This window comes from Eschscholzia californica, unplaced genomic scaffold (assembly GCF_041429995.1).
Source record: "Eschscholzia californica isolate CP2 unplaced genomic scaffold, dmEscCali1.0.p SCAF_3, whole genome shotgun sequence".
Lineage (NCBI taxonomy): Eukaryota > Viridiplantae > Streptophyta > Magnoliopsida > Ranunculales > Papaveraceae > Eschscholzia > Eschscholzia californica.
Genome location: NW_028238420.1, coordinates 11889031 through 11959168, shown reverse-complemented (window position 1 = coordinate 11959168; position 70138 = coordinate 11889031). Strand labels below are relative to the sequence as shown.

At 37.4% G+C, this 70138-nt stretch overlaps 8 protein-coding genes, 1 long non-coding RNA gene and 1 pseudogene across 14 annotated transcripts in view; 7 read left to right on the top strand and 3 right to left on the bottom strand.

The window, feature by feature from the left end:
* Nucleotides 1–3115, top strand: part of LOC147548449 (uncharacterized) — a 10093-nt gene extending 6978 nt beyond the window's left edge. The window contains exon 2 of the mRNA XM_086668051.1: nt 1395–3115. The gene's annotated coding sequence lies outside the window, so the exon portion shown is untranslated. The remainder of the gene's footprint in view (nt 1–1394) is intronic.
* Nucleotides 3116–12892: 9777 nt separating this feature from the next.
* LOC147548448 (lysine-specific demethylase JMJ27-like) lies at nt 12893–20792 on the bottom strand. The gene is made up of 13 exons (XM_086666042.1): nt 19740–20792; nt 19321–19430; nt 18497–18596; nt 18027–18168; nt 17710–17773; nt 16829–17612; nt 15860–16189; nt 14540–15265; nt 14364–14436; nt 14201–14286; nt 13776–13895; nt 13494–13555; nt 12893–13393 (listed from the first exon to the last, which is right to left on the bottom strand). Exons 1-13 carry the CDS (start codon nt 20499–20501, stop codon nt 13318–13320), a joined length of 3435 nt encoding a protein of 1144 aa, XP_086522168.1. The 5' UTR covers nt 20502–20792; the 3' UTR covers nt 12893–13317.
* Nucleotides 19734–24914, top strand: LOC147548447 (sugar transport protein MST6-like). Of its 4 annotated transcripts, none has more exons than XM_086666044.1 (3): nt 19734–20822; nt 21007–21233; nt 23138–24914. In XM_086666044.1, the coding sequence occupies exon 3, from the start codon at nt 23166–23168 to the stop codon at nt 24702–24704; it is 1539 nt and encodes a 512-aa protein (XP_086522170.1). In that variant the 5' UTR covers nt 19734–20822; nt 21007–21233; nt 23138–23165; the 3' UTR covers nt 24705–24914. The 4 variants fall into 4 exon arrangements, with proteins under 4 accessions (XP_086522170.1, XP_086522171.1, XP_086522172.1 ...); XM_086666045.1 differs by having other exon boundaries at nt 20125–20815; nt 21026–21229; nt 23185–24914; XM_086666046.1 differs by having other exon boundaries at nt 20137–20822; nt 21007–21229; nt 23185–24914.
* A 728-nt stretch (nt 24915–25642) lies between these two features.
* On the bottom strand, nt 25643–28916 carry MMD1 (RING/FYVE/PHD zinc finger superfamily protein). Its single transcript, XM_086667759.1, has 3 exons — nt 28241–28916; nt 27894–28137; nt 25643–27449 (listed from the first exon to the last, which is right to left on the bottom strand). Exons 1-3 carry the CDS (start codon nt 28542–28544, stop codon nt 25973–25975), a joined length of 2025 nt encoding a protein of 674 aa, XP_086523885.1. The 5' UTR covers nt 28545–28916; the 3' UTR covers nt 25643–25972.
* A 3224-nt stretch (nt 28917–32140) lies between these two features.
* Nucleotides 32141–34121, top strand: LOC147548445 (uncharacterized). The gene is made up of 2 exons (XM_086670888.1): nt 32141–32634; nt 33318–34121. The coding sequence occupies exons 1-2, from the start codon at nt 32442–32444 to the stop codon at nt 33950–33952; spliced, it is 828 nt and encodes a 275-aa protein (XP_086527014.1). The 5' UTR covers nt 32141–32441; the 3' UTR covers nt 33953–34121.
* Nucleotides 34122–34568: 447 nt separating this feature from the next.
* LOC147548444 (wall-associated receptor kinase 5-like) lies at nt 34569–37388 on the top strand. The gene is made up of 3 exons (XM_086670887.1): nt 34569–35568; nt 35755–35925; nt 36027–37388. The coding sequence occupies exons 1-3, from the start codon at nt 34587–34589 to the stop codon at nt 37229–37231; spliced, it is 2358 nt and encodes a 785-aa protein (XP_086527013.1). The 5' UTR covers nt 34569–34586; the 3' UTR covers nt 37232–37388.
* A 453-nt stretch (nt 37389–37841) lies between these two features.
* On the top strand, nt 37842–40087 carry LOC147548443 (pentatricopeptide repeat-containing protein At2g13600 pseudogene; annotated as a pseudogene). The gene has a single exon (XR_015238207.1). The product of XR_015238207.1 is annotated as a pentatricopeptide repeat-containing protein At2g13600 pseudogene (transcript).
* Nucleotides 40088–43969: 3882 nt separating this feature from the next.
* Nucleotides 43970–46615, bottom strand: LOC147548442 (uncharacterized). 2 transcript variants are annotated; one of them, XR_015238223.1, is made up of 5 exons: nt 45781–46600; nt 45642–45706; nt 45021–45530; nt 44853–44943; nt 43970–44637 (listed from the first exon to the last, which is right to left on the bottom strand). It is a non-coding gene; the product is annotated as an uncharacterized LOC147548442 (long non-coding RNA). The 2 variants fall into 2 exon arrangements; XR_015238222.1 differs by having other exon boundaries at nt 45642–46615.
* Nucleotides 46616–53639: 7024 nt separating this feature from the next.
* LOC147548441 (E3 ubiquitin-protein ligase RING1-like) lies at nt 53640–60685 on the top strand. Its single transcript, XM_086668836.1, has 2 exons — nt 53640–54930; nt 60320–60685. The coding sequence occupies exon 1, from the start codon at nt 53781–53783 to the stop codon at nt 54915–54917; it is 1137 nt and encodes a 378-aa protein (XP_086524962.1). The 5' UTR covers nt 53640–53780; the 3' UTR covers nt 54918–54930; nt 60320–60685.
* Nucleotides 60686–69884: 9199 nt separating this feature from the next.
* Nucleotides 69885–70138, top strand: part of LOC147548440 (transcription factor TCP7-like) — a 1725-nt gene continuing 1471 nt past the window's right edge. Inside the window, exon 1 of the mRNA XM_086670346.1 lies at nt 69885–70138. This exon is cut by the window's right edge and continues 1471 nt beyond it. Within this exon, the coding sequence (XP_086526472.1) occupies nt 70056–70138 (83 nt within the window). The 5' untranslated portion in view covers nt 69885–70055.

Genomic DNA, 70138 nt, shown 5'->3' with positions numbered 1-70138 from the left:
ATATTTCAAGGCTAACAATTATATATGCATGTATATCCGGGAGATACTCTTGTCGACATCCATATGTCATGTACGGACCTTAAGTCTACATCAAAGGATTAGACTAATGGTGCGTCTTGGTTTGATTTTAAAATCCGATTTTAAAGAGAAATTCCGTTTGGGCCTTGAATGACCCGGGTTAATTTCGGAAATATTTGGATTGGAATCGGGAGAAAATTTGGATAAAACTCCCACTCGAATAATGGTCCCTTTTCGTGGTCCGAAAAGCCTTGAAAAAACCCGCGACAAGTCCTAGACAAGTCCCGGCCCAAGCCCAAAAAAGGGGCTCGGACAAGTTCGTGTCCGGACACGAGCAATCAACTTGATCTCCCACCTTGTTGTATAGCTAGCACACCAATGGTGGTTGGAAGAAGAACTCCTTTCTTCTTGACTAGATAGATAGTTAATGGGAATTAGCTCACTTTCTCCTCTCTACTTGATATGGTAGAGTAAGAAAGCTTAGAGAGAAATTCCACACATTATTCTAAAAGTGTTTATATAGAACCCTAATGAGAATACACCTCCTCAAAGGTTTCCTAAAACACCCTTTAGAATAAGATTTAAGGAAATAGTCGAAAATAACATCTAATGATATTTTCTCAATTCCATAATGAGGAGGTGTCAAAACACCACGAAATTTTTCATGAATACTACTGGATATGTCAGAAATCTCCCCTCAAAATTTCAGCCCAATCCGAGCCCTAGAAGTGCCCGAATCGGCTAAGGCCCAAAAACCCTATTTTTGGTCTTTTCGTACTATCTTTGCCTAATTCCTTTTTAGGCCTATGAGATATGTTTATGGGACATTCCCGTTGTTATATCTCACTCCCACTAGTCATATCCTAGATCAATTTGACACTCTTATGTGTAACCCGTTGTAGGATCCGATCGAAGTTAGCCGCGAATTACTTCGTAATTCGACGATCGTAGTTGGTCTCTAGCTACAACTCTACGATCCCTAAATCAATCGGACTTGATGATCTTCCACATCAATTGTCCTATCCGACAAATTGTTCGCATTGTCACCTTGGTCGAAGGACATCTCCTTCAACTCCTTCACTTAGGGAATGTCATTTCTGAAAAGGGCATTGAAGTAGATAAAGCAAAAGTTGAGTTGATAAAAAGCCTCCCAATCCCTAAAACGGTCAAAAATATTCGATCATTTTTAGGACATGCTGGATTTTATCGACGGCTTATTAAAGATTTCAGTAAGATATCTAGACCTCTTTGTAATCTTTTGGCAAAAGAGAACAAATTTGTCTTTGATGGTCTTTGCTTTGAAGCCTTTGAAAAACTTAAGCTTTTGCTTACTTCAACCCCTATTGTCCAACCTCCCAACTGGAGTACTTGATGAGACATGAAAATGTCCCATCTGAATCTCTTAACTCGGGCTAGTTAGTCCATTTAGAGCAGTTACTCTAATGAATTGTGTGTTTCTTTTGTCTAGGTGTCTTTTACAGAATTGAACGCAGAAAACGGATAAAATCGGGAGAAAGGCACTTGAGGGCATTTTGGTCATTTGGAGGTTATGGTATTCTGGAAATTTTAGTACTCGATTGAAAAGTAGTGTCCAAGATGAACCCAACGGCGAAAGCGGAAGTCGAATCGGAGTTCGGAGGATAAAACTAGAGCAGGTCAAAGTTTGGGTCAAGGACTGTTGACCAAGGTCAGCATGAGGCTTCTCGATACACGTGGCGGACGACCAACTGCGAGAGAGAATTTTTGGTATGTTGGTGGGCTTAGCGAGACGACATTTCGGATTTTCGGGACAGCGTTGGGCGTTAGTCATGGGTCTGATTTAACGTGAGGCAATTTAAAACCATAGCCAGAAATGATCCAGCGGCTGGTATCATTTGACGGACGCATGGCGTCATCAGCAAAGGTAGCTGCACCTTCATTTACCCAGCCGCGATACACATTATCAATGCTCCCTGCCACGCAACAGCTAGGCAATGGCTGCCTCCACCCGTTTTAATTGGGTATTACCCAATTTAATGGGAAATCCCATTAAATCTCTCTTTCTCTCGTCCTTATCCTTTAATTATTCACCAAAAAAAACAGAGAGAGAGAGAGAGGAAAGGCTATCCTCATCATCTCCTCTCTTTCTATAGATTTATTTCTATAGAAAGAAAACCAAGAATTAGAAAGAGATTATAAACAAGAAGGAAATAAAGAGAAAGAAAGATGGAGATATTTGGAGCTAGAGAGAGAAAATAATGCAAGGATGGGAGTTGTTCATTATGTAGCAAGCTGGAATAGAGATTGTCAAAAATATCACAAAGAGATTAATTTCTCTTAAAACAAAGAAGATAGAAAGAAATCAGGAAGGTTAGAGAATATATTGTTCCTGTTATATCATGAAATATCATGGCTGGATTCTCTAGAGATTAATAGAGAGAGAAGGAAGGAAAGATGAGCAAGATGATTTTTCTAAACATGGAAAGAGAGAGAGATTTTATTATTTAGAGAGAGAGAAAATTCTGAAATCTTTAAAGAGAGAAAGAATGAGAACATAAAATCAAGAGAAGGATTGAAGGAGTTGGAGTTATTGTTAAAAGATTTGAATCTATAGAGAGGGAGCTCGGCTGGAATAATCTTCTATACTGTTAGAGATTTTATTATATCTAGAGAGAGAAAGGAAATGAAGAATCAAGAGGGATTGATTGAGATATTCTAAACAGAGAAGATGGCAAGAAGGATATAAGATATGATTTCGGCTGAGGCATCTTTGATGGAGAAGATATATTCAAAGATTATAGTTGGAACGAGTTTCTCTTATAAATACAGAGACAGAGAACATCATAAGATCATCTCATCTTTGGGGGATCATCTCTCTAGCTCAATTAGAACAGAAAATCAGAGAGAGAGTGAAGGGGAAGTACAGAGATCATACCATATCATTTATCATCTATCTTCTTTTCATCTTATGTTTTCTTTTCCTTTTGTGAGAGAAGTGAGAAACAGAGAGTGAGGCAGAAATGTGATTTTGAGATTCAGAGAGAAATAGAGAGAGAGAGAGAATTGTAGAGAGGGAAAGAGAATTATTTTCTTAATCTTATACAATTTCTTTCTTCAATTTGTTTAGTGTTGATCTTCTGGGTTCAATCAAATAGTATAGCTTCTCTTGAAAACAAATTAAAATCAAAACAGAGAGAGGAAAATAAATGGAGAAGAAGACCATGTTTGGAATACTGCTGGAAAATCGTTTTACTTAGGGTGCGTTTGGCTGCCATAAGAAAACCAGTGAGAAAAGTTCTGTCTTCCTTCCATTTTCTCTTATTCTCCATAATTAATCTTGTACTATGATTAGCTAACCATCTCTAATCTAGGGTTCATGGTGAAACCATATATGATCTTTTAGAAACATAAGTTATTTGGTTAATTCTCCTAATGTGCTTCAATGTTTAAATTGTTTTAATTTGTCAAGTCAATTATCTTTTCACTATCTATGCTTTTAGGTTTGATGTATCGTGCTTAGGTTAAATCCTTTGACGATACATACTTATTGATTGATAGATAGTAGTTTAGAAATTCATTTTTTAAATAAGACAATTACAAATTCATGAGTTAAAAACCGATTTTATCGAAAACATCTCCCGGAATTAGGATAGTTCATTATCCGAAATTTTGAGTTATAAAACGAGAGAGTTAGTCAGTTGATCTCGTGTGTTTAAAAGTAAGTTATTCGGTGGATTCCAAAAACCCTAGGTCATCTCCCCCCATTTGAGTTCCTTGTATCATTATTTGTTTTATTATTTTGTTCTATATTATTTTATCACCAAAACCACAAAACCAATTTTCAAACAAAACTGTATGATTTCTAAGTTTTAGAATAGATTTCACTTAGTCTCTGAGGAACGAACCGGTCTTACCGGAAATTATTACAACTTGACACCCGTGCACTTGCGGGTGTAGACCTATTTAGGGTAACCTTCTAGGCCCATCAGTACTCCATGCCAGTAGGACGTTGAATGATGCACAACTAAACTACTCTACCACTGAAAAAGAGTTGTTAGTTGTAGTATATGCCCTAGAGAAGTTCAGATCATATCTCGTTGGGTCTAAGGTCATCATATTCTCTGATCATGTTGCATTAAAATATCTCCTTTATAAAAAGGATGCAAAACCTAGGCTGATTAGATGGATACTACTGCTACAGGAATTTGACATAGAATTTCGGGACAAAAAGGGTTCCGGAAATCTAGTAGCAGACCACTTGTCTAGACTTGACATAGTGATTACTTCACGTTATTGCTGGTTTGGGAAATTTGATACCCAGTACCCATTTTAGGGTTATACCTTTAGCTTCATCTTTGCAGTACCATATTCTTGTGTTTTTTTAAGTCTAATCCTGTTAGGATGTTATGATTTTAGGGTCTTGGACCTTACTCGACGAGCATAAAGACTGTCAAAAAAGAGATCAAGGAAAAGGCCAAGAATGTCAACGATTTGATTGGTACGTCTTTCCGTTCCTGTAACAAACATGGTGCTACTTAAACTTAAAAAATGCACAAGATTTTTGGAGCTGTAAAGGAGTCTTTGGCATGAGTTCTAGGGATTTTGGTGCCCGCTTTTTTGAATTCTGAGTGTCTTACTTAAATTTGTTATTGCTTTAGGAGCTCGAGCTTACAGTTGGATACTCTGATATGTAGGGATTTACACCCTTCTACTAGTGTTTATAGCGGAAATATGACATCTAATGTCTACACTAGTATTCCCAGGATCACATGCAAAACTAGTAATTAATCTAATGGAGATAGTAGATTACCTTAATCGCTTTTCCCTCGAACTAGTTGAATTGATTGAAGAAGACCAAGAGCTTCAAGTGTAGCTCCTCTACTTGGGACACGAGCAATCAATTTGATCTCCCACCTTGTTGTATAGCTAGCACACCAATGGTGGTTGGAAAAGAAGAACACCTTCTTCTTTGACTAGATTGATAGTAATGGGAATTAGCTCACTTTCTCCTCTCTACTTGATGTGGTAGAGTAAGAAAGCTTAGAGAGAAATTCCACACCTTATTCTCTGCCCTAAGAGTGTTTATATAGAACCCTAATAAGAATCCACCTCCTTTTAGGTTTCCTAAAACACCCTTTAGAATAAGATTTAGGGAAATAGTCGAAAATAGCAACTATTGATATTTTCTCAATTCCCTAAGGAGGAGGTGCCCAAACACCACGAAAATTGGCAGATATAATGTTTATTATATCAGAAACTAACCCTCCAAAATTCAGCCCAATCCGAGTCCTAGAAGTACCCGAACCGGTCTAGGCCCAAAAACCCTGTTTTTGGCCTTTTTGTACTATCTTTGCCTAATTCCTTTTAGGCCTATGAGATATGTTTATGGGACACTCCCATGATTATATCTCACTCCCACTAGTCATATCCTAGATCAATTTGTCACTCTTATGTGTAACCCGTTGTAGGATCCGATCGAAGTTAGCCGCGAATTACTTCGTAATTCGACGATCGTAGTTGGTCTCTAGCTACAACTCTACGATCCCTAAATCAATCGGACTTGATGATCTTCCACATCAATTGTCCTATCCGACAAATTGTTCGCATTGTCACCTTGGTCGAAGGACATCTCCTTCAACTCCTTCATGATATAGTTTAAATACTGAAATACTTCAAATTTGGTTTTCGTTTGTTCACCAGGAATCAAGGAGTCTGATACTGGTTTAGCTGCACCCAGCCAGTGGGATCTTGTTTTTGATAAGCAAATGATGCAGGAAGAACAACCTCTTCAGGTATTTGTGATCTACAAGTTCATTGCAGTGTAATGCATCTGATTATGCCATTGGAGTCGTGTTAGGTCAACGCGAGAATAAACTTTTTCACGTTATATACCATGCCAGTAGGACGTTGAATGATGCACAGCTAAACTACTCTACCACTGAAAAAGAGTTGTTAGCTGTAGTGTATCCCCTAGAGAAGTTCAGATCATATCTCGTTGGGTCTAAGGTCATCATATTCTCTGATCATGTTGCATTAAAATATCTCCTTTCTAAAAAGGATGCAAAACCTAGGCTGATTAGATGGATACTACTGCTACAGGAATTTGACATAGAGTTTCGGGACAAAAAGGGTTCCGGAAATCTAGTAGCAGACCACTTGTCTAGACTTGTAGTCGAGTCTGTAGAAGACAAGTTACCCATGAGAGAGAGCTTTCCTGATGAACAACTTTTTAGTGCCTCCCAATTACCTTGGTTTGCTGATATAGTGAACTATCTTACTACTGGTCAAATACCCAAATACTGGACCAAGCAAGATCGTGATAAATTTTATCCGAGGTGAAACGGTTCTTCTGGGACGACCCATACTTATTCAAGTATTGTCCCGACCAGATCATTAGGAGATGTGTTCTTGATGAGGAACAATCGAAAATCGTTTCCTTTTGTCATGATCATGCATGTGGAGAGCATTTTAGTGGTAAAAAGACGGCTGCCAAAATTCTACAATGTGGTTTTTACTGGCCGTATATATTTAAGGATGCCCATGCATATTGCTTGGCATGTGACCGATGTCAAAAGTTGGGAAGCATTTCACGTAGAAACATGATGCCCCTTAATTCTATTTTGGTAGTTGAGGTCTTCGATGTGTGGGGCATCGATTTCATGGGTCCCTTCCCAAATTCATTTGGAAATCTGTACATCCAAGTGGCAGTTGACTATGTGTCTAAGTGGATAGAGACGGTTGCTTCCAAAACGAATGATCACAAAGTTGTGATCACTTTCTTAAAGGAAAACATACTTTCACGTTTTGGTACACCGCGGGCAATTATTAGTGACGGGGGCACACACTTTTGTAATAGGCAAATTCTTTGTGAGAGAGAGAGAGATTACAGAGAGAGATTCATATTGAGTTCAGGTTATAAAAGTTATTTCTTTTTATTGATTTCATTATTATAACTTCATTTTTCTCAGTTATATGAGATAGAAAGATAGAAAGAAAGGATTATATTAGAGAGAGAGTGAGAGATTACAGAAAGTTTGAGAGAGAATTCAAGTGGGGAAGACAAGAAAATCCGTAGGAAAATAATTTTCCCATAGAGAAATTGTTTCCGAGAAGACGAGAAAATCGTGTTCCCTTAGGGCGCGTTTGGCTTCCAGACGGGAAAATCAGAAGGAAACCATTTCCAGCAAGAGAAAAAAGTTATGTTTTCTTCCCCCTTTATCTCTTACTTTATTTTCATTGATTCAATCTTGTTTTCCATGAGTAACTAATTTTTCCATCTAGGGTTTAGATGGAGTCCATAACAAGAGTTTTATCGATTCGATTTATATGCGAGTCAATTGAATTTTAGATTAAATCTTCATATATTTTAGAGTCTTTATTGTTTTTAACGATAACACCTTCCGGATTTTAGAACATTCATGTTATAGAATCCGAGTAAAACAAAGAACTTAGTTGACTAAGGTATATACATCATCTTTAGGATTGTTACGTGGATGGATTCGAAAACCCTAGGTTCCCCTTTTCTGAATATCAACTTAATTGTTATTTAAAGTTTATTTGTTATTTTTATTTGAATCATATTTTTTACTTTTGGAATCACAATAGCTTTAAGGTTAGAGTTTGAGTTTGACTAAGTCTCTGAGGATCGACCCCGGTCTTACCGGGAAATTACAACTTGACACCCGTGCACTTGCGGGTGTAGACCTATTTAGGAAACTTTTAAGGGCCATCAAGGTTACAGGTATAAAACCGTCCCAAACGAAGAGGGACGGTTGTTTGCTTTGTAGGTATCTTTTAATATTTAGTTCAAGCTCTGAATGTATCAACTATCTGTTGTTTCTCTGGTTATGGTTTGAGTTCACTTTATCACTGTCTTGTCTTGATTAAGACAGAGTCTGGGTTGAAATAGGGAACTTCCTTTCTCTAAGTTATAGAGAGATAAACGAAAAACGAATACCGATTTTATCAGTGATTCCTTCTTTCGGATTAACCGAGATAGACAAAGGATAATGGAGTCGAGGCAAGAATAAATTCTCTTTCCTTAAGATATTTTACACCCCCGTAACAGTACCATCGTTAAGGTGTATGCCTTCGGGATACAACACTATCCTTTCAGAGTTTAAGATGGTACTTCTATATTCTGAAAGTGGGCGAACCTTCGTAAATAATATAAGCTCTTGATTGAGACGAGTGAATCTTCTAGACACTCGGATACTTCTCTCTTCGGAATTCAAGACACACTAGAATACTTCTAAAATCAGAAATATATTTCAAACACAACAGAATACTGATTTCAAGAGAGAGTAGAATAAATTAAACGGAATTCATTCGGAGACTTCTTTCTTCTTTGCTCTAGATATACTAGAGTACTTCCAAATCAGATTTATACTCCAGACACACCAGATAACTGATTTTTAGAAGATACGAAAAGAAGAGAATGAATTGGAATGGTTTTGGGTTGTTTATATAGGATCGAATAGGTATATGTGTCTTTTGGGGTTAAGGGGCACAACTATTCAGAACTAGGGACTAAACTTGAAGTCTGGATCAATTTTAGAGTCGGTTGAAATCTGGGACGTTGGATATGGCTTGAAATCACGGAGAGAACGCCCACCATTAGAGGGCATTGGTCTGTACCGAAATCTGCCCAACAGATGAAAAAATGATCGTTGGATGAAGGATCGAGGTTGTCCCACCTCCTGCCCGATGCAGGTGGGACGTGAGTCGTTGGATCCTCAAGGATCCAACGCTCTACGAAGAATCCCACCAAGAACCCGAATGGATTAATGCGCTGCCGCTACATATTCCTTCATCCCGCAGAGGGAACGCTAGCCGTCCAGATCTAGACGTGCTCGCTTCACTCAAATGGCCTCCAATTTAACCTGTTTGTTTTGACGTTTTAGTCCTCAACTTAGCCGATCTTCGTCCAAATTTTAAACTTGAATTTCTCATTCATCCGGAATCGGATTCGAGTAATTATTGTCTCTAACTTGAAGAACTCGACGAGACGAACGCAATGGCGCATTCTGTTTCTTAGTTTGACGAGTCGGTTCGAGTCATAATCGGCTCCGATTCCAACAATCCCTCATATGAATGAAAAGTCGAGGTTTACTATGATATATACAAACATACTATACTGACATACTATTCTGACATACTGACACTAACAGAGCTCGTATGCGGAAATTCGCTGCATCGGAAGAAGGTAGTCTTTCGACTTTGAACCTTTCCTGGTGAATAGCTACAAGGTCTACATGGACGGCAGTGAACTTTTCGTCTTGAACTGAGTCCTTGGAATTGTAAACCAAAATAGCTACCACACAGCTAATCCCTTACTTATTTAGGTTCTCGGTTGTGTCCATTTCGGCCCTGAACAATCCGGATTTCGTGTGTGCTTCAGAGAAGTCTGCCTAAACGACCTTCCCATAGAACCGACATCAATTCACACACACATATAGGTTATCCGTAATAAGGTATTGAAGGATATATCCTTCGTAAAGGAAATGTCCTTGAAGAAGATGTCCTTCGACCAAAGATGCAATGCGAGCAATTTGTCAGATAGGACAATTCATGAAGAAGATCATCAAATCCAGTTGATTTAGGGGTTGTAGTGTTTAGCTAGAAACCAACTACGATCGTCGAATTACGAAGTAACTCGCGGCTAACTTTGACCGGATCCTACGTCGGGTTACACATAAGAATGTATATTTGCTTGGATGATATAACTAGCGGGATGAGACATATAATCATGGGAGAGCCCCATAAACATGTCTCATAGGCCTAAAAGAAGTTTAGGCAAAGATAGCACAAAAGGCCAGAAAGAAAAGATTTTGGGTCCGGGCCAAAAGTGAAGTTTTTGAGCCCGGATTGGGGTCGGCCTTGGCTGGCCAGTTCCTTTTAATGGGGCCGGCCAGATATGCCCTTTTGGGCATGGTTTGGACAGCCACATGTTAGGGAAAGACGAAAATAGAAACTAGTTTCTATTTTCGACTATTTCCTTAATCTTATTCAAAATGGACTTTTTGGAAAATCTAATTAGGGTGGGACTCTAACTTAGGGTTCTATATAAGGTCTCTTAGGGACTTGAATAAGGTGTGGAATTTTTTAAGAAGCTTTCTTACTCTACAACATCAAGTAGAGAGAGAAAGTGAGCTAATTCCCAAGCTATCTAACTAGTCATAAGAAGGTGTTTTTTAAATCAAACCACCATTGGTGTTCTAGCTAGCTACAAGGTGGGAGATCATATAGATCATCCGGGGTGTCTTGAGTAGAGGAGCAACACGTGGGGCTCTTGGTCTTCGCTTTCGATTGGAAAGGTTCGAGGAAAAACTAGCGATTAAGGTAATCCTAAACTCTTAATTAATTATTAGCTTATGCATGATGATCTTGGGACTATACTAGTATAAGACATGAGATGTCTGAGTTTCCGCTTAGAACACTAGGTGACACCACAACCCAACACTAGGAGACAAATCTGTATAGAACTCGAAAATCTCTCCAACGCTCAAGTCAGCAAAGGTGTTCTTACAGTCAAATTAATGAATATTGAGTAACCTTTAGAGACTTACTGGACGTGTTCCGAGAAATTGAATGTGCCTGCTTCGAGACGATTGCATTACCTTTTATAGGCTTGTTCAACCGAATGTAGCGCGGTGGCGTGACTGAGGTGGTTGAGATCCAACGTGTGGTCGGGATTGAAACTGTTGTTATTGCATTGACATATATTAGAATACCTCTTGGGATATCCCGTATCTTTGATATTTAAGAGTTTCTTTATTCAAGGATTCTCGATAGATTTTGTTTCCGTGTTTGTAAATTCTTTAGGTGATGTTTCCTTCTTGAAAAACTCTTGAAGGCCAAGTTTATTAAATACTTAGATCCTTACCGAGTGAGATCTGTGGTAGAATTTCGGGATTAAGTCGGTAAGTGTTAGGCACGCTTCTACCCCCATGTTTTGCGGTCGAGGTATCGGCCCCAAGTAGGTGGACCCCTAAGTCTTCTCGTAAATCCTAGGCAGACCTGGTTGTATTTGAGGCAGGACTATGTCGAGGTGCCAAGACGATCGTACCGAGCCCCTAGTTTTGGGCTTGAGTGGTAGACCTCTTTTGCGCTCAACTGTCCTGTCAACTTGGTACGGATTGACCTGTTGGATTTTTGGTCTTTTCTTGACTCATTGACCTTAGCCAAATGATGACCAATTTTTGGATCATCAACTTTATCATCAATTTCTCGTCCGAGTCCGCCAGCGATCGTCCGACTCCGAGGGTCCGTGACCCTCCGATGCCCGAAACGGTCCGCTCCCACCCGACCGAAAGAGCTTAAGCGAACGGACGCGTGTATAGGTCCTTACCCGGTGATCTGACCGAGTCTGCCCGCTTATATAGTCCGCCGGACCGAACCCGTCTATACCCGTCCGTTTATCCTAACCGTTATCCCCGCCCGCCTATATGATTGATTTTAAGTCTTTAGATTTGTAGGATTAGCTACAGCCATTAGATTTCAAGAGTAAAAACATATAACCTTATAAATCACTTTTCTTAATCTTGTGTTCGCCTCTCTACTTCTCTAGTCTCTCTCTCCTCCAAAATCTCAATATCTCATAACCCAAGAATCCACAATACACCGATCGTAATCCTTAGAAGAAGACAGAATCGATCGTAATCCATGAGAAATTTCAATAATTATCTTTTAATTTTGTATTCATTTACTTTTTGGAATTGTAAATTGGGAGTTTAGAAACTTGTATTTAGCTACTAAACAGTTTTAATTTCGAACAAAAATATCTTTATTTTTTCATTAGTGATCGGTGCCCGACCGACGAATACCCGGTTTGCCAGATTATCAAAACGGCCACGGACGGGCACTTTGTTGGAGAAAAATCTGAAATGTTCGCCTGTTTTGTCCGGATGTCCGAGTGGACACTTAGGACTTGAGTTAGTGTCCATTTCCCGCCCGTCCGGACCGATTCCCTGCTACTTATACAACATCGATACCTCAGTCACCGTAGAGGGTTGTGTTTCTAGCCTCGCCTTCTACCATTGAGCCAGTAGAAACCTTGTTTTTGATGCAAACTAACGCATTGGAAAACTCAGAAAAAGCCTTCAGATCTCCGTCTTAAGACTTCTAAAACCTGAAACTCAAAAAGAGTAAAAAAAGTTACATAATTTTATTGATAAAACTAAATTAGACAACTACTGAATCCCCTTTATATAGTAATAAGGTTTCCAAAACATAATGAAACTAGAATTAACAACTTCCAAATAAATAAAACACTAAAATCTAAAACTCAGAAAGTTTTCTAAAAATGTAAAATTGCTAAAATAATGATTCTCTATTGATCTAAATTTTATATTACTAAAATTACTAGATTTAAAGATATCCAAGACTCCTAATTATCTTTTGAATATCTTCCTCCATCAGTAATAGAAAGTTTCTCTTATCATAACCCTTAGGACATCCAAAAATTTTCTTGCAACCAAATTAAAATAAAACTTCAATGGAGTTTGTCCGTCTGCAATTGGTTTACAAAACGTTTAACCTAAAACCCGCAAACAACTGGATTTTCACTTTAATGGATCTTCAATAGCTCGTCCATTAGTTTCTCGACCAACTAATCAAAAGAGAATCACCAAAATCTTTAGTTGAGAATCTCCTTGACAAAGCCTAAACAATTTGATTTTCTCTTCAATGGAGTGTCATCTGTGTCAAACAACTTATCAATATAATCGCTCAATTCTTCCGTCTAAAATCTGCTCTAAAGTCTCATCTCATTGTAGCTCAATTCTCTTTCTTTCTCTAAAATGAAATATGAAAAAATAGCCAGGGACTTTGTAATTGGATACTGGGCCCATTTCTAATTTTGGGCTACTTTGATAATTTAGATGGTGCCTAAAGATAAGAAAATAAATCTAGTCTTTCTACCATTAGAAAATTATACATGTTTGAATTCCCACAACACTAACAACAAAAAGATAAACATGTGCAGCAAAAAGTAGAAGCAAATACAACAACCTTCCACTGAAAGTTATGTTCTCGAGTAAAGAGTACCCATTCCCTTGAAACATCTCAACAACACATATAGCGAACACACGATCAGTGACCGTCAAAACCTCACTATATTCCCCAAGTTTAAAAGTAACTTTACTTAATTTACAAAATGCAAAAGCTGCTGCCAGTTAGCCAGTTAGCTTTCTCGGTGGGATCAGTGGAGAAGTTAACTATACATGCTTGGTATATGACAATGTCATATAACAAAAAGAGGCAAAATCAGAATCGAAGTACTCTTCGATCCAGTTGTGTTTCGTGACCTAAGTTTTTTCACTAATTCATTTCTGCAGTGCGTTCTTGATAAAGGGCAGGTGGACCAATATTCTCCTTAGCATCATCTTGATCACACCTGAAACATGTATAATTAGGGACGAAAAAAGACCAGAAGTGAGAAAGATGTATTTTTAGTTTATGATCTTAGCATACACATGTTATTTAGCTTGGCTTACTTGTTAAGTTGTTCAAGATCAGTTACGGCTTTGTTGATAGCATGGAGTGTGATCTTCTTTACCTTCTCAGGAACAAAAAGAATTAGATCATCAAATTTTTAATCACAATGAGTTCAGATCAAGAACAGAAAACACCATCAGAAGACAGTCATCAAAAGAGGATACGAAAAAATTTGAAAAAGATCTTCCTCACACATGGCTCGGGCATTTAAAAATGTTTTCGATGACCCAAAGCTCTATATTGAGCCTGAAATATCACAGCTAAAATAGGAGACGATGTACCTCCAGTTTGTCTTCATTTGCTCGATGATCTGGGGGGAGTAAGCGAAATTCTTCAGCCAACCGCATGCATTGTTGCACATTTTCGGGTGAAACAAAGTCCATTGCAACCTTTATACATGACTGTTAAGAATAAACAGTAAATTTCTGAAAATGTTAATAACAGAGTACAGAATAAGGAAGATTCCCAACGCTAAAACAAGGCAATACGAGATAACCAGTTCATGTGTAATAAATTCAGGTGAAGTTTGGGCACTAGTTTTTGTACAAGATTTATGCTTCTTTTTGACATAAGTTTAGCTGGTCATATAAGCTTCAACCAAAGCAGAGTGTCTAATTCCTAACGACTAAACTATCCTACAGGAGAGTAAACAGGTTCCTACAAAATCAGAAGAGAAAGGTCATCAATTTCATGGATTTATAAATACCTTCAGATTTCTAACTTGATGTGGACAACCAGCTGGAATAAATACTGCCTCTCCGAGTTCTTGCACAAATGTCCAGGGTTCAATTCCTACATCAAACCCAAACATATAACTAACAAATAAAGGCAAGAAAATTATACAAGTCAAATGTGGTTTATTAACGAACCATATTCCTCCTTTAGTTTCCTCTTGTGTTTTGCAGTCAGATAAAACGTTTGATCATGAATTGGATGAACAACCTGTAGAAATAAGAGTGTAAGAACTGAGAAGCTATAGCTTCAACTCTACAATTAATTATTTCAATGTTACAACATGTTACAGTACATATCCTTCTGCGTTTACCTGCTCTATTGGAGAACAGTGGATATGTCTGAATTCTTTGGAGTGTTTTCTAAGATATTCTTGAAGCTTCGGAACATCTTGTCTACGAAAAATATCCCAGAGTGCACCAGCATTACTACTCGTATTATCAGAGAAAGAAACATCAATATCTTCCTCCTCCCAATCATTGTCCAGTTCTTCATGGGTTTCAGCTTTTTTCTTGGAGCGAGATTCCATCAGAGCTGCAGGTTTCCTTGACTTTCTCCCAACACCTTCAGAGAACCGCCCCCTTTTCTTCCTCCTACCCCGAGAACTCGTTCCCTTTGCCAATCTTTTGCTAAAGTCCTCAGACACAGCATTGACAGTTACATTCTCCGATGAATCATCCTCTCCCTCTCCCTCTCCCTTATCTAAGTCATTAGTTAAAACATTACAACTTTCACCAGTTTCTGCATTTCTTTCGCCAGCATTAGGTTGTCCATCATCTGCCATAGGGGCAGAGGACCCACCTTTCTCTGATACTTTTAACAATGATTCTTCTTGAATAGTGGTCTCTAGTTCAGTACCCACAGATGTACAAGTGTCTTCAACATTAGACGGTGACAGGTGCTTATCATTCTCTTGGCACTCCCTAAAACCACTAAAAAGTTTTCGATTTTGGACATTGTGTTTCTTTTTCAATTCCTCCATAGCAGTAAGCTGTGCAGCTTTAAGGGTCACATCCTGAGTATGTGTTAGAACATTCACCTGTCATCAAGATTAACAAACTAGTGAGACTCTTCCAAACTCGAAGGGACTGATACAAGTAATGCCAGTGACACGTAGGTTCCAAAAAAATTGTAAGATATACATAACAATCTAAATTAATCTTCTAATACATAGCTACACTTCCAACTAATCTCTGTTAGCAGCCATCATAATTTACACAGCGACTTAATCAGGCAGTGGATATGAGCTACTATTTTTGGAACAAAATGTTGATTTAAGGTATATCATTGCATATGAAGCAAGTTAGGATCGACAAAGGGAAATGAGAGAGGTATATTAAATCATTAACTGACTGAGGCAACTAGCACTCAATAGAGCAAGCTACTTTAACTCGTATGTAGTGGTCAATAGAGTGGATTGCCGATTGACCTTGTAGAGCTGAAATTATTCTGAATTCTCTTTTAGATCATCGGTGAATGGACTGTCACCATGAAGCATCTAAGTAAGGTTTCTCACTATGACACAGGTATGGAAGCAAGATGACTAGTTAATGTCATTTAAGTGTACAAAAGCTTTTGCAAGTTAAAGGCATAAAATGCACACATTTCATAAATTCGATGAAACTATGCATACCGCATCAGACATGTCACAGTGCAGCTTGGTTACAGAGTCACCACGTCCAAGCTCTCTGGTGTACCCATAAGCAATATACGTCTTAGGCCCTAGATCTGGCTTCATTGTTTCCTCCGGCAACTTTGTAGCAAGATTAAGAAATCCACACTTTGGATTGGTATATTCTTGAAATGGTAAAGAACTAACAAATTCAGCACCATGGCGCGGCAAACGCTCCTCGAAGAAATTAGACGGCGGCCAATCCTTCAGTTTTAGCATCTCCGGCCACAAGTTTTTGTGTGCTCGACCTTTTAAGTAACCTTCAAAAAATTGGTGTATATTGATATCAACCTGCACAACATAAAGGTCTAATATAAGGATTTCAAATTGTGAAACAATGAGGAATGTGAAGACTAAAACGGGAACTTTGAATACCTTCAAACACTGCATAGCATAAAGAGAGAACCAAAAAAACACCGGGTGTTATAAGGATCAGCATTCGTCAACAAGGAAATGTTTTTCATTATTAGCTTTCCATGTGTGTGTGTGTGTGTGTGTGTGTGTGTGTGTTTTTATCAAATATCCTAGAAGCCTACTAGATAAAAACTTATTAAACCATTATTGGGATCATATAACTCGAGAATATCATGTCGCATAACTCAGAACAATGGAGTTTGACTATGTGCCTGAAGAGGAATCACAATGGACAGATCCCTAGTTTCTAGTGTTATTTTATGGCGACACAAGATTTACACTGTAAAAGTGGGTTCTTATTCTTATTGGGGAGCTTACAAAAAAATGAACTTTTGCCTCTGTTGCTCACGATATAATCAATTGGGTAATAACGCTTAAGAAATACACAACAGCTATTAAAAAACTCTTGATTCCTTAGTCTAACACAAAATATCTCAAGCCAGGTTATATTACTGGCAATGGAGTAAAAAGTTTATGCTCGTATAGAAGTACCAAGAGAATTAAAACGAAACAAACCTCACACCAGTCAAGGCAGTCAATAGCCTTCACTTCCAACTTCGAGGGACCCTTTTCCTTAACAGTTTTGTCAGAAATTGTAATCTCACGGAATGCGCGCCACATAACCATTGGCTCCCAGCTCAATCCAGCTGTAAGTTCCAGTACATTCTGGACAATTACTGGCTCACCTTTGATCCAATGCATCTGGAAGTGCTCCAAATCTCCATGTTGGATATTTTTAGCTATTGGGCAGTACAGATAGTTGTCATCGTAATCTTCTTGTGAAACATCTCGAGAGGCTGCTCTACGTAAGTTACTATTTCCAGTTTCAACCTCACCATCCAAGTTGAAACAGGAGCAGTTTTGTGTAGTAGTCGCTGGAATATCAAGAAGCTTGTATTGTTCTGCTATATCTTCTGCTCTCTTCTCCAATTCTGACACAAAATTTTGAGGAAACATGCACCTGAGCTCTAGAAGGCAAGAATTACAACCACCCATTTCCTCAGACGGGCAAGAAATACCACCATTACTCTTCATTTTCCACTCAGATTTCAGTCTTGCATGTTTATCTGCACCATTTTCAGCAGATAGGTTTGTCTCTTGCCTCAACCTTGATGGACAAGGTGAAGGCTCTCCGCCGTGCAAGTAAGATCTCCCTCTGTTAATATATTCGATAATTACTTCTTCAGCCCCTCCCTTCAGGCAGCCATCACGGATCTCCCGGCAACATGTCAGACACAAATCATAAAAACAGTTTGGGCAGCTTCTGTGAAAGTCAACTATAGAAGTTTTGCAGTTGTTGCTGCCCACAAGGCGAAGAGTATATTCAGTCACTAAACAGGACATGGATATGAAAAAATCAAACAGATTGAGAAAAAAATTAATACTGAAATACCTACCAGTACACACGCTCATCCCCAGGAATATCTACCCTTTTCACCACTACATCAGAAAGTGATAATCCTAGCAAGATTGAGAAAAAAAATCAAACAGATTTAGTATCAAGAACTGCTTTTTCAGTGGTTACACATGTGGTCAATGTACGCATACATTCATTATGCTAGAAAATGGGAGCAGTTGATTGCAATAAGTGAAGGGGAAAACAATGTCTCAATTATTGTAAGTTGATCTCACATTAACCTCTCAAACTGAGATAGAACAAAATTTAGAACATGGATACGCACAATAAGATAAATACCCAAAGCTAGCTAAGTACCTTGGATTTTAGCCTCAATCTCCCTTTCGCTTACTTGTTCTTGGTCAATTTGTCTCAAGATTGGAAGAACAGCTCGCAACAAGAACTTAGAGTGCTGAACTTTCTCTTCTGCTTTCATATTCATCTCCGAGATCTTCAAATTCTATGAGTGAATTACAAGTGCACAGGACACATAGTTAATAAGGATACGAACGATATGATATTCAAGGAGTCTAATCCCCATAACGTCCCTAAGGTAGAGGATGTAAAAGGGTTACTATTTCAGTGAAGTAGAAACTTGAATTGGTATTATGATGTTGTTCATAATTGGGAAGCTATGATGATGAAACATAGCTTCCCGAGTTTTCTTTGTTTTTTCCTTGTATAATTCTTTTTCTACATATTCACTCAAAGTTTCAATAAAGAAAGTTAATAAAAATAGCAAGCCAAAGTCATGACAGTAATAAAGAATGCAGGACAAAACAACCAACCTCAGATGTTCTATACATACGTAAGCATGCTTTGCAATTGCAGTTCCCTTCACAAACTGGGCAAGACTTTGAAATTGCCTCTTTTGATAACCGAGGATACCTGCAAACCATGAAAATCCAGAAAGAACAATTAGACAGCCTTTACTCTAGAACCAATAGTTCTCTACAAGTTAATTTCAACCCAGAATCTCTACTACCATAAGATGGAAATCTAGCACAAATAAAATGGAGTATTATAGTCATCCAAATTGACATAATAGCTTGAAAAGAACAGCTATCTTGTTATGTATCATCAATAGAAATAGTGTTGTCTGTGATAACACATTTTAATGAATTTAAAGGAAAAAACGTAACTGAAATAACTGCTGCTATAACGGGCATAACAGTTTAAACACCCCAACTAGTTACCATTATTTCCATATTCTATTTTTCCCAAAGCCATCTTAAGGGTTCAAGAAATCTGTATCTTATTAGCAACTTTGCTTTCACAGTTTAACGGCCACTTCATTGTAAAAAATGAAACCGCCACACGGACCATACTTTTACCACTTTTTACATTGAACATTTTTAAATATTTTCTGTATTTTAACCATTTCTCTTAGATAGGGTAAGTTAAACATTTTCTAGTATATTAGACATTGAAGAGAAGGAGTACTGATGCCACTTCCATTAGGTAGGATAAGTATGCAACATTTCAACTGATTCTAGCGCAATTACCGGACACAAAGTAGCAAGTGAAATGAAAAGCCCAATCATATAGCAATTTTTTCATGCTGATCAAATAGTTTCCGAACATATTTGAAGAAGAGGTGTTAAAAGATCACCAGCGTTCAATGCATTGTGTGCAATATCGTTTTCTATTGCACTTTTGGCACCGAACGATCTCTTGTTTGTCGCTCCTTTGACATTGATGGCACATGGAGCAGTCTTCTCTCTGTTCATCCATAAAAAAACACAATCATTAGGTATAAGAACCTAGTAAACATTGCTGGCAGTCTGAGAACTTCGATACAACCCTAAAATTCGCTATCAAGTAAATAGATTCCATATTCTCATCAGTATCTTCCAACTACAGAACTGGTTTGAATATCTACAATATTTCCTTCCATTTCCAACAGTAACCCACTTTTGTAGTCCAACTATAAAAACACTTGAAATTCAAAAAAAAACCAATCGTTGTTTTTTGGTGAAATTTCAAAAAATAACAAAAAGATGCAATTTTTTTTACTGAGAAATCACTTACAACAGGTCTCTTTCTTCCATTTCCAACAGTAACCCGCTTTTGTCCACCATTTGAAACCCTAGCTGAAGATGAAGACCCTCTACCCCTACCCCTACCCCGGCGAGAAACCTTCCTTTCTGTATCCTCATGCTTAGATTCCGATTCATCAACATTTACAAGTTCCCCCTTCCTACTCTCTCCTGAAATATCAAACTCTTTATGGACATTTGAAACCCTAGTTGAATAAGAAGAATGTGATGAAGATTGTCTACCCCTACCCCTACCCCTACCCCTACCCCTGACCCGGCCCCTGCTAGAAACTTTCCTTTCTCTCTCCTCCACCGCCTCTTCCTTAGGGCCCGATTCCTCCACATTCAAAATTTTCCCCTTTTCTCTCTTCTCTACTGAGATATCTACTAACTCATTTTCGTTCTTCTTCATTCTCTTCCGTAACTGTTGATCAGCAATCATCTCTCTCTCCTCCGAATGCACCCGACTCTTCATCTTAACTTGTTGATCATCATCGTTCTTCTTTTCTTTTTTGTTACTGATCGGTTGATAAATTAGTGATTCAGAAACAACAACAACAGTTTCTTCGATCTTGTTCTTCTTTGATTTCAAGTCAAGACTTAACTTGTAATGATGTTCACAGATTCTCTTTCCTTCCGCTTTCAAGTTCTTGCACCGCCATCCTTGGCCATTACTTTTAGGGCAACGGATCTCATCTGCCTGCAACGTTAATCGAACAACTTCACTGCCTTCACCTTCTTTGCCGTTTCCCATGGCGGTCGACCACTTCTCTCTCTCTCTCTCTACTCTTTCGCTCTTCTTCTTTATGTCTGAAAAATGGAGTGTGGTTTTCTAGTGGGCGGGAAAACAACTTTTATGGAGCTGCGGTTTTGTGAGCTAATCCCGCCAAAACCAGAAGTGATGGCTTTTTCTCGAACCCGGAAATAGCGTCGTTTTAATTAATGAAGAAGTTGATCACGGAATTTGAATCGTGAGAGATGACTGAGAGATCATCAGTCGTTTCACTTTCCACAACTTTATTCTTGAAATAAAGATTCTTCTAACACTACTTTTATCTATGTTCCTAGGTAAAAGGTGATTATGCCACAAAATGGTTTTTTTCACTTATCTTTCTAGTAATTGAAAAAGATCCTACAAAGGATGAAGTGTTTTTCGTAATTAAAATACTAAAAAAATTCAAAAGGTTTCAGTATAGAAGATAATTTTTCTTCTTTCCGCCTTTCAATCTTTTTTAGACAAACTTGTTATGTTTATATAGGTTTTGATGATTGTGGCAGAGTACAGCTGAGATAATGTGGTGATAAGGGACTGATCTCGATGATAGCCATGCACGTATGGTTGTTTGTATAAGAGATGATGGGTCAAAGTATATAAAGGGCTTTTACGTTGGGACTCTTTTCACCTCATATACGTAAACTAGTGTTTCATCGTGTTCCAAATATTTAACTAATGGAGTGATCCCAATTGTTCCCTGCTACGAGGTGAGTGATCAACACTTCTTTCGTTCTTTCGATACTCTTTCCGTCAGGGGCGGAGGTGTTAGTGGGCTGAGCCGGGCTGCAGCCCGGCTCTAACCCTTAACATTTTCCATATGAATCCTAATAAATAGTAACCTGACCCATTAATCCGTATAACCCAGCCCGGCTCTTAAAAAATTAAATCCCTTTCCCTACCTTAACTTCCTCTTTCTTCCTGGTACTCACGAATGAAAAGGGGTAAAAAAAACCCAAATATCCTATTGATATTTTCATTGCCCTTTTGCTCTTGACTTTGGAGTGTTACTCTTTTTTTTTTTTTTTTTTTTGTTGAAATGGAGTGTTACTCAATCTAGAAATGGAGACTACAAATCAAGTGTTTATATTTCTTATATGCTCTTAGATCATCACTCATCAAGTAAGTTCCTAATTTTTTTAATCTTTTCAAAGCCTAGTTTGAAATTAAAAAATTATGGAAGATTGAAAGTGAAACTAGTTGATCAATAATGATACAATAACTATGAACTTCTTCTTTATAGTTTATAGAATAAAAAACACAATACTTAGGTGTGAAATTGTGGAATGTGGATTATAAAAACTAACCCTAAAATTGATTGGAAATTGTTTGAATAATGGTGTGTTGGTTGTCTTATACATTATATATTGATTTCCTAATTAGATATTGATCGTTGGTATATATTGATGTCTTGGTATCGATGACTTCTTTTTTTGATATTTTTTGCTCTTTTTTGGTGTACATATCTATCGTACATAGATAGATATATGGTAGTTATTTTGCCGATATACATATATATAATGTAGTTATTCTAATATTATATAGATCATATTTTCTTTTGCAAACTTGTTCAGTTAATCATAAATTCGAAAGCTTAAATTTAAATGGCTATATGTACTTCACTTTTTAGCCCGCCCCTCGGTTAATTTCTGGCTCCACCTCTGCTTTCCGTTCAATGTTTCGAAAATAACTCCATTTAAAGTTGTTTGTGCGTCGTATCATTTTTCCGACGTGTTTGCTTATAGAAAATCACCATCCAAACTTCCTCCGACAAATTATTATCAAACTGTCACTTGCTTACAGGAAAAAGTTCTGAGGAACTTATGAAATTAATATTTTAAATTTTTGAGATCCAAATTTAGTAAGCACAATTACACAATTTGATCCACCAAAAAGTAAAATAAGTATTTAGACTTAAGTGCCTTGCACAGGAGGGACCCATTGAGAATAGTCCCATACCCACAAAATTAGCTTCATAGCCTGTGAGAGGTCCACTCTACCTCATGTCTAGTTGTCTATCCCCCTACATCTAGTTCTACCATTTTTTTCTCCTAATTTCTGTGATCAAACTAGATTAAAGACTATTGAAAAAGTTATTTTAGGGTTTCAATGCAAATTCATATAGAAAATGTTGTCCTTAAGCATCAAAAGTTTCTTCAAAACAAAGACTACCTAAATCTATTATTGCCAGTTCATTGGCTTATCAACTTATCTGTAAATTAGATAGGTTATTTTCAACTCTATCTTTAGCTAAAACAATGGTAACAACCTAATAAACCAAAGAAACAACTAAAGTTCTGTAATTTCTTTGGTATCTTAAAGAGTCAATTAACTCCAGCTGTGGGATATAGATTAATCCACAAATCCAAAACCTAAAAAACTGAATCATAAAGATAAGAAGGTGGCAGATTGAATTAGATGAACCAAAATAGTCTTTATCAATCCTTGCATTATCTTGGTGGATTACTACTATTTTTAGCATAACAATGAGATATATAAACGTTGAATCGATGACTTTAAACATCACCCACACAAATTCAAGCCGAAAATAAAATCTTTAAGTGGGAACTAAAGCTAGAAAAGAAGAGGGTTTGAAGGTTTTTGTTACCATTCTGTAGCTTTTGATCTTTTGCATATTGTGATAACATGGCTGGAGGTGCTGTAGTTTCCGGTGGACCGGTAAAAGATTATGGCGGGAAGGTCACGATGTTCGTGCTCATGACATGTCTCGTTGCAGCCACCGGTGGTCTCATATTTGGTTATGATCTTGGAATTTCAGGAGGGGTGACATCCATGGATGTTTTCCTGCTCAAGTTCTTCCCATCTGTATACACAAAAATGCACAATGCAACAGGACATGAAAATCAGTACTGTAAATTCAACAGTCAGTTGTTAACAAGCTTCACTTCTTCCCTCTATATTGCAGCTTTAGTCGCTTCCTTTTTCGCCTCGGCAACAACAAGAGTCTTCGGCCGGAAAGTTTCTATGTTGGTAGGAGGAGTTATCTTCTTGGCTGGTGCTGCTCTAAATGGTGCAGCCAGCAATGTCGCCATGCTTATAATCGGCCGGATACTACTTGGTGTCGGTATTGGGTATGCTAATCAGTCTGTCCCTGTCTATCTATCAGAGATGGCACCGGCAAAACTTCGTGGAGCACTAAACATGGGATTTCAATTGGCAATCACAATCGGTATATTGATTGCAAATCTTGTGAACTACGGAACGAGCAAGATGAAAGGCGGATATGGTTGGAGATTGTCTTTAGCTCTTGCGGCTGTACCAGCTATCATCATGACTGTTGGTTCCATCTTCCTCCCTGACACCCCGAACTCCCTAATCGAAAGAGGACACCAAGATAAAGCAAAGGTCATGCTAAAGAAAATCCGTGGAACAGAAGAAGTAGAGGAAGAATTTCAAGACCTTATCGAGGCAAGTGAAGCATCAAAGAAGGTAGAACATCCATGGAGGAATATATTGCAACCCAAGTACAGACCACAACTTGTGATGTCCATTGCTATTCCGTTCTTCCAGCAGCTCACTGGTATCAACGTGATCATGTTCTACGCTCCCGTTCTCTTTAAGACATTGGGATTTGGTGATGATGCATCTCTCATGTCTGCCGTCATTACTGGAATTGTAAACATGCTTGCGACCTTTGTTTCCATCTGCACTGTCGACAAGCTTGGTCGGAGAGCTTTGTTTCTTGAAGGTGGCATTCAAATGCTCATCTGCCAGATTCTTGTAGGAGTCATCCTCGGGGAAAAATTCGGGGTAGCTGGTGTTGGATCCATGTCAAAGTCCTCATCGTATCTAGTCTTGTTCTTGATCTGTACCTACGTGGCGGCGTTCGCCTGGTCATGGGGACCATTGGGTTGGTTGGTACCCAGTGAGATATTTCCCTTAGAGATCAGGTCAGCAGGACAAGCCATTAATGTATCAGTGAACATGCTCTTTACCTTTATCATTGCTCAGCTTTTCCTTTACATGCTTTGCCACATGAAGTTTGGTCTCTTCTTCTTCTTCGCCGGCTTTGTCTTCCTAATGACACTCTTCATTTTCTTCTTCTTGCCTGAAACAAAGAATGTACCCATTGAAGAGATGAATAATGTATGGAAGAAGCATTGGTTCTGGGGAAAGTACATCCCAGAGGAAGCCATTATCGGTCACCGCCACTCTCAAACATGAAGGTTGCAGAATACTAGTCAATAATCAAGATACGTGTATAAAACAACAAAAATGATCATTGTTATACTGGTCTGGGCAATTGCATTCCTTGTTATTATTCTCTCTTATTTATGCTAATGTATCAGAATCCAATTTAGAACTTCTTTTAATTCATTGTTGTAATCAAAGCAAAAGAACAAGAGAAATAACCATCCAAACTTTCTTCATTGATAACTATGTCAACTGTCATAAGCTCACTTTATCTCTGTCACAACTCTTTCCTAATCCTCTCTAATTTCGGCGCAATGGAGTGTTATTAGTTTTTTTCAGAAATGAATCTAAACTAGGACTAATCTATGTTAATATTACTGAACCCTTATTTTTTTGTACTCGATAAAAGGATGCAATATTACACTGAGACGATATAGGAGTTTCTTGGTTGGTGGCTAGTTCCAGACAGTTCCCGAATTACCTTTTCATCCGTTAACTTGTCCAGTATATCCAAAAAATCTCTCCTTCGATATTTTTTAAGAAGTCTCTTCTATGATATTTAGCTTGAGTGTAGAATTAGAAGATTTTTGTTAGGGCTAGAATCCTTATACATATCCTCGACATATATTAATCAGATCATGGATCATGAGGTTTATAAATGGGAGAAAACTAGAACTGTTTTTCTTTTCTTACTGGGGGTGAGCGTCGATGACTGATTGGATAGTTGCAATGTGCCTACACTTGTGAGCTTGAAATTCCCCAATCATTTTCAGACCTTTCTCTTCTACCAGTAATCACCAACGTTTTTTATGTTCATGTTCAGATTCTTCTTTAGAATACGACAACTGCCCTATCAATTTTTAGGTGGAGATCTTGATATCCAATCTTATAGACTCCAATGTTTCTTATGACATAAAACCAAAACTATTTAATCCATGCTTTCAATATCATGTATTCCTTGGGAAAAATGAAAAACAACTCTTCTTTATATATCAATATATTCGTTTTGAAATGCAAAAATAAAACGACTAATTGAATCAACGAATGAATTTGTGTAAGTATTTGATGTTAACAAACCCCAAAAGCCCCAAAAACTGTCTCTGGCTAATCAAGTTCTAAGAAGAAGAAAAAAAATTCCTAGCTGCTCATTTTGGTACAGTGCACCATCACGAACTCGGTAGCCTTGTCTGTGCTATTTTTGTTCTCTCAGCTTGATTGCCCAGCACTAGTTGTAGTAGTCCCAAGCAAACTCATTAGTAATGGACCACCATACATCTAGCTCATTATACCACCATTATTTAAGCATACTCAGCTTCCATGTGATCAACCCTCATTGGCATGATAGAGAAACTGCATGTGGCGCAGATAAACAGAGGTGGCACCTCCTCAGCATCGTCGAGTCCTGCACACCTCGTATGCTGCCAAACTTCACACACATCACAAGCCAACATTCTCTCTCCGTCGTCGTCCTTAGCTCCACAACTGCAATCCACTGTCCAACTATCAGCCCCACCTTCATACTTCAACTCGTTCCCTACATCCACACCATAGCCCAACACCCATAAATCTGCACCTGACTCAACTTCCCCGAATAACACTTCTTCATCCTTCATCTCACCCATCCCTTCAACTTCTCTCACTACAAGCTTCTCCATTACGCAGTATGTATCTCTCATAGCACCTTCTACTTCCATCTTCAACTCACCAACAGTGGCGTGAATTGGTAACACCACTAGCTCACCTGGTGCTGAGGTATATGCCCGAGTTAAGTCATTTTCCAAATCAATGCTACTAGGCCTCAAACGACAGAAAAACCTCAGCAAATCATCTTCTTCATCTCTAAGCGGCCATTCCTTCACAAAATGCTTACTGTCCAAAACCGTACGAGTTGCTAAGTCATTCAACTCGTTCAAGGATTCACACTTATCCCCTTGAAGAACTTCATTATAAAGATATAGAACATCTTGGTAGACATCTAAACCTGCACAAGTGGTTTCAGCATAACTTTCAGATGAATCCATTTGAGCCTTGTCCAACTTTGGTGTACCCTTTCCGTCGATTTCCTGGATCTTGAATTCTAGTATTCGTGTTACGGGATTAACTGCTCGCAGAACGACATGATTACCAACTATCAAATTGTTAATGGATTTCAGAACAAAATCTAATAAACCAGTATCACCAATATGAAGTCTTGCTGCATCTCTTACTTCTTGACGACACATTCCAGCTCTCTTTTCTTTTAACGCATCGACGATTACCTCTGCTGCATATTCTAACCTTCTAACTGGCCATCTACTTCCCATTTCAACAGCAAAAGATTCAAACTTTCTATACTTATTTGGGTTGTTTTTGTTGGTGATATCCTTAAATGGGGTTCTTTGTTGATGAACTCTGACTGGTTTACATACAGAAAGGGGAGTAGGATGAAGAAGAGGAGTTCTTGATGAAGGGTTTTTCTTGTGTGTTATAAGCATGAAACGAAGGAGATCTTTAATGGTGATCAATTGTGCTTCACTCATTTCTCTGTAAAATCTAATAATGTTGTTGATATGATTCTTTTCTTTACCTGTTCTACAGAAATCACGGACGATGTCGTCAAGATTGATTGAGCTCAGAATCTCTATTGATCTTATGTATTTATGTTGGGTAATACCAAAACTTCCATGGAAGAATTTGTATCCCCATCTACCAAACCATGGATGCCCATAAGCTACTCCATAAAGAAGACGAAGATCCATCGATCTCTTCCTCGATACGTCTTCAACTGTAATTTTCCTGAAACAAATAAACATACCCCAAAATTAAACTCCTTCAATTGATAGCTGAAAGGTTGAAGAAGACACCATTTTCACCCATGAAGGGTACCGATTCAGATCACTGCTACTAACTCAGTTCCTTCTTGGGTATAAAACTAAATCAGGGTTACAGTTAAAATCATTGACTGATGATGGGAAGAAAGACTGGAAGTCTTGACTCACTGAGTTGAATCGTTCATGGTATTGAATCAACCCAGAACTAATTGAATATCCAGTTCTTAATTATACACATAATTTTCATCAAACCCTAAGGAATTAGGTCATAACAAATGAAAAAAGATGAAGGTTTAAGCTCAAAGAATACCAACCCACTGAGTTAAATCGGTTATGATATTCAGGGTTAAATCATTAGATTGAAGATAAAGATTTTAAAGAAAGAAACAGAAGAAGAACAGAGTCTTACCGAGTTCTAAGAGTGGTACAAATTCTATCCCAAAGATCCATAATTTCTCTTCCACATAATGATTTAGATCCTCCTTCAAGTCCATTAATACAGAGTAAATGCCCAAATCCATTACAATGAATCAATCCATGTAAAAGATGAGTATGAAGATCAAAAACACTTTTATCAGGAACTTTATCCCATTCATCATCTACTGGAATAATCAGATGATACCTTCTTTTTGATACAAAATGATGACTCCAACCTAATCAAAAAACCCTAACTTAATTAATCAAAATTCAACTCAAAACCCACTTAAAAAGATCAAATTGGGATTAAAATTCAAAAACCCTAAAAATGAAACTTACCAATACATCGACAGTGATCACAGAAAGGGCGTAATGAGAACTTAACAGTTTCTTCAATAGTATAAAGAGGGATAACAACACCATTGTTTTCATTCATCAAGAGAGTTGACCAAGTAGGCATACCTTGAACATTATAATCTTCAATTTCACAACATTCTCGAAGAAAAACTCGAATATTATCACGAAAAGAACCAGATAAATCAATTGGACAACCTGGATCTCCAAAACTATGAAACCCATAAATCTTTGGATTTCTTTTTCTCTTGTTCTTTGAACAAGTTTCAGAATCAGTTATCGCTGCCATTAAGAAATTCTTCCCTCAAATCTTCCTGATTTCTCAAAATCTCTCTAAATTTCTCATTTAGAGAGAGAAAGAGTAGAACTTTAGAAGCAGCAGTGAAGAGAGAGAGAGGGTTAGAGAGAGAAAGTTTGGTTGCTTTTGTAGAGAGTTCAAAATGTTTGTTAAGAAAAATCTCGTTCTTGTTCGCGCGAAGTGGTTAGTTACGTTTATGACCTAAAGGAGAAGAAATATTACGAAGGTGTGTACTGGGAGTTGATTTTGAGGAGGGGGTACTTACGTCATTTAGATCTAAGAGAAGAAACCGGTTAATCTGTTTTCTAACAGAATTAAGTCGTTATAATTTCTTGTTAAGGCTGGGGTTTAGTCCTTAATGACAGTTAATGGGTCTTGTTCTAAATTGTAGGCACACCGCACATCTAGTTGAGACGGATGAGTCGTAACTGAATCGGACAAGTGAAAATACAGATTTGGTTTTCAATCTTTTTATATTTCTAGTTAGATGGTGTGGTTGTTTTCTCAAGTAACAAATTTGATCATGGCAAAAACTAAGTTTGGGTTGTGACTGATAAATTATGGTCTCAATGTCTTGTGGTGAGGAGATCTGCACAAGTGTCCGACCCGCACCCTCATCACACGACCGTGGTTACATTTGAGAATACTTGTGTTAATATTTGTATTGTCTAATCGTGATATTTTGTCTGATCTTAATAACTATCTCGGTCTAATTTTGCAATTCCATTTGAATTAGACAGAAAATAAGGTTAATTTAAGAGTTTGTTACCCGAAAGTTTGAAACAATTTAATTGACAATTATATCTTTGATTGAGGCAAATTAGATGCACAAGATTTAAATTCAGACAATGAAAAAACCACCACCTTTTTTTGGAAGTGTCACAAATTATTTTGGCATTTTTTTTTGTTTTCCTCAACACCACCACCATTCCATCTCCACGCGGGTAATGGTCGCGACAAACTGTCATTGCCAACAACTTTTATTTTAATTTCTTAAAAACTTTTCTCTTTTCTCCTCCAACCACCACCATCATTTCTTTCTCTCCACCCTTTCTCTTCTCCCTCACCTCTATTTTTTCTCTCTTTCCTCCTCCTTATGTCTCTTCTCCCTCTCCTCTATTTTGACTCGACCTGACTCGTCGAACTCACAAATGACAACGCCATTATGTTCTTCTCGTCGAACTCACAAATGACAACGCCATTGTGTTCTTCTCGTCGAACTCTTCAGTTTAGAGCCAAGAATAACTCAAACTGAATCCTAATCCATAAAAAACCCAAGTTTAAAAATTGGACGAAGATCGGTTTAACTAGGGATTATAACGACAAATATGACAAGTCAGTTTGAGAGCCAATTGGGCACTGATTGGGGATAAGTCAATCTTTTAATCTAATGGTTGATTCCCTCATCTGTTGGCAAATTTCGGGTGTGACCCAAGGGTGGTCATTCCCTCTGCGTTTTTTATAAAAATCTAGCGCCCCATATTGCAACTGACTCTAAATTTAATTAAGATTTCAAGTTAAGTCCCTACTTTTGAAAGGATGTGTCATTTGACTCTAAAAGGAACTTGTGCCTATTTGATTCCTATATAAGCAACCCAAAACCATTCAATTTTTCATCCTATTTATTCTCTTCTGAAATCAGTATTCCAAGTGTGTCAGGTACATCTAGAATTTCGAAGACAGAGGCATCAGAGTGGATTCTATTTATTCTTTTCTGAAAGTAGTATTCCAAGTGTGACTAGAGTAAAATTTCAATTTCAGAAATATTCCAAGTGAATTTGTAATCAATTCAAGTGTCTATAAGATCAAGTCGCATCAGTCAAAGAGCTCATAGTACTTACGAAGGTTTTTCCGCTTTCAGAACATTGAAGTACGATCAAAACTCCGAAAAGATAGTCGTTGCATCTGGAAGGAATACACTCTAACGGTTGGTAATGTTACAGGGTGTAAAAGGTCTTGAAAAAAAAGAGAAATTATTCTCGTCTTGACTACAATATTTTTCTTCTTATCCTTCGATTTTCTTTTAATTTTTGTCTAACTCGGTTAATCCGAAAGAAGGACTGTTGATAATCAGTTCTCACTTATTGTCTATCTTTCTATAAATAAGGAAAAATAAGTTTTTCTACTTCAAACCGAGACCATATCTAAATTTAGACAAGACAAACAGATAACGTAAACTCGAATTCTAAAGAGAGGAAAATTTTTTAATTTTCTTCTCCAATTTTTTTTTTCTTTCTCATATCTCAATTAGCCCAGTTTTTTCTCTTTCTAAGTAGCATTTTGTTTCTCTAAATATTTTTTACTCCTCGAATTCTAAGTAGCATTTTGTTTCTCTAAGTAGCATTTTGTTTCTCATATCTCAATTAGCCCAATTTTTTCTTAATTTGTGTTTTTTATTGTGCATATTTATATAATGTTAACATTTTTTGAATGAACTTGATATAAACTTGACATAATCAAATATACAGGAGAAATCAAAATGTCTCTCAAATGCATAGGACATTTTAAATGTACAAGGCATTCATAAAATGTAATAGACATCCATCACATATACCATTCAAATGCTCTTTGTAGTTTTTGCGTGAATCTCAATAAAATTTCAGATCTTGTTCAAATCTTCGGTAAAACGATATGCAATTTTTTCACCAAATTCACCGTACTAAAAATCTAGATTTAATTTTTTCACCATCACAAGAAACACCACCTAATTTCTTCTCTATGAAAGAAATCATCACATTTATTCACCACTATTTTGAACATTAAATCTTGGTAATTCATTTATAAGCGAAAAAAAAAACTAGAAGAGAAAAAACGAAACAACAAATTTTCATTCTCATTTTTTAAAGAGAAAGAAAGAAATATGAACAAAGGGAATGAAGGTGGAGACACGCTGGAGAGAGAGAGAGAGAGAGAGAGAGAGAGAGAGAGAGAGAGAGAGAGAGAGAGAGAGAGAGAGAGAGAGAGAGAGAGAGAGAGAGAGAGAGAGAGAGAGAGAGAGAGAGATGGGCATGGTACTTTAAATAGAGATAAAAAATGAGAGAGAGAAAAGAGCAATTTAGGGAAATATACGAGAAATATTATTTGGACGATCGACTGCAGGCCGAAAGTCAGCGTAGCCAGCTACACAGGACCAGATTGCGTTTCTGATAGAATCGCAATTTGCCCCGACGTGACCGGCCACATCAACTCTCGCCTTGACGTCGATTGCTCACATCGGGCAATACAACAAATTTCTTTTTTAAACATAACTCGTTACTAGTTTCAAAGTTTTTTTTGTTTAGAATAAGAAAGACGGGCAACTTACTATTTTTGTGACAAAGATTTATTTTCTTGTTCCAGGCTGCTGTGTAGACAGTTTACAAATTTCTACTAACATCTCAAACTAATAACTTATTAAAAAAATGTGTGTACCCCACAAATAATTCCCTAATTCCTCAGAGTCTTCAAGATAATAACACCCCATATCCCGACGAGTTATTAGATGCCGTCCGATTAGATATAATACTACTAGTATTACCTTCAGAATTAGATCTAACGGTCCACGTGGCATTTATATACTAAAACCATACAAATTTTGTTTCTATCTTGTCTTTTCATTTTCTTGTCATCACTCACTATCTCTCTCTCTCTCTCCAACTTTTGTCTTTCCAATCTTTCTTTTTTGTTGAACCTTTCCAATCTCTTCTCTCTCTCTCTTCTAAGCATCCGTAGAACAATGGCATCGTCCCAAGTTTCCATATGCCCGTGCTCTTCCAACGCCGCGCTTTCTTAGAGAGAAGGGGAGAGAGAGAGAGAGTAAATAGTTCCCAACGGCTTTTCATCTTCTCTCTGTCAAGGGAGACCAAAAAATCCCTTTTAGAGAGATAAAGAGAGAGAGAGAGAGAGGTAATGGAGATGGGAGAGTGGTCATGGTGGATGGTAGAAAAAGCAAAAGAGGAGTTGAAGAAACTGGAAACAGAATACCCAAATAAGTTTGGGTACTTGAAGGTAGAGCTTGAGCAGTTCATCATATCAGCAGCACAAGAAGACTACTACTTCTCAAATGATCAATTTCTTCCATCTTCTTCAGTTTCTACACAAGGTTTGTATCAATTATATCTTAATATTACCCATTCTTAGCCACCATTTGAATTTTGAGTAGCCTATACAAATACTAATATATTAGAGATTTATGAATTGCCTTTTATTAAAAATAAACTATAAAGACGTGTCTATTTATAAACCAAAATTTTACTAACACGATCCCCACTAAAAAAAAAAATAACTACGAACATTATTCCACTAACTCATCTTCACTCAAAGTCATAAGAATTCAAAATTTGACTACGATCTTGACTGTTCTTTAACTCGAGCGATTCAGTATGTCACAGATTAAGTCAAGATCTTTTGTATACTTAACATTTTCCTAATTTTACAATTTTGACCGATCAATTTGGTTGCTATGTAAACTTCTAACGAGTCAACTTGGTTGTCACTAGTTAGATAAAAAAGAAGAATTAGAGGCCAAAAATGATAATCCATTAGCCACAAATTGGGGCCGAAAGAGAATTAACCTATTACAAAAATATGGAAAAGAGGCAATTGCAATTGAAAGAGAGAAATGGCCTTTAGCTCAAATGGTGTCTCCATTTCCATAAAACTCTCTACCCACTAATTACAATTGTGGCTTTCTTATTGTTATGATCAATTCCCTAGTTATTATCTACACTTAATGTTGTTCAGCTAACATATAAGTCTTCACATATTTTGTTTGCGGATTTGTAGGTTCGAGTAGCAGTAGGAAGATGAAGAAATTTTGTCAAAGTGATCAAGATAATGTTGATAGTGCTCAATGTGCAAATAGTAAGAAAATTCGGAAGTTTCACGATGACCAGAAAACGAGTGTTGACGCTGCGATTGAAAGGGCCGAGGCTTGTCTACGAAAGATTCAAGAAGATAAATTTTGTCAAAGTGATCTAGATAATGTTGATAGTGCTCAATGTGCAAATAGTAAGAAAATTCGGAAGTTTCACGATGACCAGAAAACGAGTGTTGACGCTGCGATTGAAAGGGCCGAGGCTTGTCTACGAAAGATTCGAGAAGATAAATTTTGTCAAAGTGATCTAGATAATGTTGATAGTGCTCAATGTGCAAATCACGATGACCAGAAAACGAGTGTTGACGCTGCAATTGAAAGGGCCGAGGCTTGTCTACGAAATATTCGAGAAGAGAAATTTTGTCAAAGTGATCTAGATAATGTTGATAGTGCTCAATGTGCAAATAGTAAGAAAATTCGGAAGTTTCACGATGACCAGCTGAAAACGAGTGTTGACGCTGCAATTGAAAGGGCTGAGGCTTGTCTACGAAAGATTCGAGAAACGAAACTAAGTTTAAGTAGCGGACCCATGTTTTTGGAGTAATTGAACTATGAAACTGACTATATCAAATTTGGGTTTGCATTTTTTGTGTCACATATTCTCATATAGTTTGTATGTATGATCAGTTAGCATCTTTTGGTAATATCTACCCATCATGACTCAGAACAAGTATTCTTGTAACAAAATATTATAGTGCTAGTCTTGTAGCTTCTCTTTTGATATGTTAGCCGCCCTGGTTGACCTGGGCATCCCTAAAGGAAGTTTCGTCCTTTGACGTTAATATTGATTCGATTTGTATTACTTTCGATGTCAAGGAACACTCTATCGGCCATTTGGTGCACTTTCTTTAAGAATTTAATTAATCAACTTCGGTTGTCAACAAAAATATATTTATTCAAAAGGTATAACCATTAGCAATTAGTTCACTAAAACAACTACTAGTAAGTACTAATCAATATTTTATGTAAGTCAATAAAAAGATGTTAGGGCTCATCTGAAAGGTACATGACAACAACCATTAGAATTGGAAAATATATTGGAAATATGAAAGATGTTATCACCACTACTACCAATTTGAATTATTTAATTCATTAAAACAGCTAATAATGATTCATCTACTAATTTATACTTGTTCAAAGTCAAACTAATTTAACAACAAACTTGCTATTTAACTCAAATGTACAATGCGAAATTCATCGCAATTATAGTGAGTTGTAACAGAAGAAGCTCAAAAATGGTTGTCCGGCCAGCGACATGGTATTGCATTGTGCTTGTACAACTTTTGTGCTGGTTAGGCTTAGCGTCATCTGCTACGGTCGCCCAGACTAAGGCTGGTTGCCAAGCGAAATGCGGAAACATTAGCATTCCCTATCCATTTGGTATTGCAGTGGATGGCAATGATAGAGGGTGCTCCATTGATGGAGTTGGGTATGGCTATAGCGTAAACTGCAATACAACTTATAGTCCTCCCAAGCCCTTCATTGGCAAGGGTAACCTTGAAATCATTAGTATATCAGACCGTGAAATTCGCGTAAAAAACTGGCTAACTTACAAATGTTACAATCGGTCTGGTGGGCTGCTACTTGATAATTTGTACGCCTCTATAGACGTGAGAGCGACGCAGTTTACATTTTCATATACCAAAAATAATTTCTTTGCCGTGGGTTGTGACACCCTGGGGGGCATGACAATGTTTGATCAACAGGGTAAGAATTACTCCACCTTTTGTGCGTCTCAGTGTAACGAGAGAAGTAATCTCAAGGAAGGCTCTTGTGAAATCGGAGGAGGGTGTTGCAAAACATCCATTAGAAAGGGGATAAATAGGTTATTATCTGTAGTTGTCAGCGCAAACAACCATACCAATGTCTCGTCTTTCGACCCTTGTGGGTATAGTTTTGTGGGTGAGCAAGACCAATACAAATTTGCAGCTTCTGATCTTCTTGACAGTAACAAATTCATCGAGAAAGAAAAAAATGTACCTTTGGTGTTGGATTGGGCGGTTGGGAATAAGACTTGTGAAGAAGCACAAAAAGACTTGTCTACTTTCACAATATGCCAAGGAAATAGTTTTTGTAACAACACAGATAACAATCTTGGATACAGATGCATTTGTCGTAACGGTTACGAGGGTAATCCTTATCTTAGTCCCGGATGCCAAGGTACGTATGTACGTTAAATAACATCATATGCCAACTATTGCATATGAGTTAGATAATAAGAAACATCGTCTCATCAAGAGTTAGATTTCTCATCATCTTGATACTAGTAGCCCTATATAGTTTCTGTTGTCATAACAAGAATGCCTAATATGTTTTTTTATATATACTTGTGATGATTCTTCACAGATATAAATGAATGTGAAGATCAAACCAGCAGTCCTTGTGTTGGGAGCTGCACAAATACCAACGGAAGCTTCGTTTGTTCTTGTCCAAGTGGAAATGTTGGTGATGGGAGGAAGGATGGTACTGGTTGCACGGTCAAGACTAAAGAATTTCCGATAAAATGGGTTACTCTCGGTAAGTTTCATTAGCTAGTTACTATTTCACAGTTCAAATTTACCAGTCTCCATATTTACTTCACTAATAGAAAGATTGAAATAAATATTGTTTTTGCACAGGTCTCGGGTTAACACTCGCTCTTTTAATTGGTGGAGGTTATTGGTTATTCTTCAGCATACGGAATAACCGAATAAGCAAACACAGAGAGGAACTCTTTCAGCGAAATGGGGGTTCACTACTTAAACAACAATTATCTGCACATGGTGGTAGTGGTGTAGAGTCTGCTAATATTTTCACAGCAAAAGAACTAGAATTGGCTACCAACAATTATGATAAGGATCGAATCCTTGGCGAAGGAGGTTATGGTACAGTATACAAAGGAATTTTGTCTGACAATCGTACGGTTGCAATTAAGAAGTCCAAAGTGGTTGATCAAAGTCAAATTGAACAATTCATAAATGAAGTTGTCATTCTAACGCAAATTAACCATCGAAACGTGGTAAAGCTCTTGGGATGTTGTTTAGAAACTGAAGTCCCGTTGCTTGTCTATGAATACGTCTCGAATGGGACAGTCTACCAGCATATCCATTCCAAGGGTAATGAGATGCCTTCCATTTCTTGGCAAAGTCGTTTGAGAATCGCTACCGAAACAGCTGGAGCCCTTGCCTATTTACACTCTGCAGCTTCTATACCCATTATTCATAGAGATATCAAGTCTGCCAACATACTTTTAGATGAAAAGTACAATGCAAAAGTATCGGATTTTGGAGCATCAAGGTTGGTTCCTTTGGAGAAATCCCAATTTACCACTCTAGTTCAAGGAACTTTGGGATATTTGGATCCGGAATACTTCAATTCTAGTCAATTAACAGAGAAGAGCGACGTTTATAGTTTTGGCGTAGTTCTTATTGAGCTCTTAACAGGACAAAAACCTCTTTGTATGGAAAGATCTCAAGAGCAACGAAATCTTTCTACATATTTCATTTCAGTTTTACAAGATAACAAATTGTTTCAAATCCTTGATGCTCGAGTGGTGAATGAGGGTAACCCAGATCAGGTGCTTGCGGTTGCTGAACTTGCAATGAGATGCCTTCACTTAACGGGTGAAGAAAGGCCGACAATGAAAGAAGTAGCTTCGGAACTAGAAGGTTTGAGAAAAATGGAGGCACACACATGGGATCGTCAACTAAATTATGAAAAAGAAACGAACTTCGAATCTGAACCAACAGATCTATACAGTATACCAACAAACTATTCCATTGAGGATTCCGCGCAATATAGTTTTGACACGAGTATGATAGTGCCAAATAACCTCCCTAGATGATTGTGTAGTTTATATTCTCGATTAATTTGTTGTATGAATAATGCATTGTTCTTGAGCGTGCGTATGAAGTTTTTGCTCTTTAAACTAAAACTAGTGGGTGGCAATTATACCAATGTGTGTGAGGCTTTCTATTAATAAAGGTTGAACCTATATGTCATGAAAGCCATCTCCCCGAAAGAGCTGGCACTATACTAATAGGTCATATGGTAAAGTTTCACGTTACGATGAAACTAATGTAACATAGGAAACCCCTATTAGTATGAACAATTCCTTAATGGACTACCGAGTGGTACTAGATGAGTCCCATTATACGCCCCTATGATATATTTTATAGGAGGCGTAAGGAAAACCTTGAAAATCCTTCGGTGATGGGAAGGGGTTAAAGTCCATCATAAAATGATTCATCTACGACGAAGACCCAACCTTGGAATTGGATGTGCTGTCGGAAATGAATGGAGTTTTCCGATTCAACAATCTCGTAGTGATACGTAATAACAATAATATCTTCGATGTTCGTGATACATTCCCCTATATATGAAACACCATTTTGTCATCAATCCCTGGTAATTAGGTCATGCCCCAAACACAAACAAACATGCCCCTTATAATAAATCAGTTCGATAATTAAACCATAAGCAGTGAAAAAGAGCAAACTTAAGAGAGAGAAAGTGAGAACCTTAACGGCTATATCCTTAACTACTTTTCAAATAAATGAATAAGAGTAGCTGCCATTTTCTACTTCAGAGATGTAAAAACATAGAACAGCTCAAGGAAATCCATTCCCAAGCTATAGTTCTAGGGTTACACCATCTTCAACACTTATCCTGTAAAATCCTCAACACCTACACCAAATTCAACAAACCCATTCAAGCCCTAAATATTTTCAATCAAATTCAAAACCCAGATATAATCACTTGGACAAGTCTAATCTCTCTCTACTTATACATTGAACAACCCTTTCAAGCACTTTCTGTTTTCTCAAAATTGATCTCTTTGGGTCTAAAACCAGATAGCTTTTCAGTTGTTGGAGCTCTTACAGCTGCTGGAAGGAATGAAAGTTTGGGTCATGGAAAAGTAGTTCATGGAATGATTTATAGACATGAATTGGATTCTGAATCGATAGTCGGAAATGCTTTAATTGATATGTATTCTAGAAATGGAGAAATTAAAGTTGCCCAATTGATTTTTAGGAAGATGGAATTTAAAGATGTTGTTACTTGGACTAGTTTGATTCATGGGTTTATAAAATGTAAAGATTTAGATTCTGCTCGGTTGTTGTTCGATAAAATGTCTATGAGAAATGCCGTTTCTTGGACCGCCATGATTACTGGTTATATCCAAGCGGGGAAACCTATTCAGGCACTAGAGATTTTTCAGAAAATGAAGTCAGATGGAAATGATAAACCAACAGCTACTACAATTGTAGCTGTTCTTTCGGGTTGTGCTGATATTGGAGCTCTAGATCTTGGTCACGCAATCCATGGTTTCATTAGCAAAACCCAATTGAGTTTAGATGTTACTTCGAAAAACGCTTTGATGGATATGTATTCGAAAAGTGGAAGCCTTGAAAATGCAGAAAAGATCTTTGAAGAAATCTCGAGAAAGGATAATTTTTCATGGACAACAATGATTTTAGCTTTTGCAGTCCACGGGGATGGGAACCGAGCTCTTCAAATTTTCGCTGACATGTTGAAATCCGGAGAGAGCCCAAATGAGGTAACTTTTGTTGCGGTTCTTTCTGCTTGTAGTCACACAGGACTGGTTGATGAAGGTAGGAAATGGTTCAAGAAGATGAAAGAAGATTACGATATGGAACCGAAAATAGAGCATTATGGTTGTATGGTTGATCTATTGGGGCGGGCAGGACTAGTTGAAGAAGCGAAAAATCTGATTGAGAAAATGAATGTTAAAGCAGATGCCGTAATTTGGAGATCATTATTGAGTTCTTGTCTTGTTTGTGAGAATTTGGAACTTGCTACAATGGCAGGAGAGAAGATAACTGAATTAGAACCAGATGATGATGGTGTTTATGTACTAATGTGGAATATGTATTGTTCTGAAAATAGATGGGAAGAAGCTTTAAAGATGAGAAAGATGATGAGAAATCGAAGAATTAAAAAGAAACCTGGGTGTAGTTGGGTCGAGATCAATGGAGTTGTTCATGAATTTCTTGCTGAAGATATTACACATTGTTCCTGCAAAGAAATTTATGCCGTTTTAGAAGGAATCACCGAACAGATGAAAATTAAAAGTGATCAACCTGATATTGAATATGATTAATCCCAAGAAATCTTTTTGGAAGAAGCTATAAGATGTTCATTGAGTGTTGGATTGAATTCGAGTAGTATTAAGCTAACTCAATAGTTGCCATTTTTTATTTTGAGAAGGACTAGACACAAGCAAGAAAACACTTGGAAAGCTTTGTCCAGTACAAATCGAAAGTCATTCATTATTCATTGGGGAACAAGAACAGTCCCATACTTTCACTTTATGAGTGAACTATAGAAATCTTGTTGGTACAAAAGCGATCTATGATTAAATTTTTTTATGCAAATCGGCATTAGCTTCTTATTCATTTATAAAATCAATATAGGGCAAAAGACTAAAATTGTCGCTAGTTATAGCTTCCTTAACACAAATAGGAAGATTGTTTCTTGTGTAAGTTGGGGAGTTTCCTTCATGTTGTGTTTCTTTATATACTCGTTTATTCTATAATTATTCTTCGTTTCTTCTCAACATATTGGATATCGGGTACTTGAGAATTGATAGGGGTTGTTAGTATTCTCTTGTATGTTTTCCTGTTTTCCATAGTTCGTAGTTGAACAATTTGATTGTTACATGTAGTCTATTGTTGTGTACAGGTGATTCCCATTGAAGTTTCTGAATTGTGACCAATTCAGAGTAGAATTAGTTTTTCTTATTGGCAGAGCCCGATTCTAGATTATCTTTGATTTAGTTTTCCTTTTGTTCTTGGCATCCCACCCTTATCTAGAAGCCTCATCAGAAGTTCCAGTAAGTATTCCCCAACCTTTTGAGATTCCATAGAAAATGATCATCTAATATTTGATCCAAAATCCCAGGCTCGCCACTCCACACAAAACCCGTGATGGGTGAACACAATGCAGCGCTTGTACTGATTTTGGGCCGACACGGCTTGTTGGCCAGCACTATTTGTGTCGCTTTCATCAATCATCAGTAATTTTAAAAGACGCATGTGATCCTACTTGGTCTTGCAAAGAGTTCTGCTAAGGTGATTCAAATATAAAATCTATTTCCATGTTCAAGTAGGAGTCTTTTCGAGAACTGTTCATTGTGTAAATAAGTTAAATGTATCTTCTATCTCCAACTTCACTGAATCTGGACCAACTAAGCGGGTTGTTTACTAGTGCCTGCTTCAGAGCTGCTTTCTTTAGATTTAATCTCAGAGTTTGATTTGACCATTCCAGGCTTTGCACAATATTTAACCAAGTATAAACCTCTCATTTAATGTCTCTCATTTCATATGAATTCATATACATAAATTTGAGAGTTTACAAGCTTCACCAACCCAATTAGGCATGATCCCCATCATAATTTCAGTTCTAAAGTTCTTTGGATCCGCAAAAATTTCTTGCATGTAAAAAAAGTTTTCTACGTTTTCTTACCTCCAGACCAAGGTATTAGATGTGAATCATGTGATGATGTCAACCTGGAAATTGAAATATACCAAATGATTATATGCATTGAAAATCTATTTATCTTCGTAATTTTGTGTTCAACTCTACTACGAAGTGGAAAAATGACATCAAATTACTGAAAGAATGGAATAAGAAAAAGGGGGGAAGAGAAGAAGAGTAAATGATGGGCAGTCTAAAGATATGAAGCATTACATAATACGTCTTTGCTATTGGAGAATATAACACTCATTGAAATGAAATAGAAAATTACGACCGTACATAGAAAAGATTAACCCCTATTATCTTCATCTCAATTAGGACATTCGAAAAAAGGCAATTCTTGCTATATAGACTAAAGTTCATATACTTAATTTACGTGATTAGAGCTTACCATGTACAACGTATAAACATACTCTTTCAAGTTCTAATGTTTAAGCAACGGTATAAAGCACTTAGACCACATGTTCTTCTAGATTGAGAATTTGTCTTTCCCTTCTTTTTTGGTCCAATCTTTCTCTTTATTATCTCTTTTTCCGTCTCCTCTGACTTGCGTCAATTGAGTCGAAACTTTGCGTTGAATAAACCCCATACTCTGATACTCAGAGGTTCTTCCTTGGATCACCTTGGATAAATCCTTACCTCGGATTATCTCAACTATTTAAGCAATTGGAAATCCAAGTTATAACTTACAAAATACCTCTTTTTGGTGATAAGTGGCTAAAATACTGAATTTCAAGTCTGCACGTAGTCCAGGCATTAACATGTAGGAGCTGGTCGAGTTTGTATCCCCTTGATTTCTATTTTGAATGGAACATTATCTACAAGTTTTAATGTCGACCCAACTAATATTATGGAAACTGAGCTGAAATAATTGGTAGAAGTAAAACTAGATCATTTTAGGGATTGTACATGTGTAAATCCAAAACAATCTCTTTCTAGTTCACTATCTATGTTGTTTGAGGCGTGACGACCTGTCCCCTAGCCTAGGCGAGCCCCTCATACAAAGGCAGCAACTGCAGCATTTTTTTTTTAACTCTCCACCTACACCTATAGTCCTATACTAGTATAGCAAATTAGCAATATAGGTTAACGTCAAACATGCTAATTTACAAGTGCAAGAAGAAAAAAGAAATATTCAAATTCTCTTGTAGGCGCCCTCGACATTTTTGGGTCATCTCTCGCTTATCTTAGGCGACTAAAGGCGCTCGACTAGGCGCTGTTAGTCGCCAACCGTGGAAACAAGGAGAATTCGCCTCAGGCGACCCTCTAGTGAACATGTCACTTTGGGCGTCGTTTTTGACAAGATTACACTATGTGAACTTAAAGCTTAACTGTACCTGCAAATCTCCAAAACCAAGGGCTAAGTAGAGTAGTAATTCAAATAACAAAAACAAAAGAACTACTTCTAAGCAATCAAAGTAGCAAAGAAAAACCAAAGCATGACTAAATTAACTTTTCTATTGTAACAATCAAGTCCAAAATGATCCAAAAGCGAACTCTTTTACTTGATCGACCAGATAAAGATCTCAGACCTAATAAAAGCATCATGAAATGTAATCCTCGAATTAAAATATTCTAAGGCCCACTTGCAGAATCAAAACAAAAACTCTAGATTTGGTTTCCCCATAAAGAGATAAATATAGATTGGGAAAGATGGAGGGAGCCAAAGAGGTAGAGAAGTGAAGGCGTACTTACTTCTTTAGAAGAGATAAATCTCAACCGACTGTGCTGGAGTAAAGAGAAAGAACAAGAGAAGAAGAGTTCCAACGTCCAACTAAGAGGGTTTTAGTCTTTAGGAAAGGGAGAATTACTGAAACCCTCGACTCTGATAATGCGTTTACTGAAACCCCCCACTTTAATTAGTAATTACTGAAACCCCCCAGCTTCGTTAGATTTAACTTTAATATTTTCAATATTACTTTTTTTGCCCTCTTACGTTTTACCCCCACTTCTGATAATGCGTTTACTAAAACCCCCTACTTTTATTAGTAATTACTGAAACCCCCCAATTTTATTAGTAATTACTGAAACCCCCCACTTTTATTAGTAATTACTGAAACTCTCCAACTATTTGAAATGAATGTAGAAGATCAAAATGGAGGGCCAAGATGTTTTTACTGTTTTACACCTTTTTGAGCCTTATTTTTTCTATTTAAACCCATGAAACCACCCTACAAACTTCACCCTACCATCAACAACTTTCACTCAAACAACTTTCACTCAAACAACTTTCACTCAAGTTATTTAATGACTTCTTCAAGTTCATCAAATGTGTATCAAAATGCAAGCTCACAACAAGAGGTAGTTTTTTTACTCTAGTTCTTTTGATTGATTTATATGATTATGATTTTTCAATTTTCACAATGTTTAGATTATTTGTCAGCTTTGCGATCAATACGGACATTCAGTGCTAGATTGTGCATGGATGTATTCAAGATGCACAAACGGCAATTGCAATGGAATTAGAAAAATGATGGTATCCGGCAAACCTAATTCATTTGGTGAAAAATTTCTTACTTGCCAATTTCCCGAATGCGGTGGATTTTGGTGGTTCAAGAATGAACTCAAAAAAGTTACTTCATCGTCTTCTTCAAAAAAGTCAATATTTCAAAGTGGTTGTCATGGTTGTGGAGAACAAAACCACTTTCTCAAGAATTGTCCTTGGAATTTATATCCATGTGAAAAAAAGGACGTAAAGGTAAGATGAAGTTGTTGATTTCACAGAAAGTTCCCAACGATGGCATTCCATTTCTGAAATGTTTAGAATGTGACAAATTTCTCTGGTTGTCCGATATTATATTGAAGAAAAGCAAGTCAAAATTAGGTATCACGTTAGATGATATATGCGAAGGAGTTGCACAAAAACTTAAATTTAGGTCTTAATGACGTGTCATGTCTATTTCAGTTGTTATGTTTTCTAGTAGTTGTAATTTCATTATATGTCTTTAGTAGTTGTAATTTCATTTTATGTCTCTAGTAGTTGTAATTTTATTTTATGTCTCTAATAGTTGTAATTTCATTTTATGTCTCTAGTAGTTGTAATTTCATTTTATGTCTCTAGTCGTTGTAATTTCATTTCATATGAATAAGTTCCAACATTGAACTAACATCCATTAATTTAAAAACTAACATCCATTTAATTTAAAAAACTAACATCCATTTCAGAAACACTAACATCCATTTCAGAAACACTAACATCCATTCGACAAAAACTAACAACAATTCAACAAAAAACTACCATCAATACCACTAAAAACTACCATCAATTCCACAAAAACTAAAAGTTAAATTTAAAGTTGTTAGACCCTGCATCTCCTGTTATGGTCTGCTTAACACACACTTGAGCGCAATGCCTGGACGCTTTTGCCTTACCTTTATCCTTGTCAGCTACTTTGGGCAATGTTGTGCTACTTGATGCTCGTGATATTTGTGTTGCTGTCCGTTTTAATGCTATTTCATTAAGGGAACGTGGTGGTGGTGTTGCTCTATGAGGTGCAGATGGAGTTGGAGTTGCAGACTCTCCAACTTGTGAAGGATTCCCTACTACGGCAGGTGTACTCTTTTTTGTGTTACTTCCAACATCACCCCCTTTACAAATCCTGACATTATGACCAATTTCCTTGCATCTGGAACACTTTCTAAGTTTGTTTGTTGAAGTTTGATTAGGTTCTCCAGCAGACTTATACCTATTCACCTTTGGTCTACCCGGTGCCTCCTCAATAGAAGTGCATTAACTGTTTCAGTGGTAGGCTGCATATTGAAAATAGGAAAGAATAAGAAACTAGAAAACCTAACCTCTTTATAAAGGAAGAAAACCTAATGACACAACGTAATAAACATCACAATATAAGGCATTCATTCACAAAAAAGGGTCCCCACATAAAACAAAGTCATTGAAAACATCACAATAGAGTGCACTACACATGCTACATAAATTATAAACAAATATGAGATATAAGTGATACCTTTACCCACTCAGTAGAATCACCGATTGGATGTACACTTCCTTCATATGAATCTTTGTATGTCCCACATCTATATAGTGCACTACACATGCTACATAAATGACAAACAAATATGAGATATAAATAAATAAGTATAAAGGATAAACATAAGTTAGTAAGAAATCATACTTTTCGTATACTACACCACCCAAATCCATCGCAACACATACACCTTGAATACAAACAAACTTAATAAGTTGCCACTGACCACAAGTGCAAGTCATGTTGACTAATTGGCTTTCATCAGTGAATTCCATTTCAAAGTCTTCCAACACCTCAGTGTCCTGAACAAAGTGACCAAACTCTTCGTCTTCTTGTGCTTGATCAAAATGCAGTGGAGGTTGTTGGGTAGGAGCCTAGGAGGATTCTCATTCTCCATAGCCTCTTCAAACTCAACATCAGTTTCTGCTTCATCTCCCTCTTCCACATCAATTTCTGGTCCATCTTCCTCACCCAATAATCCATTGTGAGCCTAAAAAATATCTTCATCTTCCTCATATACACAAATATCATCTAATCCCATTACATTGCCAGTTATGGGATCTATTTCAACTTCAAAAAATACCGGAATAGGATCAGAAAGATCATCTACAGTATAGTCATCAATAGTTAATGGAATGTCGATGGGAGTAGTAGCACCTATTACAAGACAAAGACAATCATTTAAAAAAATCTTATAAACAATCTTATAAAACAATCTCATAAAACAAAACTATAATGAAATTGGAGAAGGGGAACAAAATCGATTACTTAATGGTGGTGGAGAAGGTGTGTCAACCATTCTTTTACGAGTACCTTTACCCCCAATTGGGTCTCTGTTAGTCAAGTATGTTAATAAACATCCTCTCACATGAAGCAAATGGAATCACAAATCAAAAAAGAAGCTTACATTTTGTAACTCGAGCTCATAATGTATGTCGTCACGAAGCTTTTAGCCAAATCAAATCAATAGTAATTCTAAACAAAGACAAATAGTAAATTTCAAACATATCCAACAACATGAAATGAAAACATCAACAAATTTCAGAGATCTCCATAATCCATAAATTCAACAAAAACAGAGAAAGTTTGACACTGTAAATCACTATTGCCCTAAACTGATATCATCTTGAGACTGATGAAACAATAAATAATCAAGCTAAACTGATATCATAATCCATATCCAACAACATGAAATGAAAGTTTGGTTTTAGTGAGTTCATAAATCTTATAGCTAAACTGATGATACAATAAGTAATCAAGCTAAACTGAGTTCATAAATCTCATAGCTCCATTGAAATATATAAATCTAGTCTAACATTGATTGGATACATTAATATCAAAGTTTGCAAGAAAAGGGTAAGTAATTATATAAAGAAAATCAATAAATCTGTTCTTATCTATTTTCTGTAATCTTAGGTTAAATTTTACTGTAAGGGATAATAATTAAAACCCTAAGGGATTGAATTGAAAACTCTAAGGGATTGAAAACTCAAAACCCTAGTTGTATTCGAATGGAAAGAAAGAGAGATAAAAAAACAGAAACCCTAGTTCGTTCGAATGGAGAGAGAGTGAATGAAGTCATACCTTTTAGTTGAAGCCGCCAGCTGCTCGGCTTCGTGCTTGATTCCGTCTGGTTGATTTTAGCAAGGGAGCATTATCATCGAGTTGGTTTGATGGGAGGTGGGAGATGAACTCGTCTGGTTTTAGTGAGGGAGGAGAGTTTCATCGATTTTGGTAGGGACAAAAGTGAGGGAGAAGATATTAAAGGTGATATAAGCGGCTTTCTTTTTAGGCGAAGGCGCCCCATTTACTGCTCTCATTATTAGGTCCGGATTTAGTAAAGGGAGATTTAAATCATTTGCCTCCCACTAACGGCTCAATTCTGTTTAATCTAACGAAGTTGGGGGGTCTCAGTAATTACTAATTAAAGTAGGGGGTTTCAGTAAACACATTATCAGAGTTGGGGGGTTTCAGTAATTCTCCCTTTAGGAAATGACTATTTGGATAGTAAAAGATTTCATAATACCTACCCTTTTACTATTAATTATGAGTTGACAAAATATTATTGGTAAAGATGCATAGAGTTTAAAATAATATGAGTAATTAGTAATCAGGTCATTTTTATTTTTTTCCTTCTTAAATTACCTTTACCCACATAACTCTCTCACTCTCTCAAAAAACCCAAAAGTTGTTTTTGGGTTTTTTCCTCCTTTCTTCACTGTGATTCTTCTTCTTCGCTGTTCTTTTTTAATTTCAATCAACAAAAACATTCTAAACCTAATATAGATTAAATCAACATCTTCGCATTCATTGATACAAGTTATAAATCATGATTCTTCTCCATGCTTCTTCTTCTCCATCCATGCTTCTTTTTTCCTTCTTCGTCTGAGTTTGTGATCACCATCTTCGTGAGATTTTCGTCGCCATCGTCTTTTTCGTCAATGTGATGTTCAAATGTTTTGCACAAGATGCATCAACAGTGATGAAAGGCAAGTTGATTTCATCAGGGAAGTGGAAGACAGTTCATTGATACTCAAAACCAAAACCTTAATTTGAATCAAATAGAAATATGGTTAGTGGCTTCCTGATGGGTCATGAAAATGTCCCATCTGAGTCGTTTAATTTAGCCAAGTTAGTTCGTTTCGAGTCTTTATTATAATAAAATGGTTGTTTTTTATGATTAGGTGTCTTTTGCGGAGTTAGGTGTGAAAACGGTTAAAAATGAGAAAAAGTTACTTGAAGGGCATTTTGGTCTTTTGGACACAAGGGTATTCTGGGAAATTTGGACAAGGTAAGTGACGAGTGAAAAGTAGAGTCCGAGACGAGCTCGTAGGAGAAAACGGAAGTCAATTCGGAGTCCGGAAGAGTGAGATATGCATAGTCAAAGTTGGAGTCAAATAATGTAGACTGGTGGGACACTTTCGGGCACCATTCTGGCTGGTGGGATAATAGCAGGTGACGTGGCACGTCCTGAATGCACAAACCGGACAGAATACCGTGGTCCCCTCTTTTCTCCTTTTAACCCCCCGAAATTACCTAAAAGCCCTTCCTTTTTGTCTCACTTTATGTTCAACCAATAAGAAATCATTTCTTGAGTAAAAAGCAACCCTAACTTCCTATTTTAACCCTCTTTCTCCCTTTTTCTCCCAATTAACTCCTAAAACCCTAGCCATCAACCCATCTATAAATAAATCTCTACCTCTTTCATTTCTCTTTAGACTTGCAAACCCTCTCAATCCCTCTTCTCTATTCCCTTACCTTCTCTTTCTCTACTTTTCTTTCTCTAACCCTAAAATCATCCTCTCAATCCCCTCTTATCTATTTCTTTCTCCAACCTAACCCATCTTTTCCATTCTTTATCCATCTTTCTCTACTACTACTTTCTCTCTACCACTATTGTTAATAGTCATCTCCATCTTTCTTCCATATTCTTCTATCATCTTTATCCCCTTTCATATCTTCTTTCCAACTTCTTTCTACATCTAATTTCTTCCTTCTCTTTCTTTTTCTTATTTGGGTGACAATAAAATAGCTATTACTTGGATTTCTTGGAGTAAAATTCTTGAGCACAAATGGAGCAAATCTTGGACAAATTGGAGATACATGGGGATATGGAATTTGAACATTCTTGGTGATTTCTTTTCATTAATTTCTTAGTATTTTCATTTATTTTATAATGTCAATGAATGTTACTCTAGATTCCATGTATAGTTAACTTAGCAATCTAAGGTTGTGAATGAAACCCATTTTGGATCTTTATAATACTTGTTCTTGATTAATTAAATTCTTTGATGTGCTTTAATGTCTATTGATTGTTTATCTATATGGATTGGATTTTCTTTCCATTACTCATGCCTCATAATTAGATATTTCATACTTTCGTTAAGTTGTTAGATGGAGTATGCTTTTTAGATGATGAATAATAGTTAAGCAATCCGAATCTCTATAAGGTAGACAATTAGAATTAGTAATTATAAAATTGTTTTATCTAGAACATCATCCGGAATCCAAATAGTTCATTATTGGATCCCGAGTAAATACAAAAGAGATTTAAGTAATTAAGTGCTTGTTTTATAAAGTGAAATTGTGCGGTGGATTTCATAATCTTAGATATCTTCTCACCTCTCTTAGATAGTTTAGTTTTATTTATTTTCTTATTTCTTGCAAATCAATTATCAAATTTATGAGTGGTGTGTGTGTGTGTGTGTGTTTTAGTCTAAGTAGTTATTGACATTTTGATTATTGGGCTAAACTCGTCGTCAATATTCGAAGTTACCTACCTATTCCTTGGGACGATTTCCCGATTTACTAACATACTATAACTTGACCCCGTATACTTGCGGGAATAGACCTAATTTTAGGCTTATCACTTCCTTTCAAGTCCCTAAAACTTCCAATAATCTCATTATAAGCGACAATAAAGTAGTTCCAACTCAGAAGATGCTTAACACAATTTCTTTATATGATTCATTGATCAAGTTTCTCTCCCTCTATCTCGCTCTCTACATTATTTCATCTTGAAGTATTGAAGGTTTAATCTTAAAGTAGAAGACAATAAGAATTTTCAAGGTTTCATCTTAAAGTCGACCACACAATTTCTTCATGAGTTTTATATGATGAATGATGAAATCAATTTCAAACTCAAGATTTCGTAGACACATATTCTTAGTTTATATTCTCGATTTGCAAATTGAGTTTGCAAATTGAGTTTGCAAATTGAGTTTGCAAGATATGCAACTCAAGATTATATTCTGCAAAGCTTGCAAATCATGTTTGCAATCTATATTTTGTAAATGCAGTTGGCAGTTAACATTATGCAAACACATGTTTGCAGAAAAACGTAAGGGACAAACCGTCGTTTTTTTGCTGGTTTTTTTTTTTGAAAAAAAGTATTGAAAGTGTGTCTTATTAGAAAACTAATGAAAAACCATTTCTAAATATATAATCTTTATAGAACTCCGACATCTCAAACAAAAGTTATATCGATTTAAAGTTTAAACAAAAATAAAAGAATTTAGTTACACAAAATGATAAAAACGGTATTTTAGTCTTTGTATACTTTTTGACATGAATAATAATTTTCAAATGTTTTGTGTTTTTTTTACTTAGTTTCTATATTATTTTGACCTATATAGTTAAAACCCCGTCTTTTAGATGAGCCAAGGGGCCCAAGGACAAATTCGTGTTTACCACCCTATTTCATGACAAGCTTTGTTGTCACTAAGGTGCTGTTTGTTTTTTTATTTGTGGCCGAATCTGAATTGACTGAATCTGAATTGGCTGAACTGAAACGGCTGAATCTGAATCGGCTGAATTATTGTACAAAGTTAATGTTTGTTTTTTATATCTGAGTTAATGAATCTGAATAAAATTTTGACCAATATACCCTCATAAACCAAACACGCCCTAATCTTTTTTGCTGAACAAAAAGGCAGAGAAACCCTAGGGTTTGTTATCTTTCTCATCTCAGCCTCTCCACTACTCCCTCTCTCTCTCTCCGATGGAAAAGTCATCTCTCGCCAACATCTCTCTCTAACCTTTTATTGCCATGTCTCTCTCTAACCTTCTCTAGCTGGCTCTCTCTCTCTTTCTAACCTGCTCTTACATGATCTCTCTCTTTTTCATTCTCTTTGTTTAAGTGAAGATATGGAAATCTAAACCCTCGCCATATCCGGCGAGGGTTAACATATCTACCACAATGGTGTCCGGGTTAGTGTTGTTGTTGGTGGTGGTCTGAGTGGTTTGTCAAACTTCTTGGTGGTGGTGATGGTGATGGGATCTGCGGTTGTGGTGGTGATGGGATCTGTGGTGGTGGTGTTGGGCTCTGTGATGGTGTAGGTTATGTGCTTGGTGTCGGTTTTGCCGTGGTCTGGTGGTGGTTTTGCTGTGGTTTGGTTTGTCGGTGGTTTGGTTTGCCGGTGGTGGTGGTGGTTGTGGACACATTTTTTAAAAAATGTAGGGGCAGAAACGACATTTCACATATTTCAGAAATTAAACCACTGTTTTAGACTTGTTACTGTTTCAGACTTGTTTTAAAGTCTGAAATATTTGGGGGTTTTTCAGCCAATTCAGATCTTAGACCAAATTCAGCCAAATTTTCAGATTTTCTAAAATTCAAAAACAAACATCTGAAATCTGAATTGGAACCCAATTCAGATTTCAGATCTGAAAAAATAAAAAAAACAAGCAACACCTAAATTAAACTTAGACCAAACCCACTAATGGGATTGGGCTTGAAGTTTCCAATCCTATTGTCGGACTCCAGAATAAGGAGACCAGCTGACCAATTAAAAAAAATACTTAAACACGTTACGCGTGTGGAAATTTAGTCCCATTTTTCAACTACAAATTATTGGTTGAGAACACATCTGCGCTAAGCTGGAGAGGCTTTTTTCGACCTTTGGCTAAGTAGGGCTTACATTGCCTAGTCAGTTGAAAACACATTCAAGCTAAACTAACAGGTCTTTTTTATGTCTGGAGAAGCAAGGCTTACATTGTCTGGTATCGATATTTCAGAACTTACTTTAATTTTTGGAGGGTAAAACGAATTCATCTTATGCCTTTACTAGGCTTGCGAAGGTATTGAAATCACATTTTGCAAATTATTCATTAAATATGTAGTCGAGTTTTTGACATATTAATTTCAAAAGTTTTCATTCGTAGACAACACATATATCCTAGAGAGCAAGGGTACCTCATGGTATTACCTCTTAGTGAAAACAATTCTTAGTTGCTTTGCATTCCACGGGCGGGCAGTATATGTCCTGTTGCATTCTCCAAGTGTTGTTTTTCTTTGGGACCAATACAACATTAGTCAGCCAGTCTGGGTACTCCTGAGGCCCGGAGATTTGCCACCTGTCTTGTTATTTCTGTTTGTTTCTCTAGGGCGAAATTTCTCTTCATCTGTTTGACGACTTTTTGGTCCACTTTCACGTTTAATAGGTGAGAGTTAATTTATGCATCTATACCCGGTACCTTATCTGCACTGAAGCAAATATATACCCGTTGCTTTTTAGGAATTTGGTCAGTTATTGTTTATCATCCTTGGACATGGTGTTTTTGATGTGAGTGACTTCGGAGGCCAAATCTCTGATTTGAACCGACATCGTCGGATTTGCTGTCATGTCTAGCTCAACCGTTGAGTGAGCTACTGAATCTTTTAACACATTAATCGTCATTTGCTTTTGCTTTGCCCTCCGCATCATAGCTCTATTTGAACTTGACTCGTTTAATCTTTTAGTTCAGATTTGGCTCTTTGCCCATGTTAACCTTTGGTGACTCCTCATCACGCAGTCTTCCTCTAATTCTTGCGACGATTGGCAGTGGAGATTCTTTAGGCGAATTTATGCTCCCTCCTTTAGCTACTTCCAACTCCTTGTTTGTTTGCTAAAAGCAGTCTACGATACTAGATCTTTGGCAGTGGGCCCGATGGATTTGGAGTGAATCGGGGTGCGGGTGATGGATTTCTTAATGAAACAGAGATATAAATTCGAAGTATCAAATGTTAAAGATTTCCTAGAGTTAGCCCTCCTTCTAGAGCTGAACTGATGAAGTCTAAAAGTAGATTTAAGATATCACTCAGATGATGGAGGATCAACAATCAGATATTGAACCTTTTTTTTGTGACAATTTAAGAAACAAAACCTCAAAAAATTCAGGAACCTCTTTGAAGCTCAAGTTAGCGGGATGTTTTGCAGTTAAAGATTGAATTCAGGAGATGAACCTCATACCCTAATTAAGGCGAACCTATGATGTTTATATATTGGCCAACCATGATGAACGACTGAGATGATGCGGTGGTAGGACACCAACTTAATGGAGACACGCATTGTGATCTTTCGGATGATAAAATTCAATGATTGCGTATCTTCTGACACTAACAGGTCCTTTGGCGATTTGCGGATCACGTACAAAAAGTGGGCTTTTGGTATGCGTCTGTCATTTAGATTTGTATAGGTTATTCTTGGAGCTCGAACAAATCCTGCTCGTTTAGTTGGTCGTTCTTTATCTTTTTCCAATCTTAAATTCAGGTCAGGGTTCAGGTTGAGAAATCCAGGCTTGTTTCAACCTTCTGTCGCCGGTTGGCGAGACATGACTTTAAGGTGCCGGCCCGACTCAGATATACCTCCCTTGTTGTTCAAAGATCTAGAGCGAAGCTTTAAATAGGGTTGTTTTGATTTATTTTAGAGTCAAAGCAGGACTTACAACGTTTAAGAAACTTGTACAGACCCCCCAGTTCTAGAATTACGTGACAAAACTCTTATGGATTCGCCTGGTTGACTCATTTATTTCTCGACCGTTTTGTTGACTTATTGACTTGATCAAAGCTAACCATTATATGACTCACCAATAAATGTTGTTATTGTTGTAAAGCAATCCCACATTGGTGGGAGATAGGAGTATGGTGCTCCTCTTAAGAGGGTAAGCACCCTTCCCTAGTGAGGCCTTTTAAAACCGTGAGGCCCAGGTGTGGCAAAACAAACAGTATCACTAGCAGCCCGGAAGGCTGGTTCGCACCATCCTATAACACGTTATCATCACGATTCGCTCTACTATGATGGGGTCTTGGGAGGGTGTGTTGTAAAACAATCCCATATTGGTGGGAGACAGGAGTGTGGTGTTCCTCTTAAGAGGGTAAGCACCCTTCCCTAATGAGGCCTTTTAAAACCGTGAGGCCCAGGTGTGGCAAAGCAGACAATATCACTAGCAGCCCGGAAGGGTGGTCCGCACCATCCTATAACAGTTATTGCATTTTTCTTTGTTTACGTGGGCTTGTCCCATTTTATTCACCTTTGCTAGTGTGGGGCTGTGGGCAAATGCCCCTTACACTGTTACACACATCCTTCACTCTCCACTCCATACAAAATTGTCTCACCGTCTTACTTCGACAGGAGAAGAAGAGAGCAAATGTCACTCGCCGGACAAGGAGGCGGCGCGGCCGATCGTCAATATTTTTGCTACCAATGTAACCGTACTGTATCTGTTACACCATCTCTTTCATCCGACCTTGTTTGCCCAAATTGCAATGGTGGATTTCTTGAAGAATATGAAAACCCTAACCCTAATCCTAATCCTAATCCCGATCCATTCTTTGCCTTCTCGAGTAATCCTCGTGAACATGGGATTCCTTCTTCCGTATCATCCGGTTTCGCTGGGTTGCCGTTTCTTTTCTCTTCCAGTTCAGCTGATCTTCACAGTCCAAATGACATCTCTCGTCTTTTCGATCCTGATTTTCACAACCCTAACTCACGACACCAGAACCGATCTCAATTCCCAACCGGGTCTCATGAGTCTGATGTATTCAATCCTTTAATGTTTATTCAGAATTACATCCAAAGTCTAACAGCTGGTGGTGCAAATATTCAATTTGTGATCGAGAATAACCCTTCAGATATTGGAACTGGTGGTGGTGGTTTACGTCTTCCGGCGAACTTAGGAGATTATTTCATCGGTCCTGGTCTTGAACAATTGATTCAGCAGTTAGCAGAGAACGATCCAAATAGGTATGGAACTCCACCTGCTTCAAAATCGGCAATCGAAGCACTACCTGAGGTTAAGATTTGTGATGAAATGTTATCTTCTGATTCTGCACAATGTTCTGTTTGTATGGATATGTTTGAAATAGGGAATATAGCTAAACAGATGCCCTGTAAACATATTTATCATCCAGATTGTATTCTTCCATGGCTTGAAATGCATAATTCTTGTCCTGTTTGTCGATATGAATTACCCACTGATGATCCTGATTACGAGAGGCGCAATCAAGAAGCCCTAGAGAATCAGACCCAGGTTCCTTCGGCTTCTGTCTCTTCTGGGTCTTTTGGTCATGGTGGAAGTGGTGGGGCAACTCAGGATGATTCACAGACACCAAGAGGAGGCGAGAGAAGGTTTCAAATTACTTTTCCTTGGCCGTTTGCTTCACGCGCAGGGACAAGCGGTAGTGGTACTGCTACCAACAACAGCAACAATGATGGAGGATCGAACTCTGGAAATCAGGGGAATCGTGATTTTGGTTCGGAACCAAGAGAAGAAGATTTGGATTGAAAAAACTTTTAAGGTACTATTTCCAAAACTACCGTTCTTTACTTTCCTCATCCTATTATATCTCTTCAGCCGTATTCTTCTTGTTGATTATGTGAAGAATAAAAATATATGGGGAAGTTAGTTAAATCTTATAACCCGCTAAGCTGTATCATTGAGTCTTTTATCTAGGGAGCTATTACTGCTCTCAACTATTGAAAATTATGATCTTTCGTTTGTACTAACTACTATATGCCACCCTATTTTCATAAAAATGACATTCATCTGACAGAAAATTCATTTCTAGTGTCTGTTCGTATATATGCTCTTTCGTATGACTGAAATCTTACCTTGATAGAGGTGAATAGAAGGCCCTTTTAAAATTTCAAAGTGTAGACACAACTTTTCCTGAAAAAAAAGGACTTACTTCAATATTTGATTAAGTAGTTCAAGATTTACTTCACGATTTTAAAACATTGAAAGGGATTCCAGCCTCATTTGCCAAAATGACATATATCTTCCAAGACTTGTGCATCGACTCTATTTTATGAGGATTGTTTCTATCTAGAGTTTCTTATTTCATCTTCTTAGCATCAGGCTTAAAATAAGCATCCATAGAACCTCTAACATTGCTTGCTCTCTTTTGACCCTTTAGCATTAACAGTATTTGATTCCTTCACCAATACTTCACCCTCATCTTCGACATCTTCATCATATCCCTCATCATCATCATCACCCAAAATCTCATGATTTTGAATGATATTACTAATTCTAGCCTTTTCGAATTTTTTCTTACCATAGTTATCCATTTGTTCTTGGATTTTCTTCTTTATCTCAATAGTAACTTCACTACATGGTAAAGTATTTCCTTTTTTGCCAACAAGATGTTCCTTCAGTCTATAGGTTCCGCCTGACAACTTCTTCCCGCATAACGTACACCAAACCAAATTCTTGTCATTTAGGATTCCTACATAATCTCCATTCCCATGCTATGTCCGAGGAATTTCTTTTCACCGGAGCAACACTACTAGCACCAGCAGATCCAGTACTCGCAGAATTCATAGCTTAAGACTGTAAATTCAAATTAAACTAAATATCAATAAATTCTGACCAACCAAAGTATTCTAAAATCATAGTAGATGAAACACTATGAAATCAGTCAAAAAAGACTAAGAAATAACTATATTCTAATTATAAACATGCTTTCAACATTAAAAGACTAAGAAATTAGTCAAAAAAGGACTTTATTGTTTCAAATCAACAAAAAAAAGAACAAAATCAGTTCTTATGGGTATAAAATCATCAAAAAATGTTATATATTTCATGTAATGAGCTTATTTGGTTGATTTGAAACAATACAATCCTTTGTTTGACTGATTTCTTAGTCTTTTAATGTTGAAAGCATGTTTATAATTGGAATATAGTTATTAGGGTTTGAATATATCCGTGATTGTTGTATGATTTCATAGTGTTTCATCTAGTATGATTTAGAATACTTTGGTTGGTTTGAATTTATTCATATTTGTCTCAAATGTTTATGTTTATACCTATACATAATTACTTATACAAAATAAATTATATATTTATATTATACGACTAGTCCCGTGTAAATACGACTATTAGCGACTAAGCCCAGTCCCGGGTCCGCCGACTAGGCCCCGTTGCCCACTTTTTCAACATAGCTTCTGTCTTTCCATATGCACCAGATGATGCCTCCTGGTATCCAGTTCCAAATAACGTTTCATTTAGCAAAATAGTTTCATATGTCTGATGCAATTTTTCAGTGTATAAAGAGATGGCTTGTTGATTCTTTTGCCTCTTTACACATAATACACCTGTTGACCAATTGGAAACCCCTGCAGTTTAGTTGATCGACTGTTGGGATTTTGTGTAGACAAGCTGCTTAACTAGGAAAACTTACTCTTAGAGGGATGTGTTTTGTCCAATCAGATTGCTCACATCGAAGTCGCTATCTGATTCACCATCATTTGTTCTTTGATATAAATTTTGACAGAGAATTGGTCTTTCTCCCTTTTCTCCATACTCTTGTATCTTCACTATCATTTGGGTTGTGTCCTTCTATCACTTCCATCAACTCTGTGAAGAAAGGGATCTCCCTATCGTTCAGGTTCCTTCTTAGCTTGAAGGTCCCGGCAACTCTGGTTAGTGTTGAACATTTGACTGGCTGAATAGTCTTTAGAGTTGGAGAGGAATTAAATAATTGGGTATCTATCCTTAAGGCTCATGGTTGAGCACCAAATGTCATTCCAAAGTTGAATCTTCTGTCTGTTCCCTGGTGTATTCCTCCAAAACTTTGAAAAACAGGAGAAAGCCTTCCATTAATCAAGACCAACAAGTTGTTGAAGAAATACATTTGTACACCCAAGATCTTCACTTGTATCCCAGTCTTATTTTCTCCATAGTTTGATAAGGGAAATCCTGTCTGACTTTATCATAAGCTTTTCCCAGGTCATCTTTAATTAAAAACCCTCCAGTTCCTTCTTTTCTTCAGATATCAGCAAGTTAAGTCGCGAACCCATCAAGAATTTGCCTCCCTTCCACGAAAGCTCCTCGGAAGGGAAAGATTAGCTGATCCAACACCTTGGATAATCTTGTTATAAGAAGCTTGGTAACAATCTTATATGGTCCACCCTAATAAGTCGGTAGGTCTAAAATCCGCAAAAGTTTTAGATTTATTTTTCTTTGGAATTACGACTATATAGATTTGATTTAATCTCCAAGCCAAATCCCTTAATCATGTTCATCATGTCGGTTTTAATGATATCCCAACATATTTTCTAGGAGATCGTTAAGCCATCAGGCCAGCCTTATCTACCCTAGCCCCTTGATTGCGCCCAAAACCTCCTCTTCCGAGCATTCAGTCTTCCTCGCAATTTTAGGGGCCTTCGAGTGTACATTCATTTGGCTCTTGATACAAATTGCTGAAGTATTCTACAGCTGCTAGCTCAAAATCCTTCTCAAATAGAGTTCTGTCTTTGTGTATGTTCATACCCAACCGATTATTACGAGCTCTGCAGTTAATGATCTTATAAAAGTAGGCGAAATTTCTGTCTCCTGCCTCCAACCATTGTACCCTGGATTTCTGGCTTAGCATCTTTGAAGCTCGATCTTAACTCTTGACAACAAAGTGTTGGGAGGATAAGTTGTTGCTTTCCTTAGCTCTACCCATCGAGGTGATCTCCTGCTAATGTTTGGAAAGTTTGTTACGGAAGAGTCTGAATTTGTTTCTGGACCATGGCTTCAAGCTTTCTTTGATGTGTTAATTTGGTCCATAAGGTTCTGCCTTCTGAAATATTTGTCACTCCCTCTTCCCACTATTCTTTGGTTTCTTGTTTTAAAATCTAGATCCAACATCAAGACGAAAAGGGGGAAGGATTATGTTGACTGACCTTTGTTCCGAGATGGGTTTGGATAAAATGATTTGTTCTACCATCTGGTATTTATCCTCCTAGTCCTGATTAACCAAAAAGCGATCTAGAAGGACTTATAGCTGGGTTTTCTTGGTTATCACGAGAATTCCATACCTTGTTTAGCAAGGTCTAGCATGTTATTTCCGCTGATCAAATCTTCAAAGCTTTTCATGCCAGATATGATCTTTGTACCATTTCTCTCCTTGTTCATGAACCTTACAATGTTAAAGTCTCGGCGCACCATGAAGGTTCCATGTGCTTTTGATGTAATCTAGTTCTGTCCATAGTTCCATTCTTTTCTCCTTCGTGCAAGGGTCGTAGACTCCATTGACAATCCAAGTAAAATTACCGACAATGTTTTTAAGAACTGGTGAAAAACAAAAAACGCCCGATCGACAGTCTAACATTTCCAAATATCAGTATTCCATGCACAAAGAATCCCTCTCGATGCTCTGACAGATGGGATGGCATCCGAATTGCAAATTTACAACTATAGTTACCCCACACCCCTTTAACTAAAGCAAGATACATAGATTCAGAATTCAGTTTTGTCTCTTGCAGACACAAACAAGACACAAAAGTTCTTAACATATTTCCTTACAACTAGGTGCTTGGCCGAACTACCAAGGCCCTTTACATTCCAACTTAGAAGATTCACTGACATATCTGGTTAATATCCGTTGTTCTCGTGGTCGACCTTGCTTTCTACAGAGTGGGTGTTTCTTTCATGCGCCATTTTAGGCTCTTAAACTCTATAAAGACTCTTGGTGACCTTTTCTTATCTGCAGTAGAAAAATCGTCCTTATCTGGCTGTAGAGCTATTACTACTACTATATTATCTGCATTCTTCTCTCTTGGAAGCTCTGAACTACCCTCCTTCACTGGTTTTTCCTATCCTGGTGCTATTATAGCTAGTGGTTCAACCATCAATGGCTCCGCGTTTTCTTTGTGCTCGTCTTCCCCACTATTCAGCTCAATCCTTTCAAGTCTCCGTGAGGTCGAGAACTTCGCTTCTATCCTTACCAGCGGTTAAACCTTGATCTTTGTCCGACTTAAAAAGTTCCTTCTTTTTCTTTTGTTCCCCCAGGTTGCTCGAGGGTGGGGTTTCCTTCTTTAGGCTTGTATTCCTTGGGCCGAACGGTGTTGCTTGGTATTAACCATTATTTTTTTGTGATATTACCGATGACGCCCTAAAACAAATCTTGATAGAACCTGGAAATGATAGAATATGTCTTTGTAGGGGGTATCACAAAAAATAATGTGTATTTTAGCCTTACACTGCTAATACTTGGTTATGGAGAACATGTAAATGATAGAATGTAAGTTTCGTAGGAGGATAATTGCCCTTGTTATGTAGTAGATCCACACCCAAGAATGAGACAATTTTTGTGTTATTAAGCATCTTATTCAACCACTCCTTTGTTTGGTAGTTATACAATGCTAACCACAAAGATTTTGCACAAAAGAACGATCGAGATTTATCACAACCCATTCGTAGTTTATTGTGGTTGTGGATAAATGAAACTGCAATTAGTTTGGGTCTTATGAGGATCACCGACATATATTCATCTTGAAGTCTGTAACAGGTAACGCTGTCTGCTTCGACGTAGAGTTCTTAACTAATGATTCGTCCTGAAAAGTTTCAAATTATTGTATTAAATGTCGTTTCAGCCGGTGCAACGAATGAAATTTGATTTCTAATTCTAGGGTCATTTGGAAATTTCAGTAGTATTTCTCACTTTCGTTGAGGAAGTATACTCTATGAATCACGAGTACTTGTCGTAATAAATACCCGGACTTCAACCCTAGCTTAAATTGCCCTGGTAGATGTTGAACTTGTATGTAGAATCCATTAAGTAGTGAGCTAATGCTTGGTTGAACAACCCATGAGTAAGTTGTTTGATGATGGTATGACAGTATTTTGTACTCTTTTTGTTCCAGACTTATGTGATATTATTTGGTTCTTATTATGTCAATTTTACTTCTGCGTTGTAGGAGAAGTCCGAATGTACTTTGTTAGAACGTATTGGAGTTCAACTGCTTGTTGTATGTTGAATTTGAGTATGTATGCTCTTCAACGGGTTATCTGGTACGCATCCCCCCTTTTCTTTGTTCCTTAGATCTATAACCCTAGGTAAGCATATCAAAGTCAATACATACACAAAACCAATTATCGAGGTTTAGTTACTTGTAGTTTTTTTTGGTTTTATTTGTTATCAGATTTCTTTGTAATCAAATCCTTCATGATAAATTGTATCTGTATTTGTTATATTCGTTTTGGTTATCCTAGTCCTCAGTCTTTTCACACTTTTAAGTTCTTTTGACAATAATAATGCATATATATGATCTTTTGTGAGGCAATATAGTCTTTTTTCGTTGAAAAGAAAATATGATTTTGTTAGTGACTTGTGGACACATAAGAATGTTTTTGCGTGGTGCTCAAAGTAAAAAAGATGGGTTATTGGTGGGGTGGTGGTAGACAGAGATTGTAATTGCCTATCTTGTGTCGGTAATTGCTTTGGTTGAGAGACGAAAACAGAGGCAGTCTCTCTGTGATTGCAACCATAGACTAGGTAGTTGGATTCAATCTTTGGGGATCGACCACAATGTTACAATTTGTGACAAGGTTGTGCTGAAATCGTTTTCAAGTCAGTGGTGTTCACCATAACAACTTTGTGATTTCAGTTCTTATTCATTTATCATTCATTGCTTTTTCTTTCTTATTTACTCTAACAGACACCTGAGTGGGCCTTGAGCAGAGGTAGGAGGAATAGAGACAGGCACGACCGCCTGCGGGCAACTTAAGAATTGGGTAGGGCTACTGGCGACCTAACAAAATATCCACATAAATATTCAGAAGGGTCGGGCGGGTAAAACACTCTTCTTGGTACGCCATTCCCCGCAGTCTTAAACAGGGTGGGTATACCTTGGGCAGCCCCTTCGTGCCCCTAAAGTAATAGACAATGGCCTAATTTGTCATTCAATTCTTGATTTAAATGAGAAGCTCATTCCTCAAAGACTAGGTCCAAACGAACTTCGATCATGCGTGGGGTGCTTAGGGTGAGGATTGTACAGGAAGCCCATATAGAAGTTCAAGCTTCTTTTCTTCGCTAACAAGTCCAATGTGGCCGTCTTCTAAATATGGTTTGAAGTCAATAAATTGGGTCCAACATAAAAATATCTTAGAAACTAGAAAAGTATTGGGAATTATAATAAGTCCCATGTGAAGGGTTAGATTTTTAAGTCATTAAGCTTAGATCATCTCCAATGCAACACTCAAACTCTAAATTTAGAGTGTCAGACAGGATTCTGTAGAGTTTTTCTTTTCTAAAATCAATCTCTAATGCAAAATTCAACATGAATCTCTAAAGTGATGTGTCAAGATTCATTTTAGAGATATCTAAGTTTCTAACAGGACACTCGAAATTTAGATTGTCTTTATGAGGATCTCTAAGTGGCCCATAAGCCGATCAATTAATTTGATACCAAAATATAAGTTTTTAGAGTTTTTCTTGGATGTTGCATTGGAGAATGCTTTCCAATTGAGTATCTCTAAATGACCAAATAGAAAAGAGACAATTTAAAGATCCATTTTTCACACTTGACACATGATTTAGAGTTTTTCTTGAGTCTTGCATCGGAGATGTTCTTAGTCCGACATGGAGAGATCACAAAAATTAAAAGTGTTTGGAGCATTATAACTACCCGTGTTGAAACTAAGCAAGTGGGTAGAAGTAAATTTTGTAATAGGGTTGCAATCGGTTCGGTCTCGGGCGGCCTGCCTACCTTGCGATTCAATTCGAGCCCGCTCATTTTCTTCTTCCGGGATGAGCGGGTCTTGCCAAGATCGGGTAACGGGCTTCCGTTTGTAGGCCAAGATGCGGGTTACCCGAGACAGATTCGGGCTGATGGGACTTTTTTTCCCATCCCTTGCCCTGAGTGAAGGTAACCAAGTTAGAATGTGTCTTTTCTAAAAAAAAAAAAATGTTGTTTGAAGCCACGCTTAAAACGCCACTCGAAAGCGATCAAATGAATCAGCTATCGACGCGTGTCCAATCACTTGAAATTTTTGGAAACTTCAAGTTTAGTCTTCAAAACTCGTACGGTTAGAGAACAGTCCCTGTGAAATTCAGATCTAGACCGTTGATTCTTTCAACGGTCCAGACCTAAATTCGATGAATCCTCCAAAACATCTTCAACCGAACCTCACTTCTCTTTCTCCCTCTAAAAAAAGAACCAAGGTTTAATTGATTCCTGTTGGGGTTTTCTCCTTAGCTAATATTCCTTAATGATGTTAGGCATATAAAATATGCGTTATAATCCAGGATCAAACATCATCAGTAACTAAAACAGTTTTACTGTTGAAGTTAACAAAACTAGTCAGAAACTAAGAGCATCTCCAATGCAAGACTCAAGAAAAATTTTAAAAATCCTATATGTCAAGTGTGAAAAATGAATCTCTAAATGGCCTCTTTCCTATTTGGCCATTTAGAAACACTCTATTGCAAAACCTTCTCCAATGCAACACTCAAGAGAAATTCTAAAAACCTATATTTTGGTTTAAAACTTATAAATTTGCTCATGTGTCCCTTAGAGAATCTCAGGAGGACACTCTAAATTTAGAGTGTCCTCCTTGGGATCTCTAAAATAAATCTTGACGCATCACTTTAGAGATTCATGTTGAGTTTTGCATTGGAGGTGGATTTTAAAGAAAAACTTTAAAAAAATTCAATGTGCACTCTAATATTTAGAGTTTAAGTGTTGCGTTGGAGATGCTCTAACAGACTAACACCTAGAAAAAAAAGGGGTATTTGCACCCACCAAAGCTAATGATTTTGAAACTTTTTAGGTTGTATTTTACCATCATTGATCAACAACAAGAAAATTTCTTTAGTTCCATAGAATCGGATGATAACTGAATAAAATAGTAGGAAGAAGACAAAGAGTACGCACAAGAAGAAGAAGAAGAAGAGGGATTTGGACTAGTGATCGGAAAAGAGTGAAGATGAAGAGAGAGTTGTTGAATGTTATTATTGATTAGACGAGGAACTGATCGGGCAATCATCGCCGTCGATGGAGACCCTTTTTTAGAAAGAGAAAGAGAAGTGAGGTTGGACTGAAGTTGTTTTGGAGGATTCATTGAATTTAGATCTGGAAAGAATCAACGGTGTCTAGATCTGAATTTCGTAAGGACTGGTCCGAAAATTTAGAAAGTTTCACGTATTGGACACGCGTCACTAGCTGATTGAATCGCTTTTTAGTCGCTTCAAATAACATTTCTCTTTCAAATAACATTTCTCTTTCAAAATAATAACAAAACTAGATCACTCCCATCCCGATTCCCCTCAAGAAGTATGAACAATTGCAGGACGTCACTCCCAAATATCATGACAACAAACAACTTAAACGTTTGGATGACAATAACAAGCTTGAATTTGTTAGACGTTGCAATCAGTTGTGGGGTCCAAGAAATGACAGTGTGGGACCACAATTAGTGATGTTGTTTTGTGGGAGGCAGTGGGACCTAATCGTGGGGTCATAATGACAGTAATGGGACCAATATCTTATCTGGTAATCTGTAAAGTAGAATAATGATTTAAAAACAGAAAGAAAAAAAAAAAAGCATAAAGAACGCGTTTCAGTTTGGCAGTTGTTTATTGTCTGTTTTTACCAGCCTTCAGTTACACACGTGCGGATGACTGGGTGTTTCTGGTTTATATCAGTTTCTCACTTCGAACTGGGGCCTCTGTTTTCTACTCAGGCCCGATTGCTCTCTTTGCGCATTCATGGGCTGCAGGTAGTTGGAGGATGATTGGATTGGACTTAATCTGCGTTGGATTAAACAACACGTACTAAGCCCAAATAGAGGTCCGCGAGAAGTGTCAAGAGTGAAAGCTACATGAGTAAAAAAGAGAAGCGCCTTCAGATACACCCTTTCAAATTTCCTAAACGAGAAGCAACTTGAGTCATTTTCATTTCAGATTCTCCTTCTAATTATCACCATATAATTGGAGGCAACCATGAAAATGCCATTTATATTTGAGCCCATTTTGAAGGATATTGACTACGATAGTCATTACAAGGTATTGATATACCATCAAGATGTGTTAAGTACAACAACCGACGAATTCTACATTTAAAGGCTAACATAAAAGGCTTAAAGCCCAACTAACTATTTTATTTGAGCTCTTTCTGAAAAATAGAAAAATTTGTCAAAAGGATGAAAATAAAAAATACCCTATTAAGCCAAGATAGTTGTTAAGCCAAGACAGTTGGTTCAGGGAAACAAAACAATTTTGTAAAGTACACAACTTTTAGGGTTTAAGTCTTATCTTTTTCGCCAAATCCTCACCTTTCTTTGGCTTGATGTCACCGGCATAGGGTCGCCGATAGGTCCACTACCGACAAACTTCCTCGAGATCTAAATATATCCTTCTCACTACCACCAACAACTTTATCTCTCCCTCTTTCTCTCCCTTTCCCTCAGTCTCTATCTCTTTAGTTCCCTTACTCCCCCCCCCCTTTTTTTTTTCTGTTTCGGTAACGGAGAGAACACCTTTGCCAGACTTTTTCTTCTACAGAACTCAGACAAACATTCTTCATTTGTATTTTCTTCAGAAATTTATTATGCCGAAGGGACTTCCCCCTTCTGCGGAAGAAAAAGAGAGGGAGGGAGGAATAGAGAGGGGAAGAATGATAGAGAAAGAAAAAGAGCAAAAAAAAAAGAGTGGTGGGGGGGGGGGGGGAGGGGGGGGGGGGGGAGGGGATAAAGAGAAGTATGAGAGAAATGGTGGTCAGTGGGCCCCAGTGATGGTGGGAGGAGATGTGAAAGAAAAGAGCCAGAAAATAAAATTAAAGGTCGTCGAGGATTAAAGTTGGGGTAGCAACCTGTCGAGAAAATGATAACTGATAGAGTGGGAGTTTAGAGAAATACTTTTTTTTCCACCCAAATCTTTGTATCCTTAATTTCTTTTGTTTCCTAAAGCGACGACCATAAAATTAACCATAAATAATAGAAAAAATTGAGTTGCAAGTCATTTTTGTCTTTTCTAAACAAAACACTGATGAAGTGCAAACAAATTTTGTCGTACCCCTAAGTTACCCTTTACGAAAAGAAGATGATGATACCAGGATAGAGGACGGGTTTACAATTTTTGGTGAGTTTGTAGGCACTATTTGAAGGAAGAGGAACCCAAAAGTGTCTTTTGAAAATAAGCGTGATTTCTTAAAAACCTATGAAGAGAGGTTGTACATATATATAAACGTAAAATGGGGAGAAAGGAAAAGAAAAGTGCAACATGAAGAACATTTTTTTTTTGTTGAAATATTCATTACATTAAGTAATTAAAATGTTATTACAATACAAGTCTACTAAAAGATAAGGTACATTATTCCAAATCAAGTCTGCTTTTGATTTCCCGAATTCTTCTTATGTGAGTCAGCGATTGCCAGCGAACGAAGTGTCTCTTGTTCTGGATATTCCTTATGATGTTTGTGGACGGGTAGAAAGTCACACGGTTAGAGAGATCGTTAGGTGGGCACTAACAACTAGGCTTCGGGCCTCCAAATAGACAGGTTGACGGGCAGAAGGTCTGGTAGATGGGTAGACGAACGTCCGAGTAGAGAACGGCTACTGATAGACCAACGTCTGGGTAGGAAGCGAGTACTAGAGATCTGTTGACCTGCACAAGAGAAACAAAACCGTGAAGTCCAAGGGGGCACCGGAGATGGTGTCGGCCAAGGAAACTCCGGCGGTCAAGTCAGTAACTTAGTTCGATAATGTAAATGAATAAATCAAAAGTAGAGTTACTAATGATAGTGGAGTCGTTGTAGTATCGGAGGTGGCGCGACTCGTAGAGTGGTCGGAGCTCGGTTCTACGGAAAGATGAGTCGGGTAACTTCTGGTCTACTCGGGCGGTAGAGTAGACTTCTGGTTAGGCAGAGTAGACTTCTGATCACGGCAGAGTAGACTTCTGATGATGGTAGAGCAAACTTCTGGTGATAGCAGAGTAGGCTTCTGGTCACGGTAGGGTAGATTAGAAAGGTTGAAGAGGAACAGAGAGCCTCCAATAAGATCTGGTGAAGTATCGTAGACACTTCTGGCCGGAACCTCCTTCTTTGACTAACTAAGATAAGATGTCGCCGGAGTAGACGGATTCTAGTCGAAGCTTTAGTGGTGAATGCTTGATGTGATCGGAGAAAAAGGGTTTCTAGAACGCCAAGTTGAGAGTAAGTAAGTAATTTCCAGTGAAAGTGAGATGATCTCTTCTGAGAATGATGCCTCCTCTATTTATAGATATTAGAGAAGGATAACCACCCATGGGCGCGGGTTAGTTAGATCCGGAATAGTAGGATCTCATTAGAGTGCCTTCGTAGCCGTTGATCTCTGGATGGGGCGTCGTAGCCCTACGATGCCTGCTGCATTAGTCCGCTTGTTCCCAGTAGAAGAGGCCTACTACTCCCTCAAAGTAGCGCAAGACTCGGTCTTCTACCATGACCTCAACGTATAGCGAAATGTTAGGGATTGAGGTGACTTGTTCTTTAACTGCTAGCCACGTGGTGGCGTGACCCTACGAAGTCCGAGTGAGTTGACAAGTCAGACTAGGGTTGTCACGCTAGAAGAGTGGGCTAGGGCGAGCACGCCAGAATGATTGGGCCTACTAAGCGTGTTGGGCTTGCTAGTGAGGAACTCTCGACGGGCTTCCACGCCAGGCTCGTTGGGTTGCTAGAGGCGCACACTCCATGTTGTATGAAGGCGGGCGTATAAGGAAGGCCTAACACGAATTCCGTCTCCTTTGAGCCCAGATGCCGTTTTTTGCCAATACAATGTTTATATTGCCACTTTCTATTATCACTTTCTGTGATTGTTTTCCTCAGCCTAAAGAAGCTCATTAAGAATAGCTATTGCCTCGCTTTCTTCACTGTTTCTCGCAAGCGCAACTATAAATTTTGAATTTGCATTATGCACAATCATACCCGTTCCAACTATAGTGTCGATATTCATGAAAGATGCATCTAGATTAATTTTGATAAAGGGGTTAGTCGGTGGTATCTATTTTTCTTTTAAATTCAGAGCATTTTTCACTTGCTGTGTATTGTTTTTCGGAAATGCCATGATCATTTTAATAACAGTTGTAACCGAATTAATGGAATGTTGAAAGCAGTGACCACACCTTGTTTTGCAGATATTCCATAAGATAGTAACATAATGTATATTATTAGAAGTATAGTAGAGTTGTGTACCGTCTTGCCAAGAGAAAATCCATTCAGGCAGAGATGTTATGTTTTCCGAGATAATATTAAAATAAAACCAAACATTTTTCGCTACGGGACAATATAATAGAGCATGTTCTATAGTTTCCTCTTTATTACAGTTCTGACAATTAAGATTCTGATCAATATACTTGCCTATACTTGCTCTCACAGGAGAGCTTTAGTGCAAATTTTCCAAATAAAAAGTTATATTCTGGGAATGGTTGGAATGTTCCAGATGAAATTCCAGTTATAAGGAGAGGGTTGAGGGGGGTAGTTATTAAGGCACAGGTGCTGGTACATGGATTTTACCGAAAATTTTCCATTTTCAGTAAGTGTCCATTTCATCTGATCTTTTCCTTCATTAGTGAGAGGAATAGTCTTGATAAGATTCTTCGAAGCTTCATCAAAGTTAGCATTTAGGGCATCTTCGCTCCATCTGTTGTTCGTAATGAGTTGCGAAACTGTGACAAGATTAAAGTTGTTGCCGTTTATAATGGGGTGATTCATGGTAGGTATCCAGTTGTCCAACCAAATGTTGATGTCTTCTCCATTATGGACTTCCCACACCATGAGATCTTCAATCTGATTATACTGCAACATGAAGAACATGAAAGTATACTTTCAGACTTGTCCTTAATTAAAAGTTTTTTTTAGATATTTGATAAAAATGAGTTTTAACAATTTGACTTTGCGTAATCGAAATCTATGATGAGCTTTTGCCCAATTATACCCTTTTTCTGTTGAGGTTACTAAAAAATTCAAAGGGTTAATTACAATCTAATACTTAATCTGTGATCTATTAGAAATTTTCGTCTCATAAGCGAATCATCTTAATTTGTCTCAAAATTATATTTTCATTAGTCAAACTTAAAAGTTAACATTTTCTTTTTAACTTTTTTAACCTTATTTCAATAATATTTATCTCGTTCTCTTCCCTTTTTCTTGATTTGTTGGGATTAACTGCTAGCAATTTCCAACCAAAATTTTCTTTTTAAATTGGACATTGCCAGTAGTTGGTTGGTCGGTCGTCTACCAACAATCCATTTCTGCGAGTCAGAAAAAAAAAGGTGTACAAAATAGAAATACTTTTGAAATAAAAGTAGAGAAGAAAAAAAAAATGTTTTTCTGTTTTAAATAAGAAAAAAATATGTTGGATGTTGAATTTGACTAACAAAAATACAGTCATTGAATCCCTGTTAGAGTACTTGATAATTATATGAGTGAAATATTCTTGTTAATCACAAATCAGAAGCACAATTAAAATTAACTCAAAATCCAATTACCCTGACATTTTTTTTGAACTTAAACTTTCATTTATAAGGATAAAGTTACAAATAGTCACTCAAAAGATAAAATAATGTCTAAATAGGGATTAAACTGTGAACAAGTTAACAAAAAATGATGAAGTTGACTAACTTCACATACACAGGGGTCTAGCTGCCGTTAAAAGAATAAGGGTTAATTCTGTTTTGGCCCATAAGTGTGCGGCAGTTCGATTTGACCCTTAAAGGTAAAAAATATTTCAACTTGTTTTTGGAACTACCCCTAAGGGCCAAAATGGAAATAATTCTAAAGGATTTTAAACACATTAACGACACCTCATCTCTCCCTCTCTTTTCCATTTCATCACCCCTGTTCTCCACTTCATCTCTGTCGCCACCTCATCATCTTCTTCGACGAAGGTCGCCGACCACCTAAATTTTTCGGCTACTTTCAAAATATTTATTTATTTTTTTCCTTCTTTATCTTCTTCATCTTTTTCTGTGTCCTCTCCTCTTTTCTTTTTTTCTCTCTCTTTTCCCTGCTCACTCTCTTTTTATCTACTCTCATTCCGGTAAAGGGTCGGAGCCCCTTCGTCGGAGATATTAAACCTAAACTTTCAATATATGGTTTCCCATACCTTCAAAGTCCGCCCCTTCGTCGGAGATATTAAACCTAGACTTTCAATATCTGGTTTTCCATACCTTCTCTGAAAAAGTAGTCTTTGATCTTTTTTAGATTTTAGAGACTAAATGGAACTATGGAACACTATGAGGCCAAAACGGAAAGTTCATCCCAAACTGAAGGCCAAAAGGAAATTAACCCAATAATAAATATAAGTAAAAGAACTCAAAAGGGTGGGGTAACTTTGTAAATAACTAATTAACCAGATGTTAGTTTGGAAGAGTGACTTCATCAATAGTTGTAAGAGAGAGAAAAATAGTTGGGGTCTTTGGTGGGGGCATGAATTTTGGGCCCCACCACCCATGTGCCCTTCCCTCTGTCTCCACCCGTTCCTGCCGCTCAATCATTAGACCCCCTCCCTCTCTCTCTCTTTCCCTCCATTTCTCTCTCTTCTTTCACAACTACTCAAAGGGAAGGGAATACCCAGTTCCAAACTCATCATACAACTCATCTTAACAAAAGCCTACCACTCCCTCTCTCTCTACCCCCACAACAATAAGGAACTACTACAACAGTCTAGAGAGAGAAATTCATGTCTACTACTGACGGCGTTAGTAACGGAGGATCTCAAATGGACCCTTCTTCAAGACAACAACAACAACAACAAGCACCTGT

Bases quoted from the DNA above. Each gene is read 5' to 3' on its own strand.
- LOC147548448 (XM_086666042.1), bottom strand. From the start codon at position 20,501: ATGGGAAACGGCAAAGAAGGTGAAGGCAGTGAAGTTGTTCGATTAACG. The intron at 18,597-19,320 runs GTGATCTTTTAA...CATGGTTTGCAG, and splicing joins ACACAATGCATTGAACGCTG to GTATCCTCGGTTATCAAAAG. The intron at 18,169-18,496 runs GTTGGTTGTTTT...ATTCACTCATAG, and splicing joins GTATGTATAGAACATCTGAG to AATTTGAAGATCTCGGAGAT.
- LOC147548447 (XM_086666043.1), top strand. From the start codon at position 21,617: ATGCTCTTAGATCATCACTCATCAA. The intron at 21,642-23,184 runs GTAAGTTCCTAA...GAGGTGCTGTAG, and splicing joins CTTAGATCATCACTCATCAA to TTTCCGGTGGACCGGTAAAA.
- MMD1 (XM_086667759.1), bottom strand. From the start codon at position 28,544: ATGGCAGCGATAACTGATTCTGAAACTTGTTCAAAGAACAAGAGAAAA. The intron at 28,138-28,240 runs GTAAGTTTCATT...TTTTTTGATTAG, and splicing joins TGATCACTGTCGATGTATTG to GTTGGAGTCATCATTTTGTA. The intron at 27,450-27,893 runs GTAAGACTCTGT...TATTTGTTTCAG, and splicing joins TGTACCACTCTTAGAACTCG to GAAAATTACAGTTGAAGACG.
- LOC147548445 (XM_086670888.1), top strand. From the start codon at position 32,442: ATGGAGATGGGAGAGTGGTCATGGTGGATGGTAGAAAAAGCAAAAGAG. The intron at 32,635-33,317 runs GTTTGTATCAAT...GCGGATTTGTAG, and splicing joins TTCTTCAGTTTCTACACAAG to GTTCGAGTAGCAGTAGGAAG.
- LOC147548444 (XM_086670887.1), top strand. From the start codon at position 34,587: ATGTACAATGCGAAATTCATCGCAATTATAGTGAGTTGTAACAGAAGA. The intron at 35,569-35,754 runs GTACGTATGTAC...GATTCTTCACAG, and splicing joins TCTTAGTCCCGGATGCCAAG to ATATAAATGAATGTGAAGAT. The intron at 35,926-36,026 runs GTAAGTTTCATT...GTTTTTGCACAG, and splicing joins GATAAAATGGGTTACTCTCG to GTCTCGGGTTAACACTCGCT.
- LOC147548441 (XM_086668836.1), top strand. From the start codon at position 53,781: ATGTCACTCGCCGGACAAGGAGGCGGCGCGGCCGATCGTCAATATTTT.